Source organism: Strix aluco, chromosome W (genome assembly GCF_031877795.1).
Source record: "Strix aluco isolate bStrAlu1 chromosome W, bStrAlu1.hap1, whole genome shotgun sequence".
Classification (NCBI taxonomy): domain Eukaryota; kingdom Metazoa; phylum Chordata; class Aves; order Strigiformes; family Strigidae; genus Strix; species Strix aluco.
Window position 1 is genome coordinate 19292186 of NC_133970.1, and position 72089 is coordinate 19364274.

Below are 72089 nucleotides of genomic sequence, written 5' to 3' on the forward strand. Positions count from 1 at the left end.
TGCGACTCTGTTATTGTTCCCATTTGACCACATCCCAGGCACAGGTGTGCCAGGCCCTTAGGAGATGATGGGCCATTTTAACCATTTCCGAGCAATCGGCAGGGGGCAGGAGCCAGGCTCGTTAACATTGTCAGTCCTTATCTCCACAGACTGGTGTATAGCTCGGGGGATGTGGGTGGAATCGCACCTAGCACCAAGCAGCCCAACAAAGAGGGGCGGGGGGGGAGGGGGTAAGGATTGCACCACCACAATCCACCCCGTGACTAAAGTCAATTTATCTTGTCCATAGAGTGGCAGTGTGGTTGCCTCTTGCCTCTATGCCTATAAACAGAGGATGCCATAATCCAATTACAGTTGAAGGAAATTTTGTGTTTGATTAGCTTCAAAAAGAAAAAAAGTTATTTTGGGATGGTGTACATACGGGGATACTTCTGTAACTGAGTAATCTGTTTAACCATCCTCCAAACCTTAATATACAATACAATTATGAGCAGTAAACATATTAGAATTAGAATTAAGAAAATCATGACCGGGTGGAACATAGAATTAAACAGTCCTGTTGCGGTGGGTGACCATCCAGATAAGCTTTCCCACCACTGATGTTCTCCATTCCTTTTGACTCTTGTTAATACTTGATGTATTTCTTCTATATCATGTTGGACCGTGATAAGAGTCTTTTGTCCAGTTTTCTGTGCTTGTTGCAGGAGGTCGATTAAGTCAGGATGTTGGAGGAGTCGTATGGACAGTACCATCTATTAATAAGGAATCACATCGTGTTCGCATGCAAACACATCCTTTTCCAACATATATGACTACGCTTTCAGGGGTTTCATTTGGGTGGATCTCAAAGTGACAAATGTTTTGTTCAGTATCAAGACAAATGTCTTGAGCCTCAAGAGTATTTCCTTCACAAATGAAGCCTCGTTGTTCTCGCACAGTACATGCATTTACATCAATTGTTTGCCATTTCCCCTCCTTCTGGTGGGCCCATACTTTATGTTCTGAGGGACAGAGTATGTTTCCATTGTGATTTAGTCCTAATGCAAGGATTGGGTGTATGTTGTACACTGAAGCATTGCGTATGGTGAGGACAAATGCAATAATCTTATCACCTTCTGTGTAGTGAGGAAAGTTGACCAATTAGACCTGCCTTTTCTTGTAGTGTTTTGATGCTTCCAGTGTATCTCAGTAATGCAAGATCCCAAGGATTTGATGTGTGAGCCATTGTAAGTGTCTTTACTCTCATGAGCAGAAAAAGGAAGAGAGAAGAAGAGCCGTATAGACACCATTGTTGTAGCAATCGAGGTATGATGGTGAGGGAGAGAAAGGGTAGGTGCAATGCTGTGAAGAGTCTCATATTGAAGATGAGGGTTGTTCCCACAGTGCTACTGGTGGACTTGCTGGGTATGGTGTCTGCTTCCACATTGTCGTTGGTGGAGTTGGTTATTTCTGAAAAGGAAAGAAAAGAGAACGGTCTCGGGGGGGGGGGGGGGGGGGGGAGAGACTGACCAGGTTACCCCTTAGGATGCTGGATAAATCCATCTAGCACTGATTTTATGTTTTATCCCATTATTATCAATAGCATCCCATGCTAGAAATCCTCGTGGTTTGACCAGGATTACTGGTATTGTTCCTACAGATGGTATTTTTGCCATCACAGGCTGTCCTGCTTTCATTGAGGACCAGGTGTGCTCATTATTTAGGTTTGTTTCTGAAGAAAGTGTTAAGAAGGCTCAAGTAATTGGACTTCCATAGGGACCATACCGATTATTTAACTGCTGTAAAATTTCAGAAAGAGGTCTGTCCCATTGTCCTTCATGTGGTTTAAGATATTTTTTCAGCAGTCCATTGGCTCGTTCAACTATGCCATTAGATTGTGGGTAATAAGGTGTGTGAAATACCCACTTTATTTCTTTTTGCTTTGCCCATTCCTGTACTTCTTTACTAGTAAAGTGTGAGCCATTGTCACTCTGGATAGAATCAGGGACAGGTAGAATTGAGAACCATGAGGAAAGGCCTCGGATAGTATTCTGGGCATTAGCCTTTTGGCACTTGGTAGCTGTAAGGAGTCCAGATATTATCTCTACACCTGTTAAAATATATTTGTACCCAGCAGAGGATTTTAAAGGACCAATGTAATCAATTTGCCAAGTAGACCACAAAGTTTTCCCCTCTTTAATGTGTAAAGGTGGTGCTTTGGCAGGGTGGTCCATCTGCAATTTTAATTTACACTGGGGGCACTCAGTGAGGATGGTTTCACATGTTTTCCTACTGAGGGGCCATCCCCGGCTTTGGGCTGAAAAGTAAAGTGCTTCTCGACCTGTGTGGCCTAATTTTTGATGTAACCATTCTCCTAGTCGATACCATGTGGGGTCTGAGGAATCTTCAATGTCTATTTTCCTAATTTTTGTCAATTCATCCACCCTTTGGTTCCAATTTGTAGCTGGTTTATTGTCATTAGCGTGAGCTTTTACCCATCCTATTTGGAATGGTGTTTTTCTGGCTATGGTTAATAGTAATTGCCAGTCTTCAATTCTCCAGATTGGTGATTTATTTATCTCCCAGTTTAGGGCTTCCCATTGACAAAGCCACTGTGTGGCACCTGCCCAGACAGCATAAGAGTCTACATAAATGGCTTTTGCTTCATTTTGTGCTGCCAAAACAACTGCTCTTAACTCTCCTACTTGAGCACTGCCTTCACCCTCTTCAATAACTTGTTTCCCTGTTTTGATTTCTAATGCAACAGCTTTATATTGCCATTTACCATCCACTCTTTTTGCCGAGGCATCAGAAAACCAGACACCCTCGGTTGGTGAATCTTCAGTGAAGGGAGGTGCATCTAAAATTGGTGAAGGTTTGAATGCTTGTTGTAATACTAGGGGGTCAGTGTTAATAGGCATTTGCAATTTAGAAACTTTTGTGTGTCCTTCAGTTAATTGCATTTCATCTGCCACACCCACTAGATAGGCATACCATTTCCTAATTGTAGGTTTTTGTGCAATTCCCTCTGGGGGAGCAGTCCCTTTTAGGATTGTGTCTAATAAATTAAAGGGACCTCTGGTCTGAACAGCTTGTTCTTGACGTATTTTTTCAACTTGTTTAACTGCACGGACTAAAGACAAAAGACCCTTTTCCCACTCTGAGTATCTTTGTTCAGTCTCTTTAAATGCAGTTGAGCTAAACAGTAAAGGTCTCTTTGGCCCATCAGGGCCGATTTGAAATAAGTTACAATAAGTACCATGTTCTGCAAAACCCCATTCTGCTATAATAGGGTCACGAGGATGAACAGGTCCTAGGGATTGATATGTTTTTAATTCCAGTATTAGAGTTTTAATTGCTTCTTCATGTTCTGAATCCCATCTCCACGATTTTCCTTTTCGTAAAAGTGAATAAAGTGGGCGGGCAATGATGGAGAATCCAGGTACATGTTTTCTCCAATATCCTAAAGTGCCCATTAGCTGTTGTAATTCTTTTTTAGATTGGGGCATTTCTGATTGTTCTATTTTATTTAGAGTATCTGGTGGGATTGCTGGACTTCCAGCAATCCACCAAGTGCCCAGGAATTTCACTTCTTTACTTGGTCCCTGACATTTTTCAGGTGGAATTTCAATTTTTGCTTCGTGCAATGTTTGCCAAACTGTTGCTGCCACTTCTCCCACCTTGTCAGGAGAGGGTCCTCCAATTAGAATATCATCTATATACTGATACAGTTTTACCTCTGTAGGGAGTGAAACTGTCTGTAAAAGTTCAGCAAGTGCAGCATGGGCAATTGTGGGTGAGTGTTTATATCCCTGTGGGAGCCTGTTAAAGGTATATTGGATACCTTCCCATGTAAATGCGAATTTTTCTCTATCTTTTTCCCTTAAAGGGACCATGAAAAACATGTCTTTTACATCTAGCACTGCCATCCAAGGATGTGCCGCGGCTTGCAGTGTAGGGGTTAAAGCTGCAATGTTGGGGACTGCCGCTGTCAATGGGGCTGTATTGGCATTTAAATGCCGATAATCGCCTGTTAAATGCCACCTCCCCTCTGGTTTGCGGACTGGCCAGACAGGAGAATTGTATGGGGAGTGAGTTCGGGAAATAATCTGCCGTTTTTCTAAGTCCGCAATTATTTCAGAAATTCCAGTTCGTGCTGTAGCAGAAATTGGAGACTGTGGGACATTAGTAATTTTTGATTAGGGAAGTGCTGGAGCTGCACGGAGTGCACGCACTGTGGCAGTTTGTTGATTTTTATTATGGCTGGGGTTGGCAATTGAACCAAAAGACCACAGACTGCCGTCTGGCAAGCGCCAGGTCCGGCCGTTCAGTGCATCAAAACCCAGGATAATGCTCCTTGATCGCAAAGCGAAGAGATGTTACACGTTTTTTGCCAGGGAGCCGTAAATTAACTTTTGCTGTCTGGCACACAGTGCTAGTTCCTGTGACTCCGGTAATTTTAACCTTTCGCCGGCCAGGTCGTATGCCTAGCTTATTGGCATCTCGCTGTGTAATTATTGAAATTTGTGCACCAGTATCAATTAAAAATTTTATTAATTGTTGTTGAGGACCAACTGGAATTAAAATGTAAGGGCCGTTCTCATTTATCCACTGATAAGCTTCTACTTGCCGGACTGGCAGGCCCAGTTGCCGTCCGGACCTTATCAGTTTTTTGATCCTGTGCTTTGCAACTGATCCTCTTGAGGGAGGAAAGGGTTATCTTTTTTTTCTCTGGGAGCTGGCGACGGGGGGAGGGGGGTGTTGGAGCATTTGAAGAAATACCTTTTTGAAATGCCTGAATTAGACTCAGAATGACGCCAGTAGGCTGTCTCTGAATGGGGGCTCTAGGAATTCCTAGTGACAATGCTTGCTTCCACAGTTCATTTCTCCACTCCTGACCCCTAGATTGTCGGTCAGAGGGTTTTTGTTCCTGAGAATTATTTTGATGCAATTGTTTAATTTGCCTAACAGTGCGACCTATATTTTTTGTTTCATTGGGAATTTCGTCCCATCCCATTTCTCGGGCATGATTTATAGTTTCATGCACTAAAGTTGCCCAAGTGGGTAATACTCTTGGTTCTAGTTCTTCTTCCCCACTATTTCCAACAGTTTGTGTTAGATTTACCAATTCGTTATAATTTAAGTCTCTCTGGATCTCATCCCGTTTTGCAATGAGAAAAGGTTTGAGCATGGCAGGGGCTCCTTTTATCAGTACTTTAAGTATAGCAGGAGCTACAGTTGCCGAAAGAGGAACATCAGTAGGCTTACGCTGATGCATGGCTTGAATACAGGCAGCTTTTGTAAAAGCTGCGGAGAGGTCATTTAGAGATTTGCTAGGTATTAACAGAGGTTCTCCTCTCTCTAAGGCATCAATGCCACCAGCCCTATATGCCACTCTGCTTGTTAGTGAGTGGGGGTCATTCGGGGGGTTGGGACCAGCATCCAAAAAGACACCAGGACCCCAATATCCACTGGCTTCATTGCCATCTAGTAAAATTCTATCTCCGCCGTTTAGAGACACTCTCCATAGGTATTCAGTTTCTCCAGGCTTACGGCTGTAACGATCTTGTAAATTGGCTATTTGAATTGGATCAAAAGGGGTTGTTTTGCTGATGCGACTTCTCACACCACCCCGAGGTCCTGTTGCTTCCTCTGTTTTAATAATTGGTCTGACTGCAAGAGGGGGAGACTCAGGCGGCTGCAAATAATTATTTTCGTCTGAGTCGTCATTATGTGTATCGCTCCAAATGTTACCATCCCAGTCTTCAGGGGACACAATTAATTTTCTGATTTGAACAATATCAGGGGGGTTCGGAGACTGCATTAGCATCATTTCAACACGTTCCCCCAGTTTTTGTTGTTTCAATTGGGATTCCTTAAGTTGCTGTTGCAGCTGCTCTATTTTAATCGATAACAGCAGATTGGTGGATTTGTGCCCTGTAATCTCATCTTGTAAATTTTGTATTTTACGATTAACTTTCTCTCGTTCATGACAGGCAGCTTCCAGGCACACTCCTAACATTTTACAAATCATACCTTTATTTTTCCCAAATTTAGTTGCACCTTGAGCAATAGTTAACTGTTTTTCTACCTCTTCCCAGTTGTGCCAATTATTATAAGCCCAATCCTCTGGGAAGGTGGGATTTGGTTGGATACCGTGTTTTTGTAAGTATTCGGTGATTTTGCTTGTCATCCTGCCGACTACGCCAATTTGTCGCGGAGGAAAGTATTGACACGGTAATATTTAGTAAGAAATCTAGGTTTATTAATAACTAACAGCAATTTATTATTATAAAATAATAATAGAAATACTAAAAGAAAGAAAAGCGACTTATTCAGATTCTAAAATGACAAGATTCACACTAACTTACTTAACGGTACCTTAATATATACACATGCATGCACATAACAAAATGGACAAACATACAGAAACAAAGGTGTTTAGATTCAATAGAATGAACACAGAATGGACATACACACACAGAAACAAGGGTATGTACCCACACACACACACACACACACACACAGAGTAAAGAGAAGCTAGCTCAAAGAAAATTTCCCTCTCGAGTTTAGAGCAAATACTCACAATGCCTTGGCATTCCTCAACGGGCGATAATTGAGACTCGAGCGGGGGACTTCGCCCTGGCCTTCCGTCTGGAGCAGACGACACCTTAAGGGTTTGGTACCTGAGAGGCGTCCCAGCTCAGGGGACATGCTGGTCACAGGCCCGCTGCGATCCAGGAGAGCTCAAAGGGTCTCCCTGGTGGTCGCCATTTATAGGGTCCAAGATAATTGACTTTTGTCAAATACCTTCTGGTGCCTTCCAGCAGTTACAAAAGAATTTGATTAATGTGCGACTCTGTTATTGTTCCCATTTGACCACATCCCAGGCACAGGTGTGCCAGGCCCTTAGGAGATGATGGGCCATTTTAACCATTTCCGAGCAATCGGCAGGGGGCAGGAGCCAGGCTCGTTAACATTGTTAGTCCTTATCTCCACATATTGGTGTATAGCTCGGGGGATGTGGGTGGAATCGCACCTAGCACCAAGCAGCCCAACAAAGAGGGGCGGGAGGGGGGAGGGGGTAAGGATTGCACCACCACAAACAGACACACTGACATCTGTATGGATGTGTGAAATGACATCATTAAAATATATGCCCTCAATTATAGAAGGGAGGACAAATAAACAGAAATGAAAATAATGGGAAGGGATTACTGTGAAACAGCAGCCAAAAAGGAGACAGAATGCATATATATTACTGAGCATACCTAAAAAAAACCCCCATCACATTACACAGACATGAAGCATGCAGTGGTTAAGCAAAATCATCAGATCAAAGAATTATGAAGCATCCACCTCTAATATAGTTTTTGCAAATTAATGTTTTTTTCTGCCACACTTGCTTTTTGTTATTAATTTATTCAGTTTTCATAAAATACTTTTGACAGCAGCATTGCATTCCACTCTCCAAGAATAATTCATCTTTTTTTTTTTCCTTATAATGTCTTCTCAGAATTTTTTTATCTGACTGCTTAAATTTCATTTACATTTTCATTTTGGAATAAAGTTTAGTGATTTTTTTTTTCTTAAAAACATCAACCACTTTGTCTTTGAAAATTAGAAATATGTGACACAGGTGATATTGGACATAGCTAGGACTGGAGAAAAAAATGTGTTTATCAATGATTATAAAATAATATCAAGCTAATCAGAATGTAGAGGTATTTTATATAATTTGTGTATCACTGCTTCCCACACAACAGTTTTATTAAGAAGTTAGCCTTCTTTGAACTGGTCAGAACAGGATCCTAATAGCATGGTACTAGGTGACAATATAATGACATACCTCTCAAGAATGAGAGGATACCCCAGAAATTGTTTACGTGAATCATATTCTCAACGTTATCTGTCTAAAATCTGTTTATCACCTCAATGTTTTATCAGGTCTACAAAGAAAGACTAGTGGTAGTTATCATCCTAGTAAGTAGACTAAACAGACTTGAATTTATGTTCCCGTTCCACTTCTTATTTGATCTTGAGTAAGTGACTTAGGATGAAATTTTTGAATGTATGCAGATAAAAATACAGATAGGAGACTAGGGTCTGTTTGTATCTTTAAGGTCTGACAAATCTATACACTGCATGCAAAATTTCCCTAAGCTAGATCTAGAATTGGAAGTGCTGGAGAGTTTGACTTAGCTGCCCCTGAGTAGATCAGGTCTAGAAGCAACAAAGCCATGCTCATGAAATGCTCCATTCAAGGTAATAAATCCTGTTCCTCAAGAATATTTGCTCTGGCACAACATGAACATGATTCCAGATGAAACTTCCCATGCCTTTGTTTGCAGATCTGGAAAGAGGACACTGCCTTATTCCAGCAAAATTACCTTTTTGTGTTCAACTAGTTTAAGATCTCTGCACTGTGGCCCACCATCTGAAGCAGACATGCCCCAAATATTTAAAAATGCAGGGATTATCCTCCTGCTAGCCAAGTTTCCAATTTATGAATGCTTTCCAGAAATGCCTGAAAGACTTTCCAGAAATTCCTGAAACGTGTTCAGACACTGTTAATGAGATCCAGGTAAGTGATACAGAGAAATGATTACTTGCTTTGTAACATATTTCCTTATAGCAAACTGCTTTGCAACTTATTTACTTATAGCAACTTATAGTGTTTTTGAATATTGCTAATATTGCTTAATAATCCCGCTTGCCCAGACTGTTCTGTGGAATTTTACCAAAGACTACTGTGTTCATCAAAACAAAGCAGTTTTCTGTGGAAACTTACCATGAACTACAATGTTCAGCAAAAATAAGAAACATGTCCTTGGAAAGCAGATGTGTTCTAACTAGTTTAGTCTTTGTAATGAATAAGATAGCCATATATGGACGGTAGAAATGGATACACTGGTACTTTTAGATAAGATAGAATGAATAAACCAGCTGAAACCACTCTTGTTGTTCAAGAAATTGGCTAAGAGAATCTGCGCATGCTCCGAGGAAAAGTACAAGGTGAGAAAGACTACAAGCCTTCCTCCAAAAGCCCCCCGAAGACGCCCCCCAGGAGGCAATGTGCAGGTGCAAAGAGAACATAAACTGCTGACACCAGCCTTTCAAACTAACCCAGCCTCACTCATGCATATGTATGTTTGTGTTATGTAATCCAATGAATATGTATATCCACACTCTATAAGTTTTTGGTAAAATGTGCGGTGGGTGTGCAAGCTTTGTGGAGAAATCCCCTTGCACCCCGGCGCCGGAGTAAACATACCTGCTTTATAACTCTATCCGAGTTGTAGAGTTTATTTCCGTGCATCAATTTGGCACCCCAGATGGGACCCTCTCTGTCCACCTGCAGGAACGGCTGAGAGGGGGATGTTCTAGGCGCACCCCGAAGCTTCTTTCTCAGAGAACCTCCCTTGCTCTCCCGATCTCAGCAGGGGCAGACAAGGACCATCTATCGGCAGACCAGGTATGTTGGAGAAAGGGGAGACCTGTAAGTCGTAAGGAGACGTCCTCTGCGAGGTAAAGAGCCTTTGTGCTCGTCCCTGGGGTTGGGGTTCGAGTCCCCAAGTGGTAGTGGGCATGTGGGTGGCAGGGTGGTTTCAACACTCTGACCACATTGGAACCCTAGGTCGACCTGGGTACTCCTAGTACGGGGGTATGGGAGTGGTGTGGCATTGCTGTGTTACCATCAAATGTAAAATCTGGTACCGTTTATAATAATCCAATCGATATCGATCAGCTGTGGACGTGCGGTGAATGATAAACGGCAAACAGCTCACGGTTTATGATTCATGGAAAACACAACTTCAGCAATTGTTATAATTGGAGTTTTGATGTTTGTAGTATTTGTCATTTTATGTTGTGTGAGTAATAAGTGTAAGGGGCCCCTTTGTGTGGTTGTGTGATTGTCTGCATGTGTGAGATGCAGCCCAGCTGCGAAGCGAGTGCGGAGTTCTCTGATCTGCAGTTCTGTTATCCCGGGAGGGAAGCGGCCGGAGAGGAACAAAGCGCAGGGCAGACTCTGTACCAGTTTTAATTGAACCAATTGTCAACTTCTGGTGCCCTATACATGGGAGTGGGGATTTTTCATGTAACACAATTTTTGTTATTGAGTGTTTTAGTTGTAGAAATTATGTTTGGGTTGTGTTTAGAGGTGATTTTTGCTGTGAAAATTGTAAGAACTGGTCAGACTGGGACAGAATATAACGCTCGGGAGAGCTCATACAGGCAATCTGTGGAAATGTAGATAATGTAAAGAATCAGTAAAATCCTTTAATTGGGCTAGGATTGTATGTGCAGGACAAGTTAACATTCCTTAGTACAGAGTGTCCTAGTGCCTGCCTGCTGTGTCACCGGTGCTGCCTGTTTGTTCGTGCTGTGTTTCAAGTGTTATAAGTAAAATATCTCTCCTCTAGCAGAAAGCAGTAATTCTATGTTAATTGTTGTCTTGAATTTTGGTGCATATGCTGTAGTGAGAGTACACCTTTGTACCATCTGCCTGAGGGGGATATTATCAGCTTAATCGGGTAGCGTTTTAAGGTAAAGTAGATGAGATGGGAAGTGGCCAGAGTGGGGGAATAGTCGAAAAGAGTCCCCTAGGCTGTATTTTAACACAATGGAAGAAGATAGGGGGACCTCCAGGCACAAGTGTGAATAAAAAGACACTAATAAAATATGGCAATCAGTGGTGGCTTGTATATAAATTGGATGAGGGGGGGAAAATGGCCCCTTAATGGGACCTTGAATTATAACACCCTGCTACAACTGATGCTGTTTTTAAGGAGGGAAGGGAAGTGGGATGAAGTCTCCTATGCAGACATGATTTTCACCCTCCAAGACCATCCTGAATATCAAATAGACTGTGGCTTGGTACCCCCACGAGATCCAGTAGTGCTGGCACTGGAAAAAGAAAATAAGAAGGAAGGGAAAAGGAAGTTGAAAAGATGTTGTTCATCATGCAGTATAGGACAGAGATGCACAGAACTGGGGAAAGAGAAAGGGACCGAAATAAAGGATTTAACAGAGTACTATAAACCACCAGTAGGAAGCCAGCAGGAGGAGAGTGAAAGTTCGGAATCAGGCTCCCCATCTCATAGCCCCATATCCTCTCACACTCATGTGAGAGACGAGAAACCAGGCCTGCGAGAAACTAAGAAAAACAGCCTGAGAAAGCAAAAGTTGAGGCTGATCGAAGAAATGCCTCAAACACTTGCAAGACAAAACAATGAGTCACAGGGTGCATTCTGTGGAGGTCGAAGCTGATAAGGCTGCCCAAATAACACAGGATGCGGCTGGAGGAGGGAGCCCTGTGAAGACAGGACAGCTCTGCTCTGGTGCACCTGGCCAAAACTTCAAGGGCCATCTGTCCGGTGAATGACCCTTGCTTCATTATCCACGAAATGCATATTAAAGTTAACACCCCTCAATATGCTAACGAGGGCTAACATGATCATGCTAATTACATCATCCCATGAAACACCTTACCCCTCCCTGTACATGGGATACGTAGGTATGTGGGTCGACCTAGGGGACGGACCCAAGGAAAGTGGGTATAAATCAAGATGGGGGGAAGGAGGGGGGGGCCCTGGAAAGTGCAGTGAAGCAAAGAAGACGGATACAAGCAAAAATACAGATGCGTCCTGGAACCCTCGCTGGGTGGATCGACACAGAAACCCAGACTGGTGTTCTGTATTTCCCTGTTCACTCTATCTCTATCTCCCTCTTTTCCTTTTTCCATTAAGAAATGCAAGGATCTTGGGAGTAGATCAAGTGAATCCGAGGTCACCACTGCATCCCAGTTTTGGGAGCCAGGATGGACCTGCTAATGACTGTATAAGAAGCAGGAGAAGGGTAAGCGGAATGTCTTAAGTGGCTTTGGTAAAACATTAACAGCTGTTGGAAGGATATCAACTGGAATGTACTAATAACTGTGTATTTAATTTGTAAAATGCCTAGGAATTTTATGTATGTTTAGGAAACCGTATTACCACCGAAAAACGTTTGTATGGTGTGTCCGGTACCGAGATATAACATCAGCGAATTGTGGATCCAAGAGTAAACAACTCAGATCAGTTATAACCAACATCATATTAAGCTAGCTTTTAGATGAGTGAATGAGTATCTGTGTGTGTGTATGAGACGCAGCACAGCTGCGAAGCGAGTGTGGAGTTCTGATCCGCGGTTCCATGTTCTCCGCGAGGAGAGCAGCCGGAGATGAACGAAGCGAATGAAGTGTATGTCAGATTGTAAAAAGTGTTATTTGAGCCTGTGATTAACTTTTGCTGCCCCATACACAAACCGATATTTGTTTTTGGAATGCCTTTGAAGCATGCAGGAATGAATGAATGAATGAATAGGAGGAGAAGGAATAGTGAGTCTCTCCTCTGGTGGTTTGGGCTGGAACCCAGTGATTATCTGAATGATGAGAGTGAGTGGATAAGAAGGGAAAACGGTCTATATCGATTGGAGGGATTATATGTAACCCCTCTAGCGAGACTCGTAGCGTTAGACTGGGAACAACCTTCTATAATCGCTCTTCCCTCGAGCAAAACTAGTATTCCTTGTTTTGTTTGTGGATTAATACCTTATAACTTTTATAATAGAGGGGGTTACCATCAAGCCTGGGTATTGCTGGAGTGTAGACTCTGCAAACAAAAGTGGTATTGTGCATCTGATAGGTGAAGGCCTGAGTGCCCTAAATGCTTATCCGAAACGGCACTTCCGAATCTTTATAATTGGGAAAGGGCTAGACAGGAGTCAACAATAATGAAATTTGTATGTGGTAAGAGTAGCTTAATTCCAGAGCTTTGGGACGTATGGGAAAAGAACTGGGACAGAGTTAAGATACAGTGTAAGAAACGCTTTAAGTGGAAATTAAAAGGAAAATAATTTTAAAAATGGGAAACACCAAGGGGGAGTTATAAAGAGCAGCCCTCTGGGATGCATATTGGCCCACTGGAAAGATATTGCTGGGACAGGAAGCACAGAAAGTAAAAGAAATCTTGTTAAATATTGTAATCAATGGTGGCCACTATATAAATTAGAGAATGAAGCCAAGTGGCCGTTTAATGGGACTCTCGATTATAACACCCTTTTACAACTAATGTTGTTTTTGAGGAGAGAAGGGAAGTGGGATGAGGTATCATATGCAGACATGTTTTTCACTCTCCGAAATCATCCAGAGTGGCAAAGGGACTGCGGGATTGTACCTCCACAGGACCCTTTGGTACTCGCCCTTGAACAAGATAATAAAAAGGAACTTAAAGGCAAACTGAAACAGTGTTGTTCAGCGTGCAGTATTGGGCAAAGATGCACTAGAGCAGATAAGATTCATCAGGCACCAGAGCAGGATCTAACCGATTTGTTTAAGCCTCCCCCTCGACCACAGGAACAGGATGAGGACTCGGATGGACCCTCCACTCCCCCCGGTAGTCCAGTATCCTCCCACACCAGGAAAAAGTCTGCTCCAATGGTCTTGCAGGCACCTCTCCGAAAGGCAGTAGGACCTGACAGAGGGAAAATGTTAATTAAGGTACCTTTCTCTACTACTGATTTAGAGGCATGGAAAAAGGTTGCCAGGGATTACCATAACGATCCGGTAAGAGTGACCAGATACTTTCAGTTTATTGTAAAACAACATAATCCCGATTGGAATGATATACAGCTATTGTTAGATCATTTGACTGAGACAGAAAAGCAACTAGTTTTAAAAACTGCAGGGAATTTGGCTGAGGATTATTATAAAACTACGGGAGGAGACGTTAAAGAATATCTCCCCCTCCAAGATCCAAAATGGGACGCAAACAGGTCTGCACATATGGAAAGATTGCAGGCATACCAGGAGTGGATTGTAAAAGGAATGGAGAGGGCTATTCCCAAAGCAATAAATTGGTCAATATTATATGAAATTAAACAAGGTCCTTCTGAGTCACCATCAGAATTCCTGGATCGACTGAGGGACGTAATGCGTCGCAACACACCATTGGATCCGGGGTCAGAGGTAGGAATGCAACAATCAGTTTCTCTGTTTTTAGGACAATCTACAGGGGACATTAGACGCAAGCTTCAGAAGCTGCGTTCCACAGAAAGTAGAAACCTGGAAGTATTACTGGATGAAGCGTGGAGAGTGTTCAGAAATAGAGAAGAAGATTATAAGCGGGGACAGAGAAGGGTAGTGGCAGTTGTTAGGGAAGAAGAAGAAAGGAAACCTAGGCGAGGACTGCCTCAATTAAGAAAAAATCAGTGTGCAATATGCAAATGGTTTGGGCACTGGAAAAATGAGTGTCCGGAAAAATGGAAAGTTAAGGAAAGGGGACGAAGTAATCAGAAAGGAAGGGCAGTGGCCCATATGAAGGAGGACTGACGGGGACCTGAGGAATCTACCCTAGCGGATCCGCTGGTTACAATAAAGCTAGGGAAAGAACAAAAGAAGGTAGAATTTTTAGTGGACACTGGAGTGACATACTCAGTTTTAAACCAAGACCTAATGCCCCTAGAAGATGACTATATTATAGTAAAGGGGGCGACTGGCCAAAGTGAAAAGGCATATTTTTGCAAACCCCTAAGGTATGAATTAGGAAAACAATGGGGCATACACAAATTTTTATATATGCCTAACTCCCCAAAGGCACTTCTGGGGAGAGATTTATTAGAACAATTGGGTGCAATAATTAAATTTAAAGAAGGAAAGATTACTCTGGAGGTAAATGACCAAGAATTTATACAAATAATGAGCTTATCCCTAACTAGTGTTCCCACAGAAGGAAGAATCAGCGAAGAAATTATTGACCAGGTATATCCCAGAGTATGGGCCACTGATGTGCCCGGGAAAGCAAAGAATGCCCCACCTGTTGAGGTCAGACTTAAAGAAGGACAACAGCCGGTAAGAATCAAACAATATCCTCTGAAGAGAGAGGATCAGGAAGGGATTCAGCCAGTTATAGAGAAGTTCCTACAACTAGGATTACTGAAAGAATGTGAGTCTAATTTTAATACTCCCATATTACCTGTCCGTAAACCTGATGGGTCTTATCGGGTGGTTCAGGACCTGCGGGCAGTGAATAAGATAACTGAAGACCTCTACCTGGTGGTGGCAAATCCATACACTTTATTGACTGTATTGACACCTGAACTAACCTGGTTTACTGTTTTAGACCTCAAGGATGCTTTCTTTTGCCTCCCTCTCCACGAAGCCAGCCAGAAAATATTTGCATTCGAATGGGAAAATTCTAAAAGCGGACATAAAACCCAGCTGACTTGGACGGTGTTACCACAGGGGTTTAAAAACAGCCCTACTATATTGGGCAATCAACTCGCAAAAGACCTCGAGTCGTGGGAAGCCCCAACCCCGTCTGAGGAAGGGAAACTGTTACAATACGTGGATGATATCCTGATTGCCACCAAGACAAAAGACGTTTGCATGACTTGGACGGTAAGCCTGCTAAATTTTTTGGGGCTTCAGGGATACCGAGTGTCTAAGAAAAAGGCCCAAGCAATGCAGCGTGAAATGATTTATCTGGATTATGAAATTAGTGCTGGAAAAAGAACTTCAGGACAAGCTCGAAAAGAAGCAATATGTCAGACCCCGAGGCCACAAACAGTGAAAGAGTTATGGACTTTCCTGGGAATGACTGGGTGGTGCCGACTATGGATTTATAATTATGGACTGCTTGTCAAACCCTTATATGCATTGACGACCACTGGACAAAAACACCTTCAATGGAATAAAGAAACTATACAGGCCTTTGAGCTACTGAAAAAGGCTCTGATGTCGGCTCTGGCCTTGGGACTCCCAGATGTAAGTAAGCCATTTTTCCTTTTTTCTCACAAGAAGCAGGGGATTGCCCTGGGGATATTAGCACAAGACCTGGGCCCGTATCGTCGAGCAGTTGCCTACTTTTCCAAACAGTTGGATACAACTGCCAAGGGTTGGCCTGGATGCTTGCGAGCGGTCGCGGCTGTGGTATTAAACATCCAGGAAGCCCGAATATTCACCTTGGGCCAGAAAATGACTGTGTTAGTATCCCATACAGTGTCTGCAGTGCTGGAGGTGAAGGGTGGACATTGGCTTTCCCCGCAAAGATTCTTGAAATATCAGGCTGCAATGGTAGAACAAGATGGTGTAGAGATTGTGGTTACTAACATTGTGAATCCAGCCTCTTTCCTCAGGGGAACACAGGAGAACCAGTACAACATGACTGTCTAGAGACCATTGAAGCGACGTATTCAAGCCGCACGGACTTGAGAGACAGCCCTATGGAGAACACAGAGAACTGGTTCATGGATGGAAGCAGCTATGTCCTAAGTGGTAAAAGACATGCTGGGTATGCTGTTACTACCAGCCAGAAAATAACAGAATCAGGGCATTTGCCCATGAATACCTCTGCGCAAAAGGCAGAAATAATTGCCCTGACCCGCGCTTTGGAGTTGGCCCAAGGCAAGGCTGTGAATATCTATACGGACTCAAAATATGCCTTTGGAGTCATACACGCGCATGGAGCAATTTTGAAAGAGAGGGGCTGTGGTGGTTTAGGCCCTGCCGGGACCCGAGACCACGTTGCCACTGCCCCTCCCCCACCCTTGTACCGGAGGGGGCAGGGAGTGAAATACAAACCCCGGGGTTGAGATAAGGAAAAATTTAATGCAACAGTGTACCAACAACAAACCGAACAACAACAATAACAAAAACAATAACAGTAATAACAATGAACAGAACAAGAGATATACTGCACGGATACAGCAGTGAGGGGACCGAACTGGACCAAAACCGTCCCTGCTCTTCCCGCGCTTGGGCGCCCTGAACTGACATCATCATGGTATCAAATAACCCGGCTAGAGCTCCCTCCCCACTGCTGGGGAAATTTAACCCTATCCTAGCTGAACCAGGACATAATCCACCCCTTTATTCTATACCATCTGCGTCATGCCCAGCTGCCATTTAGCAATTAGCAATAACAAAAAAAACCAATTAACAAAAGCACAATATAATTGACGGCATGTTCTCACCCAAAATCAAGTCCCTTTGTGGTACGCATCGGACCTCTCCACCCTCCTGCATCACCCACCAGGTGCACCCAGGTCCTTGAGCAAAAGCAATCCCGTGGATGGGTTTGCCTTTGCCCGGCGCAGGACTAACCCAGACCATTTTTCCCAGCAGATCCCTCATGCGCACCACAGGGACTTCATCCCCGTCTACAGCACGTGGAAGTTTTGACTGAGCCGGGTCACCTTGATTGGCCGATCCTCTTGTGTTGACTAACCAAGTGGCCTTTGTCAGATGTGTGTCCCAGTGTTTGAAAGTTCCACCTCACATTGCTTTCAATGTAGTTTTTAACAGTCCACTTCAGTGCTCGATTTTCCCAGAGGCTGGTGCGTGGTAGGGGATGTGGTAGACCCACTCGATGCCGTGTTCTTCTGCCCAGGCATCTATGAGGTTATTTCGGAAGTGAGTCCCATTGTCTGACTCAATCCTCTCTGGGGTGCCGTGTTGCCACAGGACTTGGTTTTCAAGGCCCAGGATGGTGTTCTGGGCAGTGGCGTGGGACACTGGATAAGTTTCCAGCCATTCAGTGGTTACAACCACCACTGTGAGCACGTGACGCTTGCCTCGGCGGGTCTGTGGCAGTGTGATGTAGTCGATCTGCCAGGCCTCTCCATATTTATATTTCATCCATCGATCTTCATTCCTCTGGGGCTTCACCCACTTGGCTTGTTTGACTGCAGCACACGTCTCACATCTGTGGATGATCTCTGCGATGGTGTCAATGGTGAGGTCCACCCCTCGATCTCAAGCCCACCTGTATGTTGCACCTCTGCCTTGGTGGCCTGAGGTCTCATGGGCCCACCGGGCTATGAACAGTTCACCTTTACGCTGCCAGTCCAAGTCCACCTGAGCCACCTCGATCTTAGCAGCCTGGTCCGCCTGCTGGTTGTGTTGATGTTCATCAGTGGCCCGACTCTTGGGTATATGGGCGTCCACATGGCGCACCTTCACAACGAGGTTCTCCACCCGGACTGCAATATCCTGCCATACTTCAGCGGCCCAGATGGGTTTACCCTTGCATTGCCAGTTGCTCTGTTTCCATTGCTGCAACCACATCCACAGGGCACTTGCCACCACCCACGAGTCAGTGTAGAGATAGAGCCTCGGCCACTTTTCTCGCTCAGCAATATCCAAAGCCAGTTGGGTGTCTTTCACCTCTGCGAATTGGCTCGATTCACCATGTCCCTCAGCAGCTTCAGTGACTCGTCGTGTGGGATGCCACACACCAGCCTTCCATCGTCGATGTTTTCCCACAATGCGACAAGACCCATCAGTGAACAGGGCATATCGCTTCTCCTCCTCTGGCAGCTCGTTATATGGTGGAGCCTCCTCAGCACGTTTCACCTCCTGTTCTGGTGACATCCCAGAATCTTTGATTTCTGGCCAGATTGTAATCACCTCCAATATTCCTGGGCAGCTGGGGTTCCCTATTCGAGCCCATTGTGTTATCAACGCAACCCATTTACTCCACATGGCATCTATTGCATGATGTATAGAGGGAGCCTTTCCTTTGAACATCCATCCCAGCACCGGCAGTCGGGGTGCCAGGAGGAGCTGTGTTTCAGTGCCGACCACTTCTGAGGCAGCTCAAACTCCTTCGTACGCTGCCAGTATCTCCTTCTCAGTCAGTGTATAGTTAGCTTCAGAGCCTTTGTATCCCCGGCTCCAAAAGCCTAGAGGTCAGCCTCGGGTTTCCCCATGTGCTCTCTGCCAGAGGCTCCAGGTAGGGCCATTCTCCCCGGCTGCAGTGTAGAGCACGTTCTTAATCTCCTGCCCTGTCCGGACTGGCCCAAGGGCTACTGCCTGGGCAATCTCCCGCTTAATTTGTTCAAAGGCTTGTTGTTGCTCAGGGCCCCATTTAAAATCATTCTTCTTGCGGGTTACGTGGTACAGAGGGCTCACAATCAGGCTGTAGTTTGGGATGTGCATCCTCCAGAACCCCACAGTGCCCAGGAAAGACTGAGTCTCCTTTTCGGTGGTTGGTGGGGCCATGGCTGTTATCTTGTTTATCACCTCCATTGGGATGTGGCAACCCCCATCTTGCCATTTTATTCCTAGGAACTGAATCTCCCTTCCAGGCCCCTTAACTTTCTGTTGCTTGATGGAAAAACCAGCCTTCAGGAGGATTTCAATTATCTTCTTTCCTTTCTCAAAGACTTCCTCAGCTGTGTCCCCCTATACAATGATATCATCAATGAACTGCAGGTGTTCTGGAGCCCCACCTTTCTCCAGTGCAGTATGGACCAGTCTATGGCAGATGGTGGAGCTGTGTTTCCACCCCTGGGGCAATCGATTCCAGGTGTACTGGATACCCCTCCAAGTGAATGCAAACTGTGGCCTGCACTCTGGTGCTATTGGAATGAAGAAGAACGCGTTAGCGATACCAATCGTGGCGTACCACTTGGCTGCCTTCGACTCCAGCTCATATTGGAGCTCTAGCATGTCCGGCACTGCAGCACTCATCGCTGGCGTCACTTCATTCAGGCCACGGTAGTCCATGGTTAGTCTCCATTCGCCATTAGGCTTTCTCACTGGCCATATAGGGCTGTTGAAAGGTGAATGAGTCTTGCTGATCACCTTCTGGCTTTCTAGTCGACGGATCAGCTGATGGATGGGGACCAGGAAATCTCGGTTAGTATGGTACTGCCACCGGTGCACCGTCTTGGTGGCAATTGGCACTCGCTGCTCTTCAACCTTAAGCAACCCCACCACCGAGGGGTCCTCTGAGAGGCCGGGTAAGGTGGGCAATTGTTCAACCTCCTCCAGGGCAGCTATACCAAAGGCCCACCAGTACCCTTTTGGGTCTTTAAAGTACCCTCTCCTGAGGTAGTCTATACCTAGGATGCACGGGGCATCTGGGCCAGTCACAATGGGGTGCTTATGCCAGTCCTTCCCAGTTAAGCTCACTTCAGCTTCTAATAGGGTCAGCTGTTGGGACCCCCCTGTCACTCCAGAGATACAGATGGGTTCAACCCCACTGTGGCTTGATGGCATCAGGGTGCACTGTGTGCCAGTGTCTACCAAGGCCTTATATTCTTGTGGTTCTGATGTGCCAGGCCATCGGATCCACACCTTCCAGTAAATCCGATTATCCCTTTCCTCCACCTGGCTGGAGGCAGGGCCCCTCTAATCCTGCTCACCATCACTCACTTGATCTAAGAGTGACTCCTGCAAGAATGACTTCCTGGTGCCCTCAAGAGGGTTCTGTCTGGGGGATTTCCTACTAGACACTGGAGCTGCATCTCTCTTGGAAGACTCCCCTTTCATGGTGGTCTTCCCTTTCAGTTGCTGTACTCGTGCAGCTAGGGCGGAAGTGGGCTGTCCATGCCACCTTCTCATGTTTTCCCCATGGTCGCGGAGGAAGAACCACAGGGTGCCCCGTGGTGTGTGTCTTCCACTGCCCTTCTCTTGGGTGGGGAAGCACCTGCTTCTAATAGCTGAGACATCGGCCCGTGCAGGTGGGACATATGACATGTCCCGTTCCACTTTCTGGAGCCTCTGAGACAGTTCCCTTACAGCTGAAACCAGGCATGTTGGGAGGAAGGGAGATTTCCCTCATATTTCCGGAGCTGGCCAGCCACTTCACTGTTTCAGTCTGGGTGTCTCGCCACCAGGACGCTACGGCTAATGCTTTGGAATGTGCTTCTGGTGCACTTTGCAGGAACTTCCGCCACGTCAACTGTGTGCAAGGGGCCTGATCTGGATCCATGGGTGACTGCTCATCATTCAGATCACCATAAACCATGTCAAACACAGCCAATTCCCTGAGGTTCTGAATGCCTTTCTCCATGTTGGTCCACTTGCGTAATCGACATAGGACATCATTCTTGTAGGGGTACCTCTCCCTTTTACACTGAGCAGGAGTCGCCTCCAAAGGCTGGGGGTTTGAGCCTGTTTCCCTATTGCCTTGTCAATGCCAGCCTCCGTGGACAAAGATCCTAGCTGCTTGGCCTCTCTATCCTTCAATTCCAAAACACCAACTCCACTATCCCATCGGAGCAGCCAGGTGAAAATCTGCTCGCCTGGAAAATGGCTGAAATCCTTCCGCATAACTTGCAACTCACTCAGGGATAGAGATCAGATGATTACCTCCGGCTCTTTCCCCTGTTCTTGTGCTGGGCCTGGCTCATCTCCATCCCCTACTATTCTAGCTGACTTTTTGGTATATTTGTTTTTCTGTATCGGGGCAACTGATACTGGCACTGCTTGTCCCTCTGGCCCAGCTGCTGTGCTGGTGGAGGCGACTGGTACTGGCACTGCCTGTCCCCCTGGCCCAGTTGCTGTACCAGTACATTCACTTTCAGATTCTGCAGCCCTTTCTTCCCCTTGAGGGCAGTGAGTACTGTTAAAGATGACACGGTAGGCATGGGCAAGTCCCCAGCACATCGCAGCAAATTGTGTCTCCCGGGGTTTGTCAGATTGGCAACACACCTTTTCCAAATGCTCCACCAGTTTATCAGGACTCTGCACTTGTTCGGGAGTGAAATTCCAAAACATTGGTGGTGACCACTGACCCAGGTACTTGCCCATCTCTTCCCAAACACCTTGCCATTCATAACTATCTGCCCTCGGGGCAGGTTTCCGGGTGGTGCTATTATTGGAGAAATACTGCATGGCCCAAAAAAAGATCTGGCAGACATTCAGAAAGCACTGTGCCGCAAGCACACTGGCGTGGATGCTCCAAGGACAGCTAAAACTCTCAAAAACCAAGAGGATCTCTTCCCCTGGCTCACCCATAGAGGGGGTGAGACCCCAAACAAAAGACCAGGCAGCAAACAGGTAGCGGTGCACCCCCACAAGCAGCGAAATGAGCCCATTATAAGCAGACAGTAACCAGTAGAGCAAAATAAAGCCCTTGACACATTTTCCACCGACAATAAATGCCAGTACTAGGAGCACAGAGTGGACATGAGGATTAATCCAGCCCCACCACGCAAGCAAATTGCCCAGCATTGCAAACATTTCTTATCAAACAATACAAGTAAAAACAGAAAAAATTACACTTAACAGATTGCTCTAACACACTTCTCCTTTTGTCCTTATTTCAGTCTTCTCCAGCCCCACGTTGGGCGCCAAAGTTGTGGGGGTTTAGCCCCTGCCGCCGCTACCCCTCCCCCACAAAGGGAGTGAAATACAAAGCCCCAAGACTGAAATAAGGAAAGGTTTAATACAACAATGCAATAGCAACACAACAAACAACAACAATAACAATAACAGTAATAGTGATAGCAATGAACAGAGCAAAATAGCTACCAAATACAGCAGTGAGAAGCACGATGTACAAAACCACGGGTGCACCACGCTCCCGCGCCAGGAAAAATGTGACCTGCCAGGATGTGACATCCGCATGGTATCTGAATAACCCGGCTAGAGCTCCCCCCCGCTGCTGGGGAAACTTAACCCTATCCTGGTTAAACCAGGACACACATACAACAGGTTGGGTAGGGGGACCCACCCCTCATGATCTGATGGGAGTATGGAGACCACCCGATGGCAATTATGACAGGTATTGTCTTTATGGACTAGATTTAAAAATTGAGTTAGAATATCAGTGGATATTAGATCAAGTTGACCGAAATGATGCCTTGTATAATGAATCCAAAGCCATCGAACAAATGTAGGCAAATAGCACATGGCCACTCCAACAGCCGATAATGATGTGAAACAGGGGAAGTAATTCGGTCCGGTTCTTAGGCACAAAAAAAGGGGGCTTATCAAACTTGCAATAATACGTACCCCAGAGGGTCAATAAGGAAGACCAGCTACACAGGATGGGGGAAATTCCCTGGCGAATGCCATGATACTGCTGAGTGGAAGCATGGTCCCAGCGAGAAAAGGTGCAGTTTACCGCCAGGTTGGTGATACTTATGTGCAAACAGAAAGGCCAGGAAGTGTTTACCTCAAAATTGGTGGGGAGAATGTTTAATAGATATATTATTGCCTATCTCCTACCCCACTAGGAATTTGCAAGGCGTCTCACGGACCCTGTGATACCAGGTTAAACAAAAAAGAGAGGTTGAGAACCCCCTGGTAATTAGAGGAACTGGATTTCATAGCTTTGTAAGATGGCTTATCCCTATGCTAGGAGTAAGCGAATTAGAAAAAGCCATAGTAAATATCTCTGCCACTGTTGAAATCTTGGCTAACGCTACTGCTGACGCCATTGTCAATTTACCAAAGGAGATTAATTCATTGGCAGAAGTAACTATACAAAATCGCATGGCTTTGGATCTATTAATGGCTAAAGAAGGAGGGGTCTGTACAGTAATTAATCAAAGTTGCTGTGCCTTTGTAAACCGTGAGGCCCAAATTGAGACGGTCATACATAGGATTTGGGAAGCTTCAGAACAATTTCATTTAATAGCACAAGATGATACATCCTGGGGTTTCACAAATCTTTGGGAAAAATTGACTTCATAGCTACCTAATTTTGCATGGTTAAAACAGCTTTTTGTTCTGGTAGTGACACTGTTGATTTTAGGACTATTAACTTGTATTTTAATCAAATGTTTCTTTTGGTGCTGCCAGAACACTGGAGATGCTTATGTCACATGGAAGAAGAATCAGCTTAGGCATAGGCTAGAATCAAACAAGTACTTTTCTAAAGTCTTAGATCAGGAGTCAATTTATTAGAAGTAGTAAAAGAATTTACTAAAGTCTTAGAAAAGGGGGGAATTGAGATGGGGAACTAGGAAATTAAAATAGGATATAGAAATTAGGCACTTAAGAAATGAAGATACAACTTAGTTTAGAGATAAAGATGGAAGACTTAGAGATCAGGCTAGGGGCTAGAGGCCCATTAGTTAAAAGATAACTAAGATTAAATAGGATAATAAATCATAGTTGATGAGCCAGAGAGCAGAACAGTATAGAAACCTTCATTAATAGAAGCTGTGAGGGAATGCTTCCTGATGGAATAGGAAGACAGCCCTAAAAACTGGTCAAAACCAATCCGATGGTCCGGCCTGAGTCCAGGAGGCTATAGAGACTGCACAAGGAATGGAGGTAAAAAGTTCAACAGTGAGGAAGAGGAGCTATTTCATCTCTGCGACCCCAGCCCACGACCACCAGGACACACTGCGCAGATGCGTCTAGGAGGAGACCGGGGCGGAACATATGAAAATGTCTTTCAGGCTCATTATAATACGAAGCAGGGATAGGTCATGCATATGTATAGGCATATTATGAATATGTGATGCTTTGTAGCATAAAACCAAGACAAGGTGCCACAAGAGGTGCGCACGTTTGTGGTGGAGCGATCCCCCGTGCGTCTCAGCGCTGAATAAACATACCTACTTTATAACCTTATAGGTTGTGGAGTCATGTTTCCGCAAGTCAATCCCATTTGTCTTCTCATCGACAAAACAACATTAATTGCCAAATAGTGTTATATTTCAATGACCCCTTCTTGGGCCATTTTTTCCTATTTTCTAACTTATACAGTGGCCACCATTTAGTACAATACTCAATTAGCCATTCCCTTGTTAACGGATCTCCTCCAATTTTCCCCCAATATTTTATAATACACCCAAGAGGAGAGCAAGGAGTCATTCTAGACGACTGAGCTCATATATTTTTACCCAGAAAGAACATTCTGATCCACGACTTCATATACTCCACTCGTCACTGTCAAACATATATGAATTTACTTATTTTAGCAATCCACAATTTCATATACTCCAGTCATCACTGTCAAACATATATGAATTTACCTATTTTACCAATCCACAATTTTCATATACTCCAGTCGTCACTGTCAAATGTATATGAATTTACTTATTTTACCAACAATTCCCCTTAAGTGCATGCATAACCTTATACCAAACAATATATCTTTTATCAAGCATTGCACCGTTGTGCTTACCCACTCTGGTCAGGGAGAATACTCGCAGAGTCCCTGATCAAAACGTCGGTGCATGCTAGAGTCCAGGGAGAAGGGTCTCCCCGCCTAGAGTCAGCAAGTCAATCCGGGCAAGGCGTTACAGCTGCCCCATCTGGGTCGCCAAAAATTGTTGACCAAAAAGCGGATTTTGCCTGGTGTGCAATAGCCCAATCCTAAAACGCTGTGGTGGTGCAATCCCCACCCCTTACGGGGCACATACCAACCTGGGGAGATAACTACTGCTGATGGCAGTACTTAGAGCCTTAAGATGCCCCTTTGAGGAGCCTGGCTCTGCCCTCCTTATCAGTTGGGAACAGTTATAACAGCCTATCACCTGGGAGAACAATAACAAATTGCACACCCATCAAGTTCTTGGCAACTGGCCAGAACACCTCACTGTCCAAGGCGGGACTGCAGAGGGCCTGTGACAAGCATCTCCCCTGAGCTGGGACGCCTCTCAGGCATTAACTCCTCGAGGGACCGTCCACTGATAGAGCAGATGATAGGCCAGGGTGAAGTCGACCTGCTCCAATCTCAGTTATTGCCCATTGAGGAATGCCGAGGCATTGTGAGTATTTACTCTAAACTCGAGAAGGACACATTGTAAAGAAGCCTGGAAACATGTTAAAAGTGCAACTCAAGCCAAAGTCCTTGAGAGAAGGACATTCAGGGGTCTTTCTTTTGAGTCGGTGGACCGTGGTGGTCGCACAAGCAGCCCCCTGACTCATTTCAGGACTCAAGTGCACATGACCGGAAGGGGTAGGAATAAGAAAATGAGTTACAGGGATTACCATGTTTATGTATGAGAACTTGTTTATTATGTATTACTGTATCCTATATTATCTGTGTCTTACACCAGTTAGGTGTGCGTTGTTGGTTAGATAACTCCCCTACGCACCCGACCGTTAATAAAGAATGCCTGCTTCTTAATACTGCATTAGTGTTAAGGAGTTTCTTTATTCCCAGTTTCAGTGACAGTACCCTATAGTAAGTTAGTGTGAATCTTGCCATCTTCAAATCTGTAGTTAAGTCGCTATTTCCATCATAACATATTTTACCAAATTATTTTGTAAATCTTTAAATTGGTTAATGATTATCTGTTGCTAGTTGTGGGGACGAATTCCCGTGCAGGCCACAGGAGACAAGACCACAGACAATCAATATGATTGGAAGTCAAGCTCAAACTTTATTAGCAAGCTCTTGTGCTGGTCACGGGTTTGTTTATTGCTCTGCTTATCTTTATTTTGCTAAGCTCGGGAACATGCTGGAAGAAATTGGGAACATCATGAGTGGTTTTATTCTGCAAGCTCCCGAAGTACTTATTAATCCTTATGTTAGCTCTTTGATACTGTTCATTAATGCTATTCGCCTATTGTGGGCTGTGTGGAGCTCGGTAGGTTTTTGGTGTAAGAGAAAGCAAATTTTGGGTGAGAGAATACCAAAATGTGCCCTGAGGCGGCCTGTCCCTGGGTGGCAGGGGGAGTGGAAGGATTTGGGCAGATTCCTAGGACGGTTATCACCTCCTGTAGCCTGGGATCTTACCCCTGAACAGGCAAGCAACCCCGCAAAATTGACACAACACCTGATCGAAGGGTGCCTTGTCTATCCCGATGAAAATCAGCAACTCCTAGCGCTGTACTGGGGCCTGGCCTGTGCTTATCGAGCTGCAGTTCAGTGCTCTCAAAGGACTGTGGTAGAGATGGGAACTCAAACAAAAACAATAACAGCAGAGATTGCCCCAGTAGTAAAAAAGAAACAGTGGACAAGGAGAACAACAGGTCCATACCCTCGATTAATAAGGGACGAGAAAGAAGAGGAAGAAGCGGGTCCTTCAGCAAAGGGGTCAGAAGAGGGAATAATAGAACTCAAAAAGGAGGCAGAAACTACCCGGTCCCTGACATCATCAGAACTGCGAGATCTGCGGAAAGACTATAGCCGCCAGCCAGGGGAGCGGATTGCTGCCTGGCTGCTTCGATGCTGCGATAATGGGGCTGATGCTCAGCAGCTGGAAGGTAAGGAAGCCCAACAGCTGGGTTCCCTTGCTAGAGATCGAGGAATTGAAAGGGGAATTGGAAAAGAAACAGGAATTTGCAGTCTGTGGAGACAGCTCCTTTCAAGTGTTAAAGCAAGATATCCTTTCAAGGAAGATCTTACGGACAACTCCCCAGGGAAGTGGGCTACTGCGGATGAAGGTGTCCAGTACCTGAGAGAACTAGCAGTGCTGGAAGTCATCTATAGTGATCCAGATAATGATGAAGCCCCTAAAAATCCAGAGGATGTCCTGTGCACATGGGCCATGTGGAGGAAGGTGATTAAAGGTGCACCATCCTCGTATTCTGCGGGCTTGGCTGCAATGTACTATCCAGAAATGGATATGGGAGAAGGACTAAGATGTACGCCAACTGTGGAGGCAGTCTCTTCCTGGCTTCAGAACTTTGAAGAGAGTCTTGGTACCTCCTCATCTCTACGGGCGAGTGCCTTAGATGTCAGGAGCACCCTAAGAAATCGGTTCTCTTCCACCCCAGTCAGAGGGAAAGGGAAACCTAGGCGCATGACACGTGGCGAACTTTGGTTCTTCCTGCGTGACCAGGGGGAGGACATGAGGAAGTGGGATGGTCAACCCACCTTCAAATTGGAAGCTCGTGTACATGAATTGCGAGGAAAGACCCCTGCCAAGAAGAAGACAACCAAGAAGGTTGTTAATGTAGCTGGCGTGAAACCGCAAGAAAGTAATCAGCGATCTCCCAGATACAGGAAGACTGAGATCACCTCCCTTGGCCCTGATGAACGAGTTTCCGGCCTGGCACGGCAAGGGTCAGACAGTGAATACTCTGACCAAGAACAGGAATAGAGGGCCCCTGCCTCCAGCCAGGAGGAGGAAAGGGATGATCGGGTGTATTGGACAGTGTGGATTCGATGGCCTGGCACATCAAATCCACAGAAGTACCAGGCTTTAATCGATACCGGGGCACAGTGTACATTAATGCCATCAAGTTATAGAGGGGCAGAACCTATCTGGATCTCAGGAGTGACAGGGGGATGTCAAGAACTGTCAGTACTGGAGGCCGAGGTTAGCTTGACCGGGGATAAGTGGGAAAAACATCCCATTGTAACTGGCCCAGAAGCCCCTTGTATCTTGGGCATTGACTACCTCAAGAGGGGGTATTTCAAAGACCCAAAAGGATACCGATGGGCTTTTGGTGTGGCCAGTGTGAACACAGAGAAGGTCAAACAGTTGTCTAATCTGCCTGGCCTCTCAGGAGATCCTTTTGTTGTAGGACTGTTGCGAGTTAAAGAACAACAGGTGCCAATTGCTACGAGGACCGTGCACCGACGGCAGTATCGCACGAACCGAGACTCTCTGGCTCCCATCCAAGAACTGATCCGTCAACTGGAGACCCAAGGTGTCATCAGTAAGACACATTCACCTTTTAATAGCCCAATATGGCCAGTGCGAAAGTCTGACGGAGGGTGGAGGTTGACAGTAGACTATCGTGGCCTGAACGAAGTGACGCCACCACTGAGTGCTGCTGTACCAGATATGTTAGAGCTCCAGTATGAACTGGAGTCAAAGGTAGCCAAGTGGTACGCCACAATCGACATTGCCAATGCATTCTTTTCAATTCCTTTGGCAGAAGAGTGCAGGCCACAGTTTGCTTTCACGTGGAGGGGTGTCCAGTATACCTGGAATCGACTACCCCAGGGGTGGAAGCACAGCCCCACTATTTGTCATGGACTAATTCAAACTGCACTGGAAAAGGGTGATGCCCCTGAACATCTACAGTACATCGATGACATCATTGTGTGGGGCAACAAGGCAGAAGAAATGTTCGAGAAAGGACAAAAAGTAATTGAGATTCTTCTGACAGCTGGGTTTGCCATAAAGAAAAGCAAGGTCAAGGGACCAGCACAGGAGATTCAGTTCTTGGGAATAAAATGGCAAGATGGACGCCGCCATGTGCCTATGGAGGTTGTCAACAAGATAGCAGCTATGTCTCCACCGACCAACAAGAAGGAAACACAAGCTTTCTTAGGACTTGTGGGATTTTGGAGGATGCACATTCCAGGTTACAGTCAGCTGGTGAGCCCTCTCTATCAAGTAACCCGAAAGAAGAACCATTTTGAGTGGGGTCTTGAGCAACAACAAGCCTTTGAGCACATCAAACAGGAGATAGCTCGGGCGGTAGCTCTTGGGCCTGTTCGGACAGGACCAGATGTGCAAAATGTACTTTACACATCAACTGGGGAGCATGGCCTCACATGGAGCCTCTGGCAGAAGGTAGCAGGTGAAACTCGGGGTCGACCATTAGGATTTTGGAGCCGGGGATATCGAGGATCAGAAGCCCACTACACTCCAACTGAAAAGGAGATTCTGGCAGCATATGAGGGGATTCGAGCCGCTTCCGAAGTTGTTGGTACAGAAGCACAGCTCCTCTTGGCACCGCGATTGCCTGTACTACATTGGATGTTCAAAGGAAACATCCCTTCTACACACCATGCAACCAGTGCTACCTGGAGTAAATGGGTAGCGTTAATCACGCAACGAGCTCGACTGGGAAAACCCAACCGTCCAGGAATCCTGGAAGAGATCATGGACTGGCCAGAAGGTAGAGATTTTGGAGCACTGCCTGAGGAGGTGGCTCGTGCCCAAGAAGCACCACCATATAACGAATTACCAGAAGATGAAAGGCGGTATGCTCTGTTTACTGATGGATCCTGTCGTGTGGTAGGAAACCATCGGAAGTGGAAAGCTGCTGTGTGGAGCCCCACAAGACAAGTCGTTGAGGCCACTGAAGGAGAGGGTGAGTCAAGTCAGTTTGCAGAAGTAAAAGCGATCCAACTAGCCCTAAAGATTGCTGAATGAGAAAAGTGGCCAGTACTGTATCTCTACACTAACTCCTGGATGGTGGCTAATGCCCTGTGGGGGTGGCTACAGGAGTGGAAGAAGACCAATTGGCAGCGCAGAGGTAAACCCATCTGGGCTGCTGCACTGTGGCAGGACATCGCTGCCCGAGTGGAAAACGTGGCTCTAAAGGTACGTCATGTAGATGCCCACGTGCCCAAAAGCCGTGCCACCGAAGAACATCAAAACAATGAGCAAGTAGACAAGGCTGCCAAAATTGAAGTAGCTCAGCTGGACCTGGACTGGGAGCGCAAGGGTGAGCTATTTGTAGCTCGATGGGCCCATGAAACATCCGGGCATCTCGGGAGAGATGCAACGTACAGATGGGCTCGTGATCGAGGGGTGGACCTGACCATGGAGGCCATCTCACAGGTCACTCATGAATGCGAAACATGTGCTGCAATCAAGCGAGCCACACGAGTAAAGTCTCCCTGGAACAGAGGGCGATGGCTGAGTTTTCGATATGGTGAGGCCTGGCAAATTGACTATATTGGACCATTGCCACGAACACGCCAAGGCAAGCGCTACATACTCACCATGGTGGAAGCAACTACTGGTTGGCTTGAGACGTACCCTGTAAATCATGCCACTGCCCGAAATACCATCTTAGGTCTCGAAAGGCAAATTTTATGGCGACGTGGTACTCCTGAAAGAATCGAATCAGACAATGGAACCCATTTTCGAAATAATCTCATAAACTCCTGGGCAAAGAAACACGGCATTGAGTGGGTATATCACATCCCTTATTACCCACAGTCTGGAAAGATTGAAAGGTACAATGGACTGTTGAAGACTATGTTGAGAGCATTGGACAATGGGGGATGGAAACACTGGGATATAAATTTAGCAGAAGCCACTTGGCTAATTAACACCAGAGGATCTGTTAACCGTCCTGGTCCTGCCCTAACAAAACCCCTTCATACTGTGGGAGGAGATAAGGTCCCTGTAGTACACACAGGGAAATGGCTGGGGAAGGCAGTGTGGATTGCTCCTCCCTTGGGAAAAGGCAAGCCCACTCGTGGGATTGTTTTTGCTCAGGGACCTGGATGTACTTGGTGGGTAATGCGGGAGAGTGGGGCTACTCAGTGTGTGCCTCAAGGAGATTTAACCTTGGGGGGGAAATAATCTGTGGGGTGAGTTGTATGTTGCAGGAAGTGATGGAGGAAGTAGGAACAACGAAGAGTGAACCAGATACGTGCGATGATGACCCAAACGTAGCCGGTGCTGGAGTCCAACAGTCAAACATACTGCTCCTGTCCTGAACATCCATCTTGACAGATGGCAGCCAAGTCACTGAACATCTGGAGGAGTGAAGAAAGCTTACGGAATGAATAAATGAGTGTTATGTGGGACCTGGGCATGACGTAAATTGTATGGAATAAGGGGTGGAGACTGTATCGGGTCTGGCTGAGCCAGAATTAGTTTTCCCCTGTAGCAGCCCTCATGGTGCTGTGTTTTATGTTGGGAGCTGGCAGGGTGTTGATAGCACACTGGTGTTGTGGCTACTGCTGAGTAGTGCTTACACAACACCAAGGCTCTTTCTGACATTTCCCCCCCCACAGTGGGACGGGGTGGGCAAGATCTTGGGAGGGGACACAACCAGGACAGCTGACCCGAACTGACCAAAGGGATATTCCATACCATATGACGTCTGCTCAGTATAAAGCTGGGAGAAAGGAGGAAGGGGGTGGGGTCACCCTTGGTCCTCCGAGGCAACCACTACGCGTATTGGAGCCCTGCTTCCTGAGAAGGCCCGACATCGCCTGTTCATGGGAAGTAGAGAATAAATCTGTTTTCTTTTTTTTGCTTCTGCACGCGGACCTTTGCTTTGCTTTGCTTATATTAAAACTGCTGTTGTTTTACCCACAAGGGTTGTTTTGTTTTCCTATCTTATTTTCTTTCCCTTCTTTGCCCTATTGAGAAAAAAAGGGGAAAGGGGGGGAAGTGATAGAGCGACTTGGTGGGTACCTGGCATTTAGCCAAGGTCAAACCACCACAGAGCTTTAACAAGAGCGTAAGTATGTACTATTGTAAGAATAAACGGCCCCTGCCCTGCAGAAAAAAAAAAGAGAGCACTCTGACTCGGTATTTCAGCCGCTACAACTGGTGACCCCGACATGCAAATTCCAACCCGACGTGCGAATCCCAACCCAACACGTGAATCCCAACTCGATTTGGGACAGAGCAAGGACTGCGGAAGCTGAGCGGTGGTAGCGGAGCCCAGCTGAACTTTACAATCAGCGGAGGAGAGCCGACTAGTCCGGACAAGTAACTGAAGTCACCTGGAGAGAAGGTGAGCAGCTCAGGCTAACATGGGGGTGCAAATTTCTGCAGAGGAAAAATCTATTTTATATATTTTGACAAAAATTCTGGAGAAGCGGGGAATCAAATATGAGTAAAAGGTGATATGCACTTTGCTTATTTGGTGTAAAAGGAATGGGGTCCCTGCTGATGCACTATCTGCTTTTAATCTTGAAACATGGAGAGAGGCAGGGAACATCTTATTTGAGGCAGCCACAAGGGGGGATACCATCGCTGCATCATCTTTAACTACATGGCAACTAATACATGAATCCCTGAAACAGTTAAAAAGTGATCGGACTGCCGCAGCAGCTGCAGCGGATGCCACGTCACTTAGTGGATCCGATTTTCGGACAGATCATATAGTTGTGCTTGAGACACCCCCAGTAAGGTCGCGGGCCTCTTCCATGTGTCTACTACCTGCCGATGAGGACTCTGATGAGGACTCTTCCGAGTTGCCAGCATGCCCCAAAGCATCGAGACATTTACTAATAGATTTATGTGATGACTCGGATGGGGGACCTGTTGATCGACCACCGCCTACTGCCCCCCCAATCCCGATTAAGGGGCCTGGAAGAGATGATTTGCTTACGATACAACCGGTAACAGTGACTATAGGGGCTCCTGACCCCCATAAATTTTGGCTAAAAATAAGGGAGTGTGCTCTACAAGAAGGAGACTTAGAACTTGATCAAGCTTTGGGTTCCAGGAAAAAACATGCATACCCGGTACTTGTTAACCCGGATGGCGGTCATAACGAGTGGGAATCGTTCCACTGGGGGGTAGTAAAGGAATTGAGAGCCACTTGTATGCAACATGGATTAGACTCTCCTTATGCTCAATCGCTTTTGCGAGGAATCTATACTAATGAATTAACCCCTCATGATTGTCGGAGCTTGGCTCAGGTCTGTTTAACTCCTATGCAGCTAATGGTGTTTGAAGCAAAATGGAGGCAGCTTGCGCAGGAGCAGGCTTTAGCCAATTTGGAATTCCCACAAGATGACCCTTTTTTTGGGGCAGGACTTCCACAATTGCTAGGAGACCACACTCTCAATGCCCCACAAGTGCAAGCCCAATTACATACATTGATTTTACAACAAGCCAAAGAGATGGCTTTTCAGGCTTTACTTCAAGTACCAGATGCCGGGGCTCTGAAAGCATCCTGGACTACGATCAAACAAAAGGCAGATAAATCATATGTGTCATTTCTAGATAGGCTATGGGATGCATTAGAGAAGCAAGCTAATAATAAACCAGCAAAAGAGGCTCTAATTCTACAGCTTGCACAAGACAATGCTAATGAGGATTGCAGACGTGTAATTGCAGCATTGTGCAGTGCTAACCCCTCACTGGTAGAAATGATAGATGCCTGTAGTAAGGTTGGGACAGCAACACATCAAATGGAGACATTGGCAAAAACAGTTGCCGTCGCAGTAAGGGTGGATGGAGCTTGCTATGGCTGTGGCCAAACAGGACATTCTAAAAAGAACTGTCCAAGAAAAGAGCATGTTAACAATATGCCTACTGCAAATATACTCTGTGCAAGATGTAAAAAAACAGGGCACTATGCTAAGGACTGTCGCTCAAAATATAATGCGCAGGGACAGCCCCTGATACCCTGCCATAATCAGGGAAACGGAAGGCGGAGTGCGAAGGGGGGCCGTGCTGCGACACAAATAACTCCTCGGAACCCATTTCAGGCCTATGCGGCGGACTCACAGCAAAAACCTCAGGAAGTGCCGGAGTGGATGTCGCCACAGCCACGTCAGTGACTATTTCTGATGAGAGAGTTCACAAAGTGCCTCTCCTGGCGTATGGCCCTTTAGGGAATGGATTAAGTGCCTTGTTGTTAGGACGTTCTAGTACTACTTTGCAAGGATTGTTTGTTCTCCCAGGAATAATTGATGCAGATTATGAGGGACAAATTTGTGCTATGATGTGGACGCCATCTCCACCAGTAACTGTCTCTGCTAATTGTCGTATTGCTCAATTTGTACCATTTGTTTCACAGGCCCCAGGCGTGGAACAACAGACCAGGGGAACTGGGGGTTTTGGCTCCACAGGTACTCCACAGATCTATTGGGTGCAGAACATCGGATCTTCACGTCCCATTATGACATGTATTGTTTCGTTATCCAAAGGTACTCCAAAAGATGTGCAGATCAAGGGGATGATAGATACAGGAGCTGACATCACTATTATATCATCCCGAGATTGGCCCAAAAATTGACCAACGATAAATATTGGGGCAACATTAGCAGGAATAGGAGGAGCCACGACCACTCGTCAGAGTATTATGCCATTTCAATTTGTTAACCCAGAAGGACAAGTGGCCACAGTACGGCCCTATGTAGTGGCAGTTCCTCTAAATCTATGGGGACGAGACGTACTGGGAATGTGGGGCACAACTATCAGTTCACAGCCAGTGGGTTTTTCATAGGGGCCACTGTCACAGAGGGCACAAAGAGACCAACCATTCCCTTGAAATGGTTGACAACTACCCCTCTTTGGGTTGATCAGTGGCCCCTGTCCCAAGAAAAGCTATGTGCCCTGCAGTCCTTAGACCAGGGCCACATTGAACCTTCTAATAGTCCTTGGAATACACCTGTTTTTGTAATCAAAAAGAAATCTGGCAAATGGAGGCTGCTGCATGACCTCAGGCAAGTCAATGCAGTGATGGAAAGTATGGGCGCCTTACAACCCGGGATGCCCTCACCAACAGTGACACCAAGAGAATGGGACATATGTGTAATCGACCTGAAAGACTGTTTTTTTACGATCCCGTTGCATCCTTATGATGCCCTGAAATTCGCCTTTACAGTTCCAACAGTAAACAATCAAGAACCCTGTAAAAGATATCATTGGACGGTCTTGCCCCAGGGCATGAAAAACAGTCCTACCATTTGCCAGTGGTACGTTGCCTTAGCTCTCTCAACAGTTAGGAAACAGTTCCCTAATGTATATTGTTATCATTATATGGATGACATCTTAACAGCTGCACCAACAAAAATGCATTTGCAGGAAGTGATACCATCACATAAACTTCTGCAAATGCATTTGGAATTGCAAATTGTGCAACATCCTTTGGTCTCTCTGGTGCCACTTTCCGGCCTTACTGTCTTTACTGATGGATCCGGAAGGACTGGAAAAGCAGTTGTTACATGGAAACAGGATGGTGAATGGCAAGACCTTATTGGACGAGAAGAATGGTCTCCTCAGTTAGTGGAACTCCGAGCTGTTGCAATGGCCTTTCAAAGATTTCCTCATGTTCCACTAAATATAGTTACAGATTCCGCCTATGTAGCTGATGTTGTCAAGAGATTAGATAGATCTCTTTTAAAAGGAGTGAACAATAAGAATCTGTTTTTTCTTTTAAAGACTTTGTGGCATGAGTTGCAATCTCGCTCGCAACCCTTTTATGTGCTACATGTCCGAAGCCATACTGGACTGCCAGGATTCATTAATGAAGGTAATGCACGAGCTGATGCTCTTGCAGCCCCAGCTTGGGCTGCTCCTCTTCCGGACAAATTTCGACAAGCTGTGACTTCTCATGCTTTTTTCCACCAAGGTGCCAGAGCATTACAATGACAGTTTGAATTGACTCCTTCTGCTGCCAAAGATATTATAGCTTCGTGTCCAGACTGCCAACAACACATATCTGCGCCTCAGCTAGGAGTTAACCCTAGAGGTCTACAGAGCCTTCAGTTGTGGCAAACAGATGTTACTCATATACCTGAATTTGGGCTCCTGAAATATGTACGTGTTTCTGTTGTCACCTTTTCCACAGCAATATGGGCCACCACCCATTCAGGAGAGAAAAGTCGAGATGTTACCTCGCACTGGAGATCTGCCTTTGCAGCTTTAGGCATCCCTCACCACATTAAAACAGACAACGGTCCAGGATATTTGGCAGCCCGCACCTGCGCGTTTTTACACCAGTGGGGTGTATCTCATGTAACTGGCATTCCTCATTCCCCCACAGGACAAGCCATTGTCGAACGTACCCATGCTACTCTCAAGCGACTGCTTGAAAAACAAAGAGGGGGAATGCAAGGAGAGATGCCACACAGCCGTCTTGCTAAAGCAATATATGCTTTGAATCATCTTACCATCCCACAATATTCCAATAACCCTGTGATATTAACACATTTTTTGTCATTACAGAGCTCGAGCGAAGTATCTGTTTCTCGTGCCAAAGTCCTAGTGCAGGATCTTATCTCCCGCAAGTGGGAAGGCCCATGGGACCTTGTTACTTGGGGACGTGGGTATGCTTGTGTCTCTACAGATCGTGGTCTGCAATGGATACCAGCACGAAATGTGCGACCGTTTTTATCGCCCTCCTCAGAAGTATCACCTCCGCAGTCTGGGTGCTAGCACAACCAAAAACAAATGTCTGGGTCTAACTTGTACCCTTTGCAGGAAGCAAGGGAGGTGAATCAATATTATGGCCTGCACAAACTGTAAATGCTCTGATTGATGCTGAAGCAGAGGCTTCCTTAATATATGGGAACTCCAGGAAAAGCTGTACAAACACAAATAGAAAGGGAAATACAAGACCTCCCTGGACAATTGTATTCAGTCATGTTTCCCTCGTTTCTGAATATTTAATAGGTATACACATTCTAAAAGGACTAACTTTAAATCTTTCTGATGGTCAGTACACTAAAGGCCTTGATTTTAAAACAAAGAAGGGGGAATTCTCAGGACACACCACATAATCAACTGGTAATGGCTTTATATACTCTTAATTTCTTTAACAGAAATCATTCCGCTTTGACAGCAGCAGCATGTCATTTTACTACTACAACAGACTCTGCAATTAAACTATGGGTCTTGTATAAGGATCCCGAAGGAGGCCCGACATGGAGAGTGAATCTGTTCGTATGGGGGAGGGGGGTACGTTTGTGTTTTATCGCCCACAGGTCCCCGGTGAATACCAGCAAAGAAAGTCAAGCCATATCGTGAGCTGGAAGGAGCAACCCTCCAACCCGATACCACAGACCCCTCAACTGATGAGTATTTGATCATTAATAAAATATATAGGTTTATTAGTTACTAGTGAAAGATGTAGCTTAGACAATTCAACTTCCTCTGTTTAGCAATATTAAGAATTAAGAACCCAAGTGTTTAACCTTATTAGAAGGATGAAATCAGATGTTTCCGCTCAAAGAAAATTGCCAGTTATTTTGGCCTGCTGGTTTAGATATATGAGGCTGGACCTGCTTGCAGCAACTTTGGATGCCTCACCTATGGGTGGACGCATCGCGTAGGATTTCCAATTTGCAAGGAAAGCTACTCCAAATCGTCGCTGCAACCAGGGTTCCCCAGCAATTGCGGATCTGAATATTAGTACCCCATTAAGTAAGTGTGCTATTGTGTATTTTCCTTATTTTGTAATACTTAGTCATATGCTTTAATTATTGGCAGTGAAACCAGCCTATTCTTTTCAACTAGTAACTGTGACTGCTGTATTGTTTTTAGCCTTTTGTAGAATTATGTTATGCATACTGTGTTTTTTGAAGTTTATCTAAACTTTAATTGATAAAGCTTTGCAGGTGCAGCTGTAAAACAATGAAGGGAGAGATGTAGGAGAGACATCGGCCTGTCAGTGCAGCCCCTGAGAAGCAGTAGGGCTTTGATGAGAAACAGGCCTTTGATGAAAAACAGGCCTTGGAAGAAAGATAAGAAACTGCTGAGCTGTGCCAAGGTGGCAGGGAAAAACAACGGACAGCTGCAACACTCAACTGGGGAAACTACTGAACTGTGAGAAGTTACCGCTGCGTGAACAGCGCGTGAACGAGAGGGTGATTGGTCTGCACAGCGCATGTTAGAGTGGTCTTATGCTGATAGGAGAAAAGGTAGATAGCTGTCTAATTGCTGATTTGCTAATTAGGAAGTAAGAGCTTTAACGAGAGCATAAGTATGTACTATTGTAAGAATAAACGGCCCCTGCCCTGCAGAAAAAAAAAAGAGAGCACTCCAACTCGTTATTTCGGCCGCTACACAGAAGCACTTAGTACGTGCATAAATCAATCAGTTGCTAATAAACACATGAAATATTTTAAAATAAAAAATAATGCAAATTGCATTGTATTGACTAATACTGCATAGAACATAGGTATTCTTTGGAGAAAAAAGCAGATCATTTTTTAATAATAATTTTTAAATTACCATACCTTAAATAGCTGCCAGAATTCTGATTTTTGAAATGTAGATACTAGAAGTGTGTTAATAGGAAAAAATCTATTAACTGTAAAGAAATAACTCTGATTTAAAATAAACTTAATATTCAAGGAAATGAATAGATGTACCATTATTCCTGATATTAAAAATGTTCATAAGAAGTTCTCCTCGTTCATAATTTCTGGTAGTTTTACCACAGTGGTGGTAGCACTCAGATCAGAACTGCTGGCAGGGAGATGGTAGAGGAGAGTAGGATGGACCTTGCTGGCAACCTTGAAGATGGGGGCTTTCATCAGCCAGTCACTTCTGACAATCCTTCTTTGATATGAAACTTCTCTGAAAGCACAGGCTCTCTTTTTGTATAGTGTTTGTTGGAGGTAATTCTGAACACGTTTTTAGCAGTTATATTGGCTAAATTAATAATTTTAAAGTATTACTTTAAAAATAAAAACTTTCTTAGTCCCAACAAACCAATACTCCACTAATTTCAGACACCAATGTCAGTTATTTATTTCCAATTATATAACAACCAGCAGTGCTCTTATCTTTACTTAATTAGCTTTGATTTCTAATGTTAAATTCCTGAATTAGTTTTAAAAGGCCATGCTAAGTCACATGCTATCTGTAAATAAGATGAGTCTGTTGTGAAAGGTTCATATTCAAATGCACACTGTTCATGACTAGGAAAGTTACAGGTAATCAAGGCTGTAAATCTGTCACCATGACATACAAGTAGTGCTTAGCACCACATTTAGTGCGAGGGCAAATATGAAAGTGGAAAACTTGAAGATGAGTACTGTGAAGAAAACAAGCAAATAATACCAAACACAATTTGGAGATCTCTGGTTAGTTTAGGGGAGTTAAACCCTGCATCTGAAGATTACCAACTTGGGTTCACTACAGATTCTGAAAAAAAAACTCATTCCGTGATAAACCATTTGTCTGTTGAGAATCACTGTCAAAATTGATACTGCTAGATAATTATCTCATCAGAATGAGCAAGCATTTCAGTTGGACAGATACTGAAATGTATTTTGTATCTGAAAATCTTTGCAAATGCAAGGAGTGAATTTGATATGATAATATTCATGAGTCCTTTTTATTTATGACATGTGCACACCTAGTCTGGAAGAATTTTGCTGTTTGCTCCACGTTTGTGCTTGAGATAACTGCTATCTTCTTCTGCCAATACTGCTAGATTTTTAAGATATGGTTACTTATTCCTAGATTACTCAACAGACTGGTGTGACTTTTATTAGAGTTTCTGCAATATCAACAGAGCTGAGTAGGGGTAACTGGAAAGGCCAGTTCAGGCCCTGTACATGCCACATAATTGCATTTATACATTTATGTGAAGTTGTGTTCAGTGGCTGAATGAACCACACAGTGCATCCTCTGTTAAAGTAGAGAAAAACTGAGACTTTTGCAGTTAAAACTTGTTTTTCTCCAGCATGCTGCTATATTTTATTACGTGCCTTCTACAAAAGGCGTTATGATTTTGTATATCGTGACAGCAGTGAAAATCCTAACAATAATACCCACTGAAGCAAGCTGTTAAAGATGAAGTTTTATGATAACCACGAGAATTACCTGTAGCAAGGTAAATCACTGAGAAAGGCAGAATTACTGGGACCTAATAAAAAGCTTTAATGTCAAAGTACCTCTGGCCACCATATCTGGTATTCTCCTGTCTTATGTTACTTTCCTACACCTTTCAGTTGCTTCCCAAGTTCACATGGGACTTTTTGCTGCCCATCCAGAGGCAGTACAAAGTATCAAACAGAGGTAATACAAAGTATCTACAAGATAACAAATGAACAAAAACATGAATTAAAAAATCCAGTCTCCTATTTGTCACACATGCAAGAAGAAATGACAGTGGAGTAAATGCTAAAATCCCCATGATGAAGAGTATCTCACACCTCAAGTAATTTTACTGATTTCAGTGTGACTGAAGATCAGTCTCAAACTACCTTATTTTGCTACTGCTATCTCACATATTTAGTTTTATCAAAAACTTGGATGATCGTGTGCTCATATTGTTCTTTGTTCCAAACTGGTGGTCCCTTCATAATTCTGCAAGCAAAAGAGTAGGAAGCTGCTGACGCGGAAGTCCCAGACACAACTTAGACGACCAATGTGATCAAGTTGATGCCACTTTATTAAAGGCTACACAGCAATTTATACTCTATCACAAGCTTCACGCGCCGCTATCTTATTGTTAATAGGCTAAAGCTACTTGTTCACGCGCCCTTTTGCCCTCTATGATTGGTCCCGGTGTGGTGTCCACGCGCTGCTCTCCCCCCAGGTAGACCCCCTGTTTTCGACATTCCAACATCTTTATCTCTTGGGCAGGAATGTAGTTTCTCAGGCCGTCTTGGCCTTGCTTATGTCCTTGAACACAGCTGCAGCTTGCTGTTACAGTGAGGCCCCTTGGTCTGGATCGCTCACAACATGTCCGTTGTTCTCCAGCGATTCCACAAATCCCCCTTTTGTTTTTGAGCGATCCAGACCCCCCTGTGGTCCTGTGCTAAAAACATTGCACCGACAGTCCTCTGCAGGGCCCTTTGCAGAAGGCCTATAAGGCAAGGCAATGTTAAGAGCACAGTCACTACAATCAAAAGGACTACTCCGACAGTTTTGACTAATGTTATCAACCAACCAGATAATCCCCCACCTTTAAACATCCTTGTCAGCCAGTCCAAGCCATCATCTTCTGTTAAGCGTTTGACTCCATCCTTCAATTCCTGAATGCTTTTAAAAATAGATTCTGAATGATCGGATAGATTCATACAACACATTCCTCCAAATTCAGCACAACCATGTCCTTGCGCTAGAAGCAAAAGTCAATCGCAGCTCTATTTTATAATGTAGCATGTCTGACACTATCAGCATCAGTTAAAAGACCACTTAAAGATAAAGAAGTAGCATTAGTTTGTTTGCTAAGCCAAAACTGCAGTGGGTTCGGCCATGTATCCACAGGTATTTCTACCAAGCATGTAGAGAACGGATTTTCAGGGCTTGCGGTGGTATTTGGTTCTGAGACCACCCATCCTTCACCCTGAGGCAGGTTCCAATACAGGCCGAACACACCGAGCAGGAACCCAGCGAGAACCAGCATCTGTGAAGACACAAACATAACCCCTGCTCCAAGTTAATATCTCATTCGGTTTCTGTTTCATCTTTCTTAACTTCCCTTTTCCAGGGTCGCACCCATCGACTCGGAACCCATCTAGTGCCGGTGTCGGTAATAACGCAGGCATAGCCTCGACCCGTCATTGTTAGTTCCACAGGTCCTTTCGACTCTCCTATAGCAACATCTTTGTACCGAGCAAAAGCACCATCTCCACACCGGCTTATATCGGATTTCAGACCCAAACTATGTATTACTACTGGTGGTTCCTCCCTATCACCTGTGAGCCGTAAGTAATTTAACACATACACCGCTTTTGCAAGTGGTTCTGCAGCAGCCAAGACCTCTCCCCCTTTTTGTTTTTGCAAAAGCGCCTTTAAAGTTTGATGCGCTCTCTCCACTATGGCTTGCCCCGTGGGGGAATGTGGTATACCTGTGATGTGACGTATACCCCAGAGTTGACAAAAGAGAGCAAATTTTTGAGAGATATAGGCTGGTCCATTATCAGTTTCACGGGTCAATTGAACTAATTTCCCATATTCCCTTGCGCATTCCGCCCTACTACGATGGTAACTTCTCCCAGCTTAGTACTTTTTCACAGTTCAGTGTTGCAGCTGTCCGCTGTTTTTGCCTGCTACCTTGGCTCAGCAGTTTCTTATCTATCTTCCAAGGCCTGTTCTTCATCAACCCTAGCTATTTCTCAGAGGCTGTATAAGGCTGACAGGCCAATGCCTCCCACATCTCCCCTTTCTTTGTTTTGCAGCAGCGCCTGCAAGACTTATTTCAAGACTTTATCAATTAAGGGTTAGGCAAACTTCAAAAAACACAGCACACTTAAACCAGTTTTACAGAATGCTAGAAACAATACAGCAGTTACAGTTACTAGTTAAAAAAGAGTAGGCTAATTTCAGTACCCATAACTAAGGGATATGACTAAATACTACAAAAATAAACAGTAAGGAAAATACAGAATAGCACACTTACTTAATGGGGTACTAACATTCAGATCTGCAATTGCTGGGGAACCCTGGATGCAGCGAGAATTTAGAGTGCCCTTCCTCGCAAACCGGAAATACTACGCGATGCGTCCATCCGTAGGTGAGGCATCCAAAGTTGCTGCTAGCAGGTCCAGCCTCATTTATCTACTTCAGCAGGCCAAAATAACTGGCAATTTTCTTTGAGCGGAAACATCTGATTTCATCCTCCTGTTGGGTTCCACCCAGAGCCTGGCCACCACTCAAGGGGGAAAACCAAGGGAGTTTCTAATAAGGTTAAACACTTGAGTTCCTAATTCTTAATATGGCTAAAGAAAGTTGAATACACACATTCTTATAGCATTTCATCCTTATTAATAACTACATTTTGTCTAAGCTACATCTTTCACTAGTGACTAGTAAGCCTATATGTTTCATCAAGGAGTTGCAATTACTGTTAGCATTATCTTTTAAAAGAGTTGGCAACTGTAGTGTGATTAAGGACAGAGATAGTGTATTTTGTCCTATTGCAGTAGCAAGCATTACCCATCCATTCTGCTTAAATGATCAGTTGAAGAGATGGCGAACTGTTGGCACAGGGGCATCCACAGCACCCACAGCCGGCTCCTGAGTGTCCACCAAAGGCTGCCTCTCATGCCTCAGGTGTGATTGCACACAGCTTGCTGGTAACCACCGGGACTGTAACCTGTGAAAACACAAGCATAACCTCTTCCCCAGGTTATTAAAGGATATGGTCCTTCCCAGTTACACTTTCCAGGACTTGAGTCTTGCCCTGGACTTCTTGTTGATCTGGTATCTGTGATGAGAAGTGGTGCAATATTGACGGCACCTATTTTAACGATCCAAATGCAGCAAAGTGAGTGACATCAGATTGCCATAATTCTGAGGAGTGAGTCCCCGAGGGTTGACACCACTAGCTGCTGAAGAGAGAGAGTCCTTCTGGCATTCACGGCAAGTCGCAATGATGCCTTTAGGCTGAGGCCTTGATAAAAAAAAACCCTGGTTTTGTATTGCCCTGGCATTTTGGTGGAAAAATTGCATGTGAAAGCCGTGCTTGCTGTATTTCTGAGATGACATTAGCTACACGGTGGAGATCTTGTTTTTGCTTTCTCTGTAAGTACTCTGAGTGATATCAGTGAAGGATCTCTTCGCAAAACATAAAGCAAGCTATGCAGATCATCATTAGTTAGGCCCAACAACAGCTGTATCCAATTTATGGTTCGTAACAGTTTCTGTAAATCATTTAAAGTCTTAACAGCAGTTTTAAATTTAATGTGTTGGGGGACAATGGTCTGTTCACAAATTCTCCACCCCAGGTACTGCCATGGTGATGATCGCTGTACCTTTTCAGGTGCTATTTGTCACCCCATTTGAGATACTGAGTCTTTGGTTAAAGCAAGAGCCTTTTCCATGATCTCCTGTGTTTCTGCTGCTATAAGGATGTCATCCATATAATGATATATAACAGTCTGGGAGATCTGCATTGTGGGAGTATTCTTTATGCCTTATGGTAAAACGACCCAGTGGTACCGTGTTGTAGGTTCACTAACATTAATACTGGGAACAAAAAAGGGAAATTTAGATGCATCATCCGGATGCAAGGGAATGGAGAAAAAATCAGTCTTTCAGATCAATTATTACAAGATGGCAGTTTAGGGGAATCAATGTGTTGGAGATCATGTAAAAGTCACCATTTACCACTTTTATTTAAAATAACAAACACCAGGAGGTTCCAAGGACTGGTGGTAGGTACGATATGTCCTGCACTTAACTGTTCATGAATTAAATCATTCAGGTGAACAACTTTTCCATTGGCAAGGGCCACTGACCCACCCACACAGATGATTCTGTTTTCCAGGTTAGTTTCAGGGTGGGTTTAGGGGTGGGCTGTGCTGCAGTGGCCATTAAGACAAATTTGATCCAATTTGAGTTCCCCATCGAGCCATACAGTCACAACCCCATGATGTAGCAGGGGTTTCCAATATAAATGGATGAATATTTGCTACCCAGTTTTCTGGGTCCCTTACATGAATGAGTTATTTGCTTTGAAACATTACAGCATGACCACCAACCCCGAAAAACACTCGCATTACCCGAGCTAACGGCCAATCTGGTCGCAGACGTTACAGTCACATCCGCACCAGTATGTAAAATGCCTGTTAGTTCAACAGATTCTTCTGCTTTAGTGAGGGCACATTTTATCAGAGGTCGACTTTGTCTCCCTGTCTGAGCTCAAAATGTTTGAGGAGTACGTGCTTATCCAAATCCTGAGTCACCCCAGCTGTAGTAAAATAAACAAGCTGAGTAAGTTTGACCTCTGGTAAAACGAACAACCCCTGTAAGGTTGTAGATGATTTTTATGACAATATCCTTCTCAGATAGATGGTACAAAGGTGCACTCTCCCCACAGAGTATGCACCTAAATTCAAGACAACAATTAACACAGAATTACTGCCTCCCGCTAGAGGAGATATTTCACCTACGACAGTTAAAACACTTAGTCCGAACAAACAGGCAGCACCAGTGACCCAGCAGGCGGGCACTAAGGTGCTCTGTCAGAGAACTCCGCACTCCGCAGCTGCCGCTGGGCTGCGTCTCACACACGCAGAACAATCACACAAAGAGGCCTCTTACACTTATTACTCACACAACATAAAATGACAAAGACTACAAACATCAAAACACTGTTAAGAATATATAAAGCCATTGCTTATTGATTACGTGGTGTTGGCAGACAAGGGGCGCTGCATCCCAGCGTCAGCACCTTCTGTAAAAACTGCCGCTTTTGGCGGGGGGGGGGGGTGGGGTGGGCAAGAGCGCGGTGCTGGGCTCGGCCGCAAGTGGGTAAGAGACCCAGCGGGTACTATGGCACTCTGTCAAAGAAGTCCGCAGTCTGCAGCTGCCGCGTCTCGCACACGCAAAACAGTCACACAAAGAGGCCTCTTACCCTTATTACTCACACAACATAAAATGATAAACGCTGCAAACATCAAAACACTGTTAAGAATATAACGCCATTGCTTAATGATTACGTGGTGTGTCAGCAGCTTCTGTAAAAACTGCCGCTTTTGGCGGAGGGGGGGGGGGCAGGCGCCGAGAGCCCGGTGCCGGTCTCGGCCGCAGGCGTGTAAAAGACTGAAGACTTTCTCAGCCCACCCATCAGCACCATGATAAGTAATGCTAATGATAAAACTAAGAAAGTCCCAAGCCCCCCAAGCCTCCCAAGCCTCAGGATTAACATCAATAGCGGCATGTTATAAATTGAGACCACAATGGACTATAATTCAATCTTTATTAATTATAGCAAGTAGAATATGAGCAAAGACAGCGCTGGACGGCAGGGGAGTCTGCGCTCCGCCAACTGCCGTGCTGAGTAGTTCAAATAGTCCCCTTTTTATACATCTTTACTTCCGTGCTCATGAGGTAGTGGAGGTACTCCGCGCATGCTTCAGTTGTTGTTAGGGGGGTCGTTTCCTGCCTCCTGGTATTTGTTGAGGCTGAAGTAAGAAGTCTTCCCTCTTTGTCTCATAGTTGATCTTTTACTCATATATCCTTATATGGGCCGTCTTGTCCTGTTTCTTGTCGCTTCCTGGAAATCTGGTAGTTATCTTGCATGAGCAGTATCTGGTTAAGTTTGTGTGAGTGATTACAGTTATCTTATCTCACACAGGCGGCGTCCAGTGGTTGTTTGCATGAGTGGTTTCTGTCGTCTAATTTTACATTGAGCTTAACATAAATCTTAATAAACAATACCTTAGTCCACAGTTTCTCACAATCCCCCCTTTTTCTTTTTATCCTATTGTTTATTAGGTGCTACTTTCATCTTCATTCTTGTAAACAATTTCTTTTTCACAATTTCGACATTTATTATAGCACTCACAATAATGATTTTCGCGTGGCATAATACATTCACAATAATTTTCATCTTCATTATTAGATACACTTTCATATTCTACTCTCGAGGTTAAAATAAGCAATTTAGCTGTGTCAAACCATTCTTTAATAAAATGAAAAATATAGCGTAATATACAAGGCCCAAATATAAGTCCCAGGATCAACATAATAAGCGGTCCTGCTAAAGCCGACAATAAAGTGGTTAGCCAAGGTGAAACATTAAACCAGTTTTCATACCATGACCTGCCCGCTTCACGATCCTTTCTACGTTGGTCTAACCTTTTCCGAAGTTCGGACATGGAGTCTTGGACGACTCCCGTATGGTCAGCAAAAGAACCACATTCTTCACTGAGAGCTACACATAACCCTCCTTCCTTCAAAAATAATAGGTCTAATCCTCTTCTATTTTGTAGTACTACTTCTGATAAAAACTTTACTGAAGTGGCTAAATTTTGGATAGATTGTTCTATTTTCGCTAAATCCTCATCTACAGCCATTTGCAAACCTTGTAATTCCTGACCTTGTACTAGAGAGGCTTGCATTAGATTCCATAAAGGGTCTTTGGATTCTAACAACTTTAAATCCCTAGATAAGGAGAATTCAGTCATGGTACCATTAGCTGTTTTCAAAAAGGAGTCTGGGGAAGGGGTTGCGATGTTCACGGGGACAACCTTTTTTTTTTTTTTTTTTTTTTTTTTTTTTTTAGAGAAAGTGGGTGGATTCAGGACCGGATTTGGTCCTACTGGTAAAGGATCGTGGGGTATCCTTTCTTTTATTATTTTGAAAAAGCTTCCTCTATCTGCTCCAGGTTCCCAATATCTAATTCCCCAGGTACGGCCAATTAACCATGTGTCATCTTCTGGTTGTTTAACTTCAATTTCTATTCTGTCGCATTCTGATGGAGATGATTTCACCCCCCTTACGGATCCCCAGACCCCGGAGCCGTCAGATCCATGTTGTGGTGGAATGCAACCTGGAGGTCCCCAAGTGATACTTATATATTTGTCTCCTTTTGTTGGCCAGTCTGAGGCTATTGTCTCGCAACCCCAATAACCGCAATAAAAATGGCCTGGATAGTTGCAATAACTCTTTCCAGGATTGGAAGCTGGACACACATAGAAGGCTTTGGAGTTGGCTTCCGTCGCCTCCCAGCCTCTCTGGATATCGACCGGAATCATTGAGACTAATTGGACAGTAAAATTCCAATTTCCCGGAGAGGTCTGGTTTTGTATTAGTCTAGATTCCTGTAAGTTATATAGTTTCCAGAGCATTGGTTCATGGGGGTTTCCATTTGCTTGGGTTATTATCAATAACAAAACTAGCGGTACACCAGAAAAAAAAGGTGTCTGTCAATTTTGCCAATTTAAGTATATTTTTATCATCCCTGGGGAAGTTTGGCCATTGTTGCTTTTGTGTCCCATTGTTCTGATTCTTTTCTCCACAGTTTGTTCCTCCTCTGCCTCGCCCGTCGACTCGGTTGCTTCAAGCCACGGGGTGTACCATCTTCTCGGCAGCAAGGGAATTCTTCAGGAGAACAGCTGTTTTGGGCTTTCTGCCTGTTTATATATAGGCTTCCCACTTTACAGCTTTAACTAATGGGATGAGGCAAGGCACAGTTGGTACTTCCCTTCTTACACTTTATAGCCAAGATTTCAGTTACAAAGGGGATTGGTTCATTGGAATAGTAACAATAATATTGAGGGTTTATTCCTTTGGTAAAAATTTCCCACCACTCATGGGATTCTTAAATAATTTCTTGTTTAGACTCTAATTGCTTTGATTTTCACTCAGTGAGAGTTCTTTGGATTTTCCAACACTGTGTGCAAACCCCTATTGAAGGGTATCCACATTCACAGTGAGTCCACCATTTGTCCTGGCATACCATACACTTGGAACAAGCAAACAGATAACAATTGCGGTTCAAATTATTACACTTAATTCGTATATCTAGAGTGTTTATATCAACATATTTTCTATATTCAATATTGTGTGGTTGCATGAGTTTAACAATTTCCTTTAGTACATTTTGTATGCTTCCATATATAATATACGAAGAGAGAAATAATTATTGCGAATATAAACAACAATACACACTTTATACCAAAAGGTAATGCGACAAAATGATCAAGCAAAGTTTTTATCATTACTTTATCTTTTCAGGGTTATCTTGGTGTCACCTGGAGTACTGATTACTTTCCAGTGGGGTCTTGTCACTGGGCCTTTAACGCGACTGGCATGAGTCCATCCACGCTCAGCAGTCCGGACAGCTGTTTCTGTTGTAAGCAAAACAAGATAAGGTCCCTCCCAATTGGGTTTTAGGGTTTCTTCTTTCCATGTTTTAACTAATATCCAGTCCCCCGGTTTGAAAGTGTGAATTTTTAAGTCCAATGGAGGTCGTTGCACAATCAGCCCATGTTCCCAAAGTTTGTTACGATGCTCTGCTAATTGTGAAACATATTCATTAATTACACGATCTCGAATTAAAACATTTGTTTGTGGACTTTCAATTCTATAGGACATTCCATATACCATCTCAAACGCTGATATTCCTATATCTGCTCGGGGTCTGGTTCTGAGTATTAATAGTGCCATGGGTAGGCACTTGATCCATGATAGTTTGGTTTCTATCATTAATTTAGTCAAAATAGTTTTGATTTCTCCATTCATCCTTTCAACTTTTCCCGAACTTTGTGGATGCCATGGCGTATGGTATTCCCACTTAATTCCCAAGTTTTCTGCTAGATCTCTAACAATTTTTGACACAAAATGTGTTCCTCTGTCTGAGTCGATTACATCAGGTACTCCATATCTAGGTATAATGTGTTCAAGTAATACCTTAGTAACCTGGTTAGCAGTTGCCTTGGAGGTAGGAAAAGCCTCAACATAATGTGTTAAATGATCCGCCATTACTAATAAATGTTTGTAACGCCCTACTCTGGGTAGTTCAGTAAAATCCACTTGTATGTGTGAGAAAGGTCTGTATGCTGGGGAACGTCCTCCAAGAGGTTTTTGTCTCGTGTTGTTTCGATTAACCTTTTGACAGGTCTCGCAGGCTGCTGTGACTGTCTTTGCTATATTATATACGCCTATACAGGCAAACTGTTGATTGAAATGATCAACTAATGCCTGGGTTCCCCAGTGGGTTTTACTGTGTATTTTTGAAAATATTTCGAGTGCTATGCCCTTCGGCAAGACTTCTCTCCCATCTGGTAATACGTACTTACTATCCCGTTCCTTAGCTCCCATTTGTTCTAGTTTTTCCTTTTCTGCAGACTCAAAACTCAAATTTTTACTAACAGGTACTGGTTGTATAGTCAAAATCGTATTATAATTGCCTGCCACTCGTTTTGCTTCTATATCAGCTGCGTTATTTCCCCTGACTTGATAATTTGTACCTCGCTGGTGTCCCTTTATATGTACAACTGCTATTTTATTCGGCACTTTCAATGCCCCCAGAACTTGCCGAATTAATTCCGGGTGTATCAATTCTTTTCCTTGTGAGTTAATAAATCCGCTTTCCTCCCATATTTTTCCAAAGGTATGTACCATTCCAAACGCATAGCGTGAGTCTGTATATATAGTTCCATCCTTTCCCTTCAGTGACACTAATGCTTTCCACAATGCATACAGCTCACAGGCTTGAGCTGACCAGCTGGCACTCAGGGGGCCTGATTCTATTGTCTTAAATTCTCCTTTTTCCAACTTAACGATGGCATATCCGGACAATCGTTTACCTTCCACTATCCGTGATGACCCATCTATAAATAATACTTCTCCACATTGTAGTTCAACAATTAAATCCCGTCCCAACAGATTAAATTCTGCTTCAGGGACGAGCAAGAGTTCACCCATTCCAAATTTATTTTCAGTTTCGAATATCACATTTTTGATTTTGCTTACTTTAAAGGGTTCTCCTTTTGCCCCTATTACTTGTACTTTTTCAGAGGAAGTTTTACATCCCTCAGGTATTTGCCTAATAGTCGATTTCTCAGCCCCTGTGTCTACTAAAAAGGTGAACTCTTGTTTATGGGGACCTATTTTTAACTTTATCAAGGGCTCATGATGACTCCGGTCCCCTAAAATATAGAGCCCCTGACTCTCCTATTCTGCTTTCAATATTTCCTCATCTCTGATCCTTTCTCTGCAATTCTTCTTTATGTGTCCCTTCTTTCCACAGTAAAAACAACATCTCTGTTCCTTCTTTACTACTGCGTTCTCTTGTTTTATTCCAGCAGATCTGTGTTCACCAGTCCGCCCGTTGCGATCCTCTCTGACAGCTGCTACCATCATTTTTACTTGTCGCTTGCTGCTCTCTTCTTCCCGCCTTACGTAGACTTTCTGAGCTTCCCTCAATAATTCATCCAACCCTCTATTTTGCCAGTCTTCTAGCTTTTCAATCTTTTTTTTTTTTTTTTTTTTTTTTTTTTTTCCCTGATATCTTCCCATGATTTTGCTACAAACTGAGTTTTTAGGAGCGCTTGCCCTAAAGGGTCGTCTGGATTTACCCCAGAGTACAGTTGAAGGACTTTCCTCAGTCGTTCCAGCCACTCAGTAGGGCTCTCATCTTTCTTTTGCATTTCATTAAATGCTTTATTGATATTCTGGCCACGGGGTACTGCTTCTCTAATCCCCTGAATTACTATAGTTCTCAGATCTTGCATATGAGTTCTATGCACTGGATCCTGATTATCCCAGTTAGGTCTTTGGAGTGGCCATTTGATATCTGCTTGGGGTCCCTGGGCATGCTGAACATCCCACAGTCTCATTCCTGCTCGTCTAATCATATCTCTTTCCTCGGTAGTAAATAATTGACCAAGGATAGATTGCATCTCATCCCAAGTATAAAGGTTTGGTCCCAAAAATTGATCTAATCTTTCTGCCACTCCAAGTGGGTCCTCAATCAAGTTTTCCCATCTCGGTTCTTTTAAAATCTCGTAGGTCAGCCGAGTTTAGGGGTACAGAAATATATCCAATCATAGGCTGAGGTCCCCCCATGGGCATTTCCCTTAGAGGATACATCTGAGCTGCCCCTTTTTGACTTCTAGTCATGCGTCTAGGAGGAGGGGAAGACCCTTGTTCCGACTCCGGTGGGGGAGTGGGAGCTCTGGGGACCTCGGGAGGGGCTACGGGAGCAGGAGGAGGAATGTAAGGAGGGGGGGTTAGAAGGGTTTCGTCTAACTCTTCCTGCTTTTTCTTTTGTTTAGTTTTTACTTCATTCAGTGGGTAAAGTTTAGCTCCCGGTCTTTTTATCCATACTTCCGCATACTGACTCTCCTCTGGGTTAAGGGTTTTTTTTTTTTTTTATTATTGACCCAGAGGTTTAATTGCTGTCTTACCCAATCTTCTTCTGACCCATAGACTGGCCAAAAGGTATTTTTAGAAATCTTCTTCCCTCCCCATATCTTAGTACAGTATTCTATCATTTTCTGCTTATCTTTCCCTAGGGTTCCAGGGAAATACCTCCAATTGTCTAAGACATATGCCAAAGGGGTATTCTTAGGTACAGTGTGTACCCTTCCCATGGGAGTCGAAGGCTTGCTGCCCTTCGCCCCCATCTTCTGGAATATCCACAAACATACACTCACTCACTCCCCTTGTTCCTGGCCCAATCCCTCGCGGGAGATGGGAAACGCAGTACTTAAGAGTCCACACTCGCTTGGTTCAGTATATCGAACCTCTCATTCGTTATATTCCAGGAAACCCAGTCCCGCCCGAACGGCAAACCTGCGAGCAAATTCGCAATATACTTACGCGTCCTGCGTCTTCGTCCGGACTCCCGTGCACAGAATTTTTATGGGATCTTACCGGTTTTCTCCTTTGCTCACTATTCTAGAATTTAGGTTCGTCGGTAAGGTTGAGGTAGGCTGTCAGTCGCGGGGCCGCGGATTGCCGCGGGGCGCCTCCCCGGAGGACAGAAGCCCACCGTTCCTTATCCGAGTCACGGCACCAGGAATTGTTATAAATTGAGACCACAATGGACTATAATTCAATCTTTATTAATTATAGCAAGTAGAATATGAGCAAAGACAGCGCTGGACGGCAGGGGAGTCTGCGCTCCGCCAACTGCCGTGCTGAGTAGTTCAAATAGTCCCCTTTTTATACATCTTTACTTCCGTGCTCATGAGGTAGTGGAGGTACTCCGCGCATGCTTCAGTTGTTGTTAGGGGGGTCGTTTCCTGCCTCCTGGTATTTGTTGAGGCTGAAGTAAGAAGTCTTCCCTCTTTGTCTCATAGTTGATCTTTTACTCATATATCCTTATATGGGCCGTCTTGTCCTGTTTCTTGTCGCTTCCTGGAAATCTGGTAGTTATCTTGCATGAGCAGTATCTGGTTAAGTTTGTGTGAGTGATTACAGTTATCTTATCTCACACAGGCGGCGTCCAGTGGTTGTTTGCATGAGTGGTTTCTGTCGTCTAATTTTACATTGAGCTTAACATAAATCTTAATAAACAATACCTTAGTCCACAGTTTCTCACAGGCATGTAGTCTAGCAATAAATTTTGGATAGGGCTCCGTGGACCCCTGTCGCGCTGCTTATTCATCATGTATGGCTAGAATCGTTTTTAAGGCCAATTCTTCGGTTAACCGTAACGCCTCTGGTTGAAATCCTACTTGCCAATCGGGGCTAGCAAAAGGACCTGCACCCATCAGCATTTGAGCTTGCACCCCATATAGAGGATCTCCTTGCTGACGGGGTGTGGCTGCTGGGAAGTTGAATTACTGAACCAGTACATGGTGATTTTAACTCATTTTCACCATATACTAATTCTGTAACCCAGCACATCCCCATCATTTTCCAATCTCAGGCTTCCCACTCATTGCCTTGTGAGGTTACTGTTACCGGAAACACCATTGGCCCAAGTTCGTTAAACTGCCCCTCTATTATCGCATCCCGAGTAACTCCCCGCCATCGGCTTGCTGGATTACCATTACCACTCGCGCGTCCCAGTGCCCCCCCTCCCATTTGAGCCAGTGCCCCCCCTCCCATTTGGGCCGACGATGGCAGCGACCCTAGAGCCACCGTTTCCCTCTGACACCCCCCCCCCCCCCCCCCCCGTGTCGCGGAGGAAGGGGTTAAAAGGAAGAGGCGGAGGCGGCGGTGCCGTAGGGGTGGGCTGAGCCGCTTGCTGCATTCGGATTTCAAGTTGCTCTAATTTTCTCGTTAGTTCTTGCAAGTGCTGATCTTGTAAACCATAGCGAGATTGTTCCTGCACCGACCGGGGTGTCGGGGGCGAGGACGGGGGCAGGGCTGGGTCGGTGCCGTCCTCTGGCAAGGCGGCGGCGGCAGCGGGGGGGGTCGGGCGGGGGGCGGCGGGAGCGGGGCGGGGCCGTGCGCTCCGGTGATTGATCTTTTGGGCTTGAGGGGGGGAGGGGGGTCGAGCTGTAGTAAACCTGTTGACTTTTGCTCGTGACTTCCCTGCCGCATGGGTGCTGCGCGTGCAGCGTCCCCGTCCCTCCTTTTAGGAGTCTCCTTGGGGAACAGGGATCCCGCGAACGTCCCAGCAGTGGCGGAATCCTGAGCGCCAGCGCGTTCTGCCTCTGCTGACAAGGCAGAGAAAGCGGAGGCAGGGGTCTGCCGTTCTGCTTTCAGTTCTGTCAGAGTGTCTAGGACCAATCTCCACACGGTGGAGAGTTTCCTACTGTCTTTAGAACCTGAACTAATGCCGTCCCACAGTGCCGCGCCGATCTTTTCCCAAGTAGCAGGTTCAAAGGCTGCGGTCACTGAGGGGATTAGTCCGTGCTGCCGAGCCCACAACAGCACCCTCCTCAGGTTCCCCTTATAAGATAATCCTCTCTTAGAGAGTATATGTTGGAGGAGCTTAACCACTGCCGCTTCTTCTTTACCCAGCGCGGACCCCATCTCCTCCCCAGCCGCTCACCTGATCAGGGCGAGATTCCCGACGATTGCGCGTGCATCTTCCCAGGCGCCGGGGCAGCGCCTGCTACGGCTGATACTGCCCCCTCTGGGCCGTCTTCTCTTGCTCGGGAGGGCACCGACGGGAGGGTTCCGATTCCCCAGGGCTTGAGTCCCGCGTATCTTCAATGAGGCTCCCTCGGGTCCCTGGTCGGGCGCCAGTTGCCGGCGCGGAAGTCTCGGACACAACTTAGACAACCAATGTGATCAAGTTGATGCCACTTTATTAAAGGTTACACACCAATTTCTACTCTATCACAAGCTTCACGCGCCGCTATCTTATTGCTAATAGTCTAAAGCTACTTGTTCACGTGCCCTTCTGCCCTCTATGATTGGTCCCGGTGTGGTGTCCACGCGCTGCTCTCCCCCCAGGTAGACCCCCTGTTTTCGACATTCCAACATCTTTATCTCTTGGGCAGGAATGTAGTTTCTCAGGCCGTCTTGGCCTTGCTTATGTCCTTGAACACAGCTGCAGCTTGCTGTTACAGTGAGGCCCCTTGGTCTGGATCGCTCACAACATGTCCGTTGTTCTCCAGCGATGCCACAAAAACTCTACTGTTCCAAAGTTCTTTTTGTTTTAAAATATTGTCCTACTGTAAAAACCATGCCGACAGTCTGTAATTGTGTCTGTATATCCATTCAAAATATGTCTTCATATCTGATGGGATCCTATTCTCCTCACTCCCCGTAAACCTCAGAAAGGTTTGCCTTGAGCCATTGTTTTCCTTCAAGTTTATTTCATTTGAAAGGTCTGTTATAAATTAAGTCAACTTAATAAGTTAATAGAGCACAGTAACAGCGTTAACACACTAACACAATTAATATGCATAAGTAATATTACAGCATCATACCTTTCTTTGAAGACATAGAACAAAATTATTCTAATATGAGAATAGCTATTCTTTCTTTGGTTGTCAGAGTTATTTACAGAAGAGCCAAAGGTATGTGTTAAGCCCTAAAAACTTGTCATAGGTTTATAGGTGATCATGAGTGGAAGGCAGTGTAAAAATATAACTATAATTAAATAACCCATTGTTTAAAATCCTAGGTACTGTTAGACTACAGTTTTAAAGGAATATAACAGTTATTCTCTGATTTTAAAATGATGAGTAAGAGTAGAGGCCAGATTGTAGTACTTCTCACTTTCTAACATGCCTCAGTTCCTCAGCTGAGGTTTGTCTAGGAAAACCTTTTTCTTTTGGTAATCAAATGGGGTTTTCCCCATAGAATATCTGGATGTACAGTTTCTAACTCCTGTCAATTTGAAAAGATCCCCATGGATGGCACATAACAAGAGGAGTATTTGCAGAAGTCCTATGTACTGGTGGCCTACCCCAGGTGACCTACATCAGACCTACCATCCCCCAAATTACCCTTCATAGAGAGGGTCTTCTGAGTGAAGGATTATTAAGAAACTTAAAATTTATTTTTCTAGTGTTCTTTTTTAGTGGTTTTGACTGGGTTGGACATATTTCTTTTCACTTTCATTCCATGCTTCTTGAATATGCAGAAGTTTAGATTCATGAATATTCCTGAAATTAATGAATTTCTCCCTGTCTCCAAATGTCTTCCATTTTGAATACTCTTTTCCCTTGACTGCCCTCTAAGAAATTATAATCTGTAGGAGTCTGGGCCGCGCTGGAGGAAAGTTAGTACAGGCAGAAGAATGCAAGGACGAAGACAAGGCCAGCAAAATAAGGCTGGCAAAAACACACAAGATAGCAGATAAGTGAGAAACACCTGTGGTCAGCAAAAGCACACAAGTCTGAGCAAAACAGGGTATGAGATAAGGGAGTTTTGGCAAGTTTTGGGCTTTACGTGCTAATTGCAATTAACCAATGCAAATGCTTGTAGAGGCGCGTGAACAGCGCGTGTAGATGACCTGTAGCCTATTAGAAGATAGATGAGTGCGTGTACGGAACTTAGTAGAATATAAATGTAACCAGGATTGGGAAATAGAGGAGGACGATCTGATCATCACATTGGTGTTATGTCGTTCCTGTTCCCGCACGGAGAAATAAGGACCCCGGCTAATGGTGACCCCGACAAATGGTGACCCCGACGTGCCAACGTGCCGACGTGCCAACGTGCCAACATGCCGACGTGACCTGCTATCAACGTGAGTGATCTGCTACCGACGTGATCAGGAGAACTGTCCGTTTGGAGCCGATGTGATTTACTATCGACGTGATTTACGACGTGATAGAATTGTCGCTGATTCTGATACAACCATCTGAACAGAAGCCGGAGGAAGGCGGGGGCTGTCGGCCGGCGTTACTGGAGGTAAGCCGGGCTGCCCGCGAGAGGCAGGAGCGGATCCGCGCTAAGCCGGGAAAGTAGGGGCTTAGATACCGACAGCATGGGGCTCGCTGCATCAGCGACAGAAAAGGCTGCAGTTCGAACTTTGATGCAGCTCGCAGAGGAGACAGAGGTGGATCTCAAGGAAGGGGATTTAGCCACGCTGCTTCTCTGGTGTAGACGTAGGACATTAATCACTAATACTGATCAGTTGTATGATGAAGAAGTTTGGAAATCTATTGGGACTGATTTGTGGGAATCGATTCAAGCAGGGAAAAAGGAAGCGAGAAAATTAGCACCTACTTATCGAAGTGTGCGAGTGATATTGGAAGCAATGAAAGGTCGGGCTTGTGTTGCTGCTGCCGCTGCTCGCGCGATTGCTGCCGCTGAGTGGAAGGAGAGTGACAAGGAGGAGAAAGAGAAGTAGGAAAAGAACTTGTTATTTGATGGTGTGCCTGCGTCCTCTAAAGTTGTGTGTCCCGTGTCAGAAAGGGAATTTTGGGCAGGTCCTAGGATTGAGATCGAACCCCGGGTGCCGCCAACAATGCCCTCTGCCCCACCTTTGCCTGGTTCACCTCCTCCTGATACTTTGTCGAATTCCATAGACCCAGTTAAAGTGCCGCTCCCTATGGATGTGGATGATGAGTCGTCTCGGGCAGTCTATCCTAAACCTCATTCTGAACAGCTTGCTAGTCTGTTAAAAGAACAAGAGAAAGCAATGTCTGACCTTTTGGATGAAATGCAACGGCTAGATCGTGGGTCAGCCAAACAGGCTATTCGTGAGGCGTATAAAAAGGCTCATCAAGCCATAAGGGATGGTTTGAAAGCAGTCGAAGAGAGCGTCTGTGGGCCAGAAGCCAGGGGTGCGCCCAGTGGGCAAAATAATTCTGAGAGACCCCCACAAGAGACTCAGATTACTGAAGAGAAATTGAGAGAGAAGGAAAAAAGAGCCAGAGCTTGGGTAATGCAGCTGTCAGAGGACGGAGAGATGACTCCAGAAGAGGCGGATAGTTATCTGAGAGGTAAATTTGGAAATGGGCTTACATCAAAGGAACGGCGAGCATACGCAAAATATAAACAGTTAGAGAACGGAGAAGGGGAAGTTAGTTCAAGGACTCCATTAAAACGGGTTGCTGGATGGCTGCAGGGCAAAGACGAAAGAAAAGGACATGAAAACAATGCGGCTTCTTCGGCATCCAGTCCTCCCGTGCCTGATCCGCCCCCCCCACAGGACCCTAATTATACTGTCGGGCAGAGATGGAAGGGGGTGATTGAACATGCAGTTATAGAAGGGCAGATGCTGCCACCTAGTGTCATGGCAATGCCAGTTGTCGTGCAAGGGAACCAGCGGGTGTGGCATCCATTTGACTGGAAGACTGTGACTCAGTTACAAAGAACAGTCATGGACTTTGGGTATGATAATAAACAAGTTATGACCGTGATACAATCCTTTTTTCGCAATCAAGATTTAGTGCCGACTGATATCAGAGCACTTTTGGAGATTATTCTTCCCCCTACTACTTTTATGATGTTTAAAGATAGATGGCAGGAAAAATGTGAGATTTCAATGGTAAACAACCTCCATCAGTTGGATGGACATGATCCTTTAAGATTTACACTTGATCAACTTATGGGGACAGGACAGTATTTTAATGGAGCAGCACAGGCAGCCTTGCACCCTCGTATAACACAACACTCTCAGGCACTGGCCTTAGAGGCACTTCAAGAGCTGCCTCAAATTGGAAAACCGAGACTGCCTTATCATCAAGTGAAGCAAAAGCCAGATGAGCCATATATGCAATTTATTGATCGATTGAAAGAGACACTGGATACTGCACCTAATCTTACACCTGATGCTAAAACAGCAGTGGGGAAAGACTTGGCATATCAAAATGCAAGTCAAAGATGCCAACAAGTGATTGCCAGTCTCCCACGAGGTGCTAGCCTGACACAGATGGTTGAGGCATGTTCACGATTGCCACCATTATTGGAAGAGCAAGAAAAGGCTACTATCCACGCAAGAGCCCTTGCTGCAGCTTTAAGACCTGTTACAAGTCAGGGAAAAGGAGATCCTAGACTTAAAAATGCTAGGAAAAAGGAAGGATGTTTTTTGTGTGGTAAACCTGATCATTTTAAGCGACAATGTCCTCAGGCAAAGAAAGCTACCATAACAGCGCCATGTGCCGGTACCTGTAACCGATGTGATAAATTTGGGCATAAGGCCAGCGAGTGTCGATCAAAATTCAAGAAAGACGGGAGCCCCTTGCCGGGAAACTCCTCGCAGAGCGCCTTTCCGGGGGGCGCCAAGACACTCAAATTCCCCCAAGTGGCGGCTGCCTTGACGAGCTTTCAGCAGCCACCCGAGGAAGTGCAGGCCTCGATTTGGCCGTGGGAGACGACATCACAATAGTAGATGATTCAGTGCATGTAGTTCCTTCCGCAGTTACAGGACCGTTAGGACATGGACTTAGTGCATTATTGATAGGACGATCCTCGGCATCGAAGCAAGGAATTATGATTATTCCTGGATTAATTGATTCTGATTATACTGGACAAATTGGGATAATGGTGAGAATTCTAAACCCTCCAGCCACATTGCATAAAGGTGACCGTATTGCTCAATTAATTCCGTTTCGAGCACATGTTATTAAGAGTCAAGATCGCGAAAGAGGCGATCAAGGATTTGGGTCTACTGGACCAGTGACTGTTGCCTTTTCACAATTGATCACCAACAATAAGCCTATGAGAACAGTCACAATACTTGGGAATGATGGAGTTAAGATCCGCTCTGAACAAGTCATGCTTGACACTGGAGCTGATGTCACCATTATACCATATGCTGCATGGCCACCTTCTTGGCCTTTGATTATGGCATCCAGCATGGTTGTAGGAATTGGAAGAGCATCCCCTACACAGCAAAGTGCACATTTTGTTACCATTATAGATGACAAAGAAGGTCTCAGAGCACAAGTGAAACCATATGTACTACATACGACACTCTGGTTATTAGGGCGAGATGTCTTGTCTCAGTGGGGATGTGTATTACAAACACCTTTTTAGAGGCGGCCATTGTAGCGAGCGACCCCCGTCCTGTTTTAAAACTGAACTGGTTAACTAATACTCCTGTATGGGTGGAGCAATGGCCGCTACCAACTGAGAAGCTCGCTCATTTAAGGGATCTCGTGCAAGAACAATTGAATGCTGGACACCTTGTCCCTTCTACCAGTCCGTGGAATACACCTGTGTTTACCATCAAAAAGAAGTCTGGAAAATGGAGACTGTTACAAGATCTGCGAGCAGTTAATGCAGTTCTGCAGGACATGGGAGCACTTCAGCCAGGATTACCCAATCCATCCATGCTCCCTCAGGGCTGGGACATTGTGGTTATTGATTTGAAAGACTGATTTTTTACAATACCTTTGCATCCGGAGGATTATGAAAAATTTGCCTTCTCTGTCCCTTCTACAAATAGAGCAAAACCTTCTGAGAGATATCATTGGGTAGTGTTACCACAGGGCATGAAAAATTCTCCCACAATATGTCAATGGTATGTGGATTTAGCTCTACGACCCTTTCGAGAACATCATATCGACTGTATTTTGTATCACTATATGGATGATTTGTTGCTTTGCCAAAAAACACCCATCTCTGAAGAATTGATTCAAGAACTGATAGAAGCTCTAAATATAATGGGACTCGTTGTGGCCCCTGAAAAGGTACAACGGACTGAGCCATGGAAATACCTAGGGATGACTTTAACTGAATCTACTGTTAGGCCACAGAAGCTATCAATAGTACAGAAAGTGGAAACATTAAATGATCTACAGAAATTGGTGGGAGATATTCAGTGGATCCGCAGTATTTGTGGCATTACTAACACAGATTTACAGCCTTTATTTAAGTTGTTGCAAGGAAATTGTAATCCTCAAGAACCTAGGTCTCTAACAGCGTCAGCTAAACACGCCCTGGATAATATTTCCCTGAAATTGAGTGTTAATTCTGCAGCTCGTATTGACCCTGTTCAAGCATTACAATTGTTTGTATATAATACAGAGTCAGAAGTATCAGCTTTTTTAGGACAATGGTGTGAACAACAATCTAATCCCCTCAGAATTATTGAATGGTTATTTTTATCGGCCAGAGGACATAGAACAATAACATCACGTGTGGATGCGATAGCAAGTATTATTCGAAAAGGTGTTCAGCGAGCAATATCTATTGCTGGAAAGGAACCGGATCGAGTAGTTGTGCCGTATGCACTGGACCTAATTCAGGCTATGTGTGAATCATCTATGTCCTTCTCGCTGGTTGTGATGAACAAATCCTATCAAATTGACAACCATTATCCAAAGCATCCACTATTTAAAACTGCTTTAACAATGACTGCTGTTCCTGTCATTAGTCGACAACCTTTACAGGCTTTAACAGTATTTACAGATGCCAGCAGCAAGACCAAAACGGCAGGATTTGTTTGGAAGGAGAATGGAATATGGCAATCAGAACGTTTTGTTTGCGATACATCTGTACAGATTTTGGAGCTTAAAGCGGTGATTGCTGTGCTTAACTGCTGGAACATTCAAGATTTAAACATTGTGACTGATTCTTTATATGTGGCAGGTGTAGTACAATGAATCGAAAGGGCCTTGTTAGGACATGTAAACAATCCCACCCTTTTTCAGGCTTTTGTCGACTTACGAAATACTGTTAATCATCGCACGCATCGGGTTTTTATCATGCATATAAAGAGCCATACTAGGCTCCCTGGAGGTCTTGTAGAAGGCAACGCTCGAGCTGATCAGTTGGTTGCCGCTTTAGCAGACACACATAACATTGTTCAAGAAGCCTATAAATCTCATGCCTTTTTTCACCAGTCTGCAACTGCATTACGTAAGCAATTTAACATCCCTAAGACCCAAGCACGGGCGATAGTGGCTGCTTGTCCAGACTGTGCCACTCTCACACCGCTACAGGACGGTGGTGCGAATCCTTGTGGCTTACAGCCACGGGAAGTTTGGCAAACTGATATCACCGTATTTCCGCCTTTTGGGCATCTTCGCTACTTACATGTGTCAGTGGATACCTGTTCCTCATTTATATGGGCCTCTGCTCATGCTTCTGCCTTGGCAGCAGCAGCTCGTCAACACTGGACGCAAGCAATTGCGGTTATGGGGTGTCCAAAGAAAATTAAAACTGATAATGATCCCGCATATCGGGCAGCCTCCACCACTGCCTTTTTACAACATTGGGGAATTCAGCTTCTCCACGGAGTACCACACAACTCTACTGGGCAAGCAATCCTTGAGCGCGCCCATCGTATATTGAAACATCACCTTGTTATTTTGAAAAAACAGGGGGAGACAGGGGTTTCCCCTCATGAGATATTGGCAAAAACATTATTTGTTTTAAATTGGCTTAATATACGTGGAGGGCAAGATGAACCGCCTGCGCGAATACATATGCAAACAAACAAGCATGATTATTCTTTTCAAAAAATTCAAGTGCAATTGTATTCCCCTCAATCTGGGCAATGGGAGGGACCTATGCAGTTCTTAACTTGGGGAAGGGGTTATGCTTGTGTTTCTACAGGTAGTGATTCACCCAAGTGGGTCCCCGCAAAGTGGGTGAAACCATGGATCGCAAAGAATGACGACACTGGGAGAAAGTTAGTGCAGACAGAAGAATGCAAGGACGAAGACAAGGCCAGCAAAATAAGGCTGGCAAAAACACACAAGATAGCAGATAAGTGAGAAACACCTGTGGTCAGCAAAAGCACACAAGTCTGAGCAAAACAGGGTATGAGATAAGGGAGTTTTGGCAAGTTTTGGGCTTTACGTGCTAATTGCAATTAACCAATGCAAATGCTTGTAGAGGCGCGTGAACAGCGCGTGTAGATGACCTGTAGCCTATTAGAAGATAGATGAGTGCGTGTATGGAACTTAGTAGAATATAAATGTAACCAGGATTGGAAAAAAATAAAGGAATAAAAAAAGATGGACGACCTGATCATCACATTGGTGTTGCGTCGTTTCTGTTCCCGCACAGAGAAATAAGGACCCCGGCTAATGGTGACCCCGACAATCATCTTATTTGTTACTTACTCTCAGGGAGTATTCATACTGCTCATAAGTTACTCTTAAAGTATGAACATGTTAAGGAGTTTTATTTTTAGGCATTTTTCTCTTTCCCACATCACTTTTTTGAATCATACACATGAGCACGGTATGCTTAATGAACTTGATTCTAAAAGCAGTTAATAAAGCTGTTGTGAATTAGTACTCATTCCTGTTTCAACACTATGCAACAAATGATTTTTGTGGTATAATTGTTTCATAATTAACTTTTTCCAATATCTATTCACCACCTTTTATTTCTCATATACTAATGAATAAGATCAGTTACAAAGGGGAGAGAGTTGTTAAGAAATCAAAAGCTAGAGTTTCTTGGCACTTTTGACAGCTGCTGCTGAAAAGTGTAAACCCAAATGGACTCTAGACACAAAAAAGCAGCAGACAAAGCTATTATTTAATCCCCTGTGGGCCACTATCTGTTCATTCTTACTTTTATGTCCTCATGTTGGTTTGATATCAATTATAGGTTTAGTATGTTTTCTCTGATGTAGTTATTGGCTAATGATTCTGCTATTCTCTGGGGATGGCAAAAATGAGAAGTCATACAGACACAGGAACAGCCTTAACCATAGTACTCTATGGGCGTATGTCATCTTAAATCAATAGATAGCAAGTTAGCATTTGGTTTGCTTGCTTCAATTTTATAAATCAGGGTAGCAATTATAAGACTATCCCTGATGATCCAGTAGTTCAATAATTATCTTAATTCATATAGTTTACACTTTCAGTTGTTAAAGGGAACTAAAGCAATGAGTGATTTATAAAACATTATCAATGTCCTTTATGCAAGAATTTATGCTTTCTAATAGAATAAATGGTTGTCACATGATGATGATGATGGCAGCAGATCCTGTGAGATCTTGTTTTATTGAATCAACTATTTTCATACAATCAGAATGGTTTGGGTTGGAAGGGACCTTAAAGATCACGTATATCCAAACCCTCTGCCATGGGCAGGGACACCTTCCACTAGATCAGGTTGCTCAAAGCCAACCTGGCCTTGAACATTTCCAGTGATGGTGATGTCGGATTATTAAAAGAAATGTTGAAATGCTAGAAGTCATCTTTGTAAGGAACACTATAGAACCAGCTGTTAGGATAATGGTAGAAACAAATGATTAACCTTGAAACAATCTGCTATTGTATATGCATGTCAAAAATCAGGAGCCTATGTAGGATTAATGGGAAGTAGAGACAACGAGCTGCAACGACCTGCCTATGTCTGCCAAATTATGAGAAAACTAGGTAAAAGGTAATTCCAGCAGGGGGAGATCACGACCACTGACCCATGGACCATGGACTCTAATTAGACCCCAGACTCAAAAGAAGTAGGCAGAGAGAGCAAACTAGGCATGCGTGCTAATTTACATGCTAAATGTAGAGATTATGACCAATCACTTAGTAGATATGTATCAGTGTACTGAATATGTATAGATTGTGTGTATAAGTAATTGTAGTTTTCGGGACCATGGTGTGATGTCTTGGGAGAGGCACCTGTGCATGCGTGTTTATGTAATAAAGGAAAATACTTCCATTCTGTATGTGAATAGGGCGTCTGCACACCGGGTGATGAAACCCTGCTTTTTGGGACAACAGTGTGGCATCCACATCTTCTCCGGGCTACCTGTTCCAGTGTCTCACCACCCTCACAGTGAAGAATTTCATCCTTATATTGATACCGTAAAAGTCGGTTGGAGAAGAACTCTCTAAAACTCAGAAGTCAGAGTGTTAGAAAGCAGGCATTCTTTATTTCAGCGCTGGGTGCATGGGGGATCTCTCCACCAAACATGCACACCTTAAGCCAGTGAAACCCCGACCTAAATGCAGGTATCTCATACATATTCACAAGGTCTTACAATACAAACATACGTATTCATAATGATGTGTAATTAGTCCTGGAATTTCTGTATCAACAGTCTCTTCCGTAGGCCATAAATGTATCAACATTGTCATGCTTTCCTCCATCTTATCGAAATGTGATATGATGCGCATCCTTGATCGGTGCCATCTTCCTTGGTTCTCGGTTTGATGTGTGATGCATATCCTTGAATGGGGAGTCATCCTTTGGGTTGCAAATCACAGGTGCCCCTTGTCTGCGGGGGGGGGGGGGTGCAGGTGTCCTCCATCTCCAGGTGTGCAGATCTCCTCCATCTCCAGGTGTCAGAGGCCCCAGTCCTTTGTCCTTGTTTTACAATTCAGAAATGCCTTGCTTTTACAGCTTAAAGGAATTTTAGTTTAAAGTATAATTTAAGTTTACTATAGCTATTTTACAGTTATGCTTAACTTTCTTAATATACCTATATCAATATCTAATCTAAATCTCCCCTCTTTCAAGTTAAAACCGTTACCCCTCATCCTATCACTACACTCCCTGATAGAGTCCCTCCCCATCTTTCCTGTAGGCCCCCTTTAAGTCCTGGAAGGCCACTATAAGGTCTCCCCTCAGCCTTCACTTCTCTAGGCTGAACAACCCCAACTCTCTCAGCCTGTCCTCATAAGGAAGGTGATCCAGCAGCCTGATCACCTTTGTGGCCCTCCTCTGGAACTGCTCAAGCAGGTCCATGTTGATACAAGGAAATGATCACCTGCTTTGCAACTTATTTACTTATAGCAACTTATAGCAACTTATAGCAACTTATAATGATTTCTGAATATTGCTTCATAATCCTGCCTGCCCAGGCTGTTCTGTGGAAGCTTACCAAGGACTACTGTGTTCATCAAAACAAAGCAGTTTTCTGTGGAAACTTACCAAGAATTACTATGTTTGGCAAAAATAACAGACATGTCCTTGGAAAGCAGATGTGCTCTAGCAAGTTTATAGATAGATAGCCATATATGGGCGGTAGAAATTAATAGACTGGTGCTTTTAGATAGGATAGAGGTGGTAAACCAGTGGGAACCACTCTTGTTATTCAAGAAATTGGCTAAGAGAATCTGTGCATGCTCCAAGGAAAAGTACAAGGTAAGAAAGACTGTGAACCTTCCTCCAAAAGACCCCCGAAGATGCCCCCCAGGAGGCAATGCGCAGGTGCAAAGAGAACATAAACTGCTGATACCAGCCTTTTGAAATAACCCAGCCTTACTTATGCATATGGATATTTGTATTATGTAATCCAATGAATATGTATATCCACACTCTATAAGTTTTTGGTAAAATGTGCTGTGGGTGTGCAAGCTTTGTGGAGAAATCCCCTTGCACCCCGGCGCCGGAGTAAACATACCTGCTTTATAACTCTCTCTGAGTTGTAGAGTCTGTTTTCCGCAAGTCAATGTCTTTCTTATACAGGAGGCCCCACAACTGGACACAGAACTCCAGGTGGGGTCTCATGAGAGTGGAGTAGAGGGGGAGAATCAGCTCTCTCGACCTGCTGGCCACACTTCTCTTGATGTAGCCCAGGATACGGTTGGATTTCTGGGCTGCAAACGCACATTGATGGCTCATAGTCACTTTTCCATCCACTAATACCCCTAAGTCATTCTCCGCAGGGCTGCACTCAATCCACTCATCCATCGCCTAGCCTGTATTTGTGCTTGGGATTGCCTCGACCCAGGTGCAGGACCGTGCACTTGGCCTTCTTGAATTTCATGAGGTCTGCACGGGCCTGTCCCGATCCAGTGTCAGGGGAGGTTTCGATAAGATCCCAAGAGCGAGATTAAGACAAAAACAAGGTCAAATGCCGTACACCCAAACCAGTTTTTTATTATTAAAAAGTGAAGAGGGGTAGCGATAGGACAGAATGGAAGGAAAAGACAGAAATCAAGCAAGCATGCGGGATAGAGACGCAAGAATAGTCACCACCATGGATCCAGCGGCGTCCCTTTGGTCCTCTGTCTTCAGTTCTTCAGTGGTGGGTGCACACGGAGCAGTTTTCTGTTGCCTTTTTAAGTTTATCGTATCCACTGATTAGCATATCTGCCCACCTTCAGTTTTTTTTTTCTCTGGTCCCACAGGTTTTTGCTGCATCCGGCTTCTGGGGAAGAAATGTTCGCCTCTTATCAGTTCATTAGCAATGCATGCATGGTGTCTGGCGTACACAATAGAGCCACAAATGGCTACACGATGGAGCCACTGATAAACATTTGGTTTCACTCAGTCCATGTCTGCCCCTTTGAGGCTTATCTAAGGAGTTTGACAATGCAACTGAAAAAGAGTGGGGGGTGCATCCTTCGATACACTCCTGCCTGTATAATGTAGAGGGAAAGTAGGTGCCTAAATTAGGAAGAGGTGGCCAACTAACCTTTAGCTTCTGTGAGATTTAGTGTCATTACATTGAAGGCCCATTTTTACATTTAAGCCATGCTCCTTAGTGAAGGCTATTTGATTTCTTTTCTGTAGCTCTTATAAGAAGAGCAAATCTTAAATTAACTTGGAGACAGCATGATGTGTGCTTTCTTTTGAAAGCCAAATCAACACTGATTGATCTTGATCTATTTGGGAAGCAAGTCAAAAGTTGTGAACTGAAGAACTGAACACAGAATAGTAGCTGAGATCAAACAAAAACTCTGTCTTTTCTCCCTGAGACTTCCATGCTTCTTGGATGTCAGAGCCTTTAACACAATACAAAGCATTTAAGTAATTAAGAAAAGAAATACACTTGCAAATTGATTTGTGAAAACAACATCAATTACAAACAGGAGAAAGCAAACAATAAAAACAAACTCTCTGAGTTAAACGGTTTGTTGGCTTCTTCATTCTGATCCAGGGTTTTTCTTCTTGTGTCTTTGGGGTAAAAGAAATGCATGATCCTGCTTATCTTTCAACTTCTTTCACCCTTTCGAAGTGCCAGGTAACATCTTGAATCAGGGAAGAGATGCTAAATAAGATCCTCAGAAGGTTTAAGTGAACACCAATATCTTAAAACATCTTTCTGTTGAACAACAATAATATCCAAGTTTGAGATGTTCCAAAAATAGATTTCCAAAAAGAAAAAAGGGTAAAATGACAACTGACAATTTTGCTGCCCCCAAATCCTTGATACTCCATAATGGATTTCTAAGCTAAAATGATGGACAGTAAAGAGAAATCAAGTGGGGTGTCAGACCATTTTGTTCTCCCTTTTAAAATGGACCTTTGATATTTTTATGTCCTTGTCCTACACCTTCCTCTGAAGCATCTGGTAATGACTCCTGCTACAGACTGAATACAGCGCAGGTGTGACACCTTCTGTGTTTCTGTGGTCATCTGCAGTTTCATCAGAGCCCCAGTGGTGTTCATGGGAGGTTTGCTTCTGCTTTCTTTGGGAGTGCTCACTGTGCCAATTCAAGATTAATTCAGTGGAACATTTAAAGTCACGTTTTCAGGCCTCAGAATAAAAGTAAAATGTTTGCTCTCACTTCATTTTTGCAGGTCTTCATGATGAACAGCTAGAGTAACAGAGGGGAAACCTGGAAAATCAGTGGGTAGAGAATTTGCCCTGAGTCTACCTATGTCAGGGCTTTCGATTTGCCTGTTGTAAAGATGATGGAGACATAGATATGTCCTTGTGATCTGCAAAATCCAGACAAAAAGCATAGGGATGATGAAAAAATAAAAGAACTGGGAGAATGCTGGTCATAAAATTGATTTTCTGAGCCTAATTATACCCAGGTTCTATTTTGCCATGCTAACCTTGAATAGCACCTCGTCTTCTATTAACCTGTCCTGTAATAAGCATCTTTCAGAAAATCATTCCAGGTTCCTTCCTTGCCAGTGATAATGTATGCTGTTTGTTTTATATTTTTAATGTATGTTATTTGAAGAGTTTCTCCTTAAGGTCCTATCTCTCATGTTTTGCTCAGTTTTCAACTTACTTATTTCATGAAAGTTCCTGAAAGAAATCAAGAGCAAAATTATTGTTGAATGGGAGTTGGAAAAGAGCTAATAGAGAGTTGTTTCAACTGCCTCCCCCTTTATTCCTGACCAGAATATTTCATGTCATTTGGCAGAAAAGGTCTGGGTTGTTATATACCCTGAAGGCAGTCTCTCACCCTTTATGAAAGCCAGAAGGATTGTGAAAGAAATGCCAAGGAAGAGCCACAGAAATCTTAAGTGGAGACTGTGACAGATACACTCGACTCCTTGACCAAACTAGTGGTAGTTTGGTTCAGGCTCCAAAGGAAGTAAAGGCCATAACATGCCCAAAAACTTCTCTAGTTTCAATCTGCTCTCTGAAAACCCACACAGAAACAGGGTGGAGAAATGAAAGTTCAATATTCATGTTATTCTTCATGCAAATCATAGCAATAGATCTCAGATATTCACCTAAGAGGAAAGGAAAAACTGTTATGCAGAATGACTTGGTCTCCCCCTGGCTATATTGCTGATACAGCCATCCATCACTGAAAAGTGCTCAGTCATAAATTGAATTGAATGGAAGAAGTGAATGTTTGGTCTGCCTGATGCATCCACAGAAGCTGAAAGGCTTCTTCAGCAGAATTTTGCTTTCTTCCTTCTATTCAGTCTGATACACTGCTTTCTTTTAGCATGCCAGTACTAGGCTAAAAATAGACAAGGAGAAAAGGCTTCAGCCATTTTAAAGAGCACAAGTGACATGCAGGCTGACCTCTTGACTGCATGTCCTACAGCTATAAGCAACCCAAATGGTACCAGGTGGGGATTACACAGGGCAGAGCAACATCTGCTTCACTGTCACAAGTTCCTCATGTTACGCCATAAACAGCCTGAGGTAAGAAAGACCCGTACGGTTCCTGTCACAAATTAGACCCTTTCTAGCAGGTAGGATTCCAGTCCATCTGTCTGCAAGAGTAGCTCAAACAGAATAAAAATTATAAAATATTATCCAGAGACATAAAAAGCAAATAATGCAATTTATTTATGGGCTGGAGCCAGAAATTAAAGCAAAACTAAATAGAAAGAGAAGATGTTTTTTCTCTATGTTTAATGAAAAGTGCCGTTATATAATGTTTCCAGAGCTAGGGGCCAGATTTTCTGAAATACTTTTTTTTCATAAACTTGATTTACACATAGACAAACACACACAAGCACAAAGTATGTATCTTGGACATACATAACACATAGCTCTTAAAATTGGATTCCTAAGTTTACTTGGTTGCCCCCTTTTTTTCTTTTGTTCTTACTTTAATATACATTAATAAGATGGTTGATAACTTTGTGGTTATTCAGACCAAAGATAACTTTGTGAAGAAATCAATATGAAATGCTTAATACTAAGTGCCTCCTTAAGGCCTCAAACAAATGCCTAAGGGACTTAGCTTTCAGATAGCCACCATGACTGTGTAAGCTGCATCCTATGGGCTAAATAGTCAAATACTTGCTAGATGTTTGGTTTTTTCATGTACATGAATGAGTTACTTGAGTTGCTCTCACCTATAGAGTAGAGAAGTTGAAATCTCTTAATGGAAATGCAAGATGTTCAAGGGCCAAATAAATTGATCAAGTGGAAATGAGTTATTCAGTTCAAATTTCTTTCAGTTTCAAGAAGCTGACTAACCTCAAATCCAACAGGATTTCCATTCCCACTGATGACCAGTTGTGATGTGTTTACAATGTAAGGAAAACATACATTTTTAAAATCAAGGGCAAATGTATATTGATTATCATTATATTCCATACATATTATTCTATTGTATAACATGCAAAAAGACATAGAACGTGTCATAGAAAACAGTGTTTTGTCATCAAAACCTTGCCTGCTTACCAAATTTGAGGAATTTAAATATTCTGAAAATGCAATATTCTTTTCACTGAGCAAAAATTAAGTGTTTTAGGAGTGTGTGGTAAACTTTTGAAGTGTCTTAGGCTCTTGGTTTCTTAAGCTTCACTAAAAGCAAAAAGAACTTTCAAGAATGATTAGTAGAAGTAAATTTTTAAGGTATCTGTGTTCCTAATGGTGTGAATCAGTACCTAATGTGATTTTCAATATCACTGTTATATCCTATTACAACAGTTATGTCTAAATAGTTCCAAAAAGTCCTACCTTTAATGAATTATTTATAGAATCAAGCATTAAGTATCTGAATCACTTAGACCATTTTGGAAAATGTTTCCCTTTATTTGGCACAATAATAAAACATATCTAAGGTTTCTGTGAGTTGTTCAGTTTCTAAGTACATTTATTAAAACTCCACTTGTGAAATATATATATAGATTTAGGAACATAATAAATATACTTTCAGAGATATCTTAAAACCTTGGGTTTGAAAAATTCATTGTGTGTCACCATATATTCTTAAATGGCTTTCTGAAACAACAAACTGCGTTTATTCTTAAGCTTATCTTGTGCTCCCCTTAAAACATTACACTGGAACACCTGACCTAAATATTCTTTATGTGCTTTTAATCTAATCAGGAATTAAGAGAGCACATCTCTTGCTTCGTGAATGAGGAGCAGCAGTAGATAATCTAATTCCTCAAAGAATAATCTTCTGTGTATAATGGCTTTTTACTAGAACAAGCCAAGCTGGACCTCACATTCTAACACACAATATTAAAATAAAGGTCATTTTAGTCAGCATTGCTGAGAGTAAAATATCAAAAAATACTGTAGAAATTGTGCATGGCGTCATAATTCATTATATTATTATAAGTAAACAGGAGCTTTTAGATGAAAAGTGACATTGGAATGGTTTTACTCAAGTAAAAGAGGACTCCAGTGCAATTTAAGGAAGAAGACATTATTGAGCAATGTCCTGGTTTAGCCAGGATAGGGTTAAGTTTCCCCAGCAGTGGGGGGGGGAGCTCTAGCCGGGTTATTCAGATACCATGCTGATGTCACATCCGCGCACCAAAGCGGACAGTCGGTTACCGCGTGTATTGTGGGATTGGCTCTGTTCTCACTGCTGTATTGGTAGAGATTTTGCTCTGTTCATTGTTATTACTGTTACTCTTATTGTTATTGTTGTTGTTTGCTGCATTGCTGTTGCACTGCTGTATTAAAACTCTCCTTATCTCAGTCTCGGGGCTTTGTATTTCACTCCCTTTGTGGGGGAGGGGCAGCGGCCGCGTGGTCTCAGACCCCGGCAGGGGCTAAACCACAACAACTTTGGCGCCCAACGTGGGGTTGGAGAAGGCTGAGATAAGGACAAAAGGAGAAGGTGTGTTAGAGCAATCTCTTACGTGTAATTTTTCTGTTTTTATTTGCATTTGTTTGATAAGAAACGTTTGCAATGCTGGCCAATTTGCTTGCGTGGTGGGGCTGGATTAACCCTTATATCCATTGTGCATTCCCAGTGCTGGTGTTTGTTCTCGGTGGAAAATGTATCAAGGGTCTTGTTTTGCTGTATTGGCTGCAAACTGCTTATAATATGGTTGTAACACTGCTTGTGGGGGTGAAAGGGTACCTGTTTGCTGCCTGGGCTTTTGTTAAGGGTCTCACCCCCTCTATGGGTGAGCCAGGGGAAGAGATTCTCTCAGTTTTTGAGAGTTTCAGCTATCCCTGGAGCCTCCTGGACACTGTGTTCACAGTACAA

General features: G+C 44.2%; 1 protein-coding gene across 1 annotated transcript; it reads right to left on the bottom strand.

Annotated features, from left to right (window-relative positions):
- Positions 1–38450: 38450 nt before the first annotated feature.
- LOC141917599 (uncharacterized) lies at positions 38451–52790 on the bottom strand. The gene is made up of 4 exons (XM_074810939.1): positions 52072–52790; positions 46513–48593; positions 40296–40374; positions 38451–38570 (listed from the first exon to the last, which is right to left on the bottom strand). Exons 2-4 carry the CDS (start codon positions 47589–47591, stop codon positions 38451–38453), a joined length of 1278 nt encoding a protein of 425 aa, XP_074667040.1. The 5' UTR covers positions 47592–48593; positions 52072–52790.
- Between the last annotated feature and the right edge of the window lie 19299 nt (positions 52791–72089).

Coding starts and splice junctions, on each gene's coding strand:
- LOC141917599 (XM_074810939.1), bottom strand. CDS start 47,591: ATGCTCTGGAAACTATATAACTTACAGGAATCTAGACTAATACAAAAC. Junction 40,375..46,512: donor CCTTGGCTAACCACTTTATT/GTCGGCTTTAGC, acceptor TTTTGCTTGCAG/AATTATGAAGGGACCACCAG. Junction 38,571..40,295: donor TTTTTGATAAAACTAAATAT/GTGAGATAGCAG, acceptor CCCATCTTCAAG/GTTGCCAGCAAGGTCCATCC.